Source organism: Mangifera indica, chromosome 15, assembly GCF_011075055.1.
Source record: "Mangifera indica cultivar Alphonso chromosome 15, CATAS_Mindica_2.1, whole genome shotgun sequence".
Taxonomy (NCBI): domain Eukaryota; kingdom Viridiplantae; phylum Streptophyta; class Magnoliopsida; order Sapindales; family Anacardiaceae; genus Mangifera; species Mangifera indica.
In genome coordinates, this window is record NC_058151.1 from 10,412,170 (window position 1) to 10,479,727 (window position 67,558).

The 67,558-nt window shown below is 28.7% G+C and overlaps 3 protein-coding genes and 2 long non-coding RNA genes across 5 annotated transcripts; 2 read left to right on the top strand and 3 right to left on the bottom strand.

Annotated features, from left to right (window-relative positions):
• Positions 1 to 13,299: 13,299 nt before the first annotated feature.
• On the bottom strand, positions 13,300 to 19,987 carry LOC123197308. Its single transcript, XM_044611544.1, has 11 exons — positions 19,678 to 19,987; positions 19,545 to 19,587; positions 17,438 to 17,964; positions 17,243 to 17,276; positions 16,042 to 16,667; positions 15,897 to 15,945; positions 15,702 to 15,827; positions 15,094 to 15,198; positions 14,895 to 14,986; positions 14,646 to 14,799; positions 13,300 to 13,721 (listed from the first exon to the last, which is right to left on the bottom strand). Exons 1-11 carry the CDS (start codon positions 19,818 to 19,820, stop codon positions 13,443 to 13,445), a joined length of 2,178 nt encoding a protein of 725 aa, XP_044467479.1. The 5' UTR covers positions 19,821 to 19,987; the 3' UTR covers positions 13,300 to 13,442.
• A 16,416-nt stretch (positions 19,988 to 36,403) lies between these two features.
• LOC123197428 (glucan endo-1,3-beta-glucosidase 2-like) lies at positions 36,404 to 41,604 on the top strand. Its single transcript, XM_044611736.1, has 4 exons — positions 36,404 to 36,659; positions 39,807 to 41,060; positions 41,154 to 41,181; positions 41,277 to 41,604. Exons 1-4 carry the CDS (start codon positions 36,596 to 36,598, stop codon positions 41,425 to 41,427), a joined length of 1,497 nt encoding a protein of 498 aa, XP_044467671.1. The 5' UTR covers positions 36,404 to 36,595; the 3' UTR covers positions 41,428 to 41,604.
• Positions 41,605 to 42,838: 1,234 nt separating this feature from the next.
• LOC123197671 lies at positions 42,839 to 43,488 on the top strand. Its single transcript, XR_006497898.1, has 2 exons — positions 42,839 to 43,153; positions 43,280 to 43,488. It is a non-coding gene; the product is annotated as an uncharacterized LOC123197671 (long non-coding RNA).
• Positions 43,489 to 44,988: 1,500 nt separating this feature from the next.
• Positions 44,989 to 45,838, bottom strand: LOC123198304. The gene is made up of 2 exons (XR_006497996.1): positions 45,470 to 45,838; positions 44,989 to 45,349 (listed from the first exon to the last, which is right to left on the bottom strand). It is a non-coding gene; the product is annotated as an uncharacterized LOC123198304 (long non-coding RNA).
• A 10,950-nt stretch (positions 45,839 to 56,788) lies between these two features.
• LOC123198335 (GDSL esterase/lipase At5g37690-like) lies at positions 56,789 to 59,148 on the bottom strand. The gene is made up of 6 exons (XM_044613023.1): positions 58,888 to 59,148; positions 58,518 to 58,645; positions 58,299 to 58,425; positions 58,105 to 58,217; positions 57,232 to 57,481; positions 56,789 to 57,146 (listed from the first exon to the last, which is right to left on the bottom strand). Exons 1-6 carry the CDS (start codon positions 59,123 to 59,125, stop codon positions 56,938 to 56,940), a joined length of 1,065 nt encoding a protein of 354 aa, XP_044468958.1. The 5' UTR covers positions 59,126 to 59,148; the 3' UTR covers positions 56,789 to 56,937.
• Between the last annotated feature and the right edge of the window lie 8,410 nt (positions 59,149 to 67,558).

Sequence of the window (67,558 nt, forward strand, 5' to 3'; positions counted from 1 at the left end):
ATTATTTTATTACTTTATTTAGTTTATAAATAATAAAAATTTCGATAATCTTCTATTACTAATTGTAATGTGACAGATAATATAAAAAATAATCTGATTCCACTTCTACTTTAAAGATTAAAATATTAACAAAGTAATATTGATTTTATTATAATTATATCATTATTTATTAATTTTTTTAAGGATAAAGATAATTTTATTTTCAATTAATATAAAAAATAATATTAAAATATTTTAAAATAATTATATATAATAATATTTAAGTAAAATAATATCAATAATTTTATTTTCAATTAACATAATAAATAACATAACAAATATTTTAGAATAATTATATTCAAGAGTATTTAAATAAAATAATATACTAATATTTTTTATTACTTCCAACTAAATACAAAAATTATTTATACATGTCTATTTTATCAAATTTTATCAATTATAGTAATAATTTATACTTAGTAATTCTTAAAGAAATCTATCTTAAAGGTAATTTTTTAATTTTAATAGTAAAACATTTTTCAAACCAAACACTGTTTAAGTATTCAATTAAATACTTAAAACTAAATATACATAATTTAATACACGTAGGTTAATGTGTTGTACTATTGATTGTAAAATTATGTTTAAGCAAGTTATTATCTAAGGAGCAATGCTCTCTCTATATATATATATACTCCTTTAATACATAATTTAGATATACAAAGGATATGTACTCATATAATCAAATATTATTTTATCTTTAATTTAAAATCATTTAATCATATATATATATATATATTATATTTTAAATCTCAAATTATATATTAAAAATATGTACATATAATTTTATTGTTATATGAGAAATTACGTGGTTTCAATTCACTTGTCTATTAATTCTATTGTCATGTATGAACAATTTTGTAAGAATATTCGTGAGTAGATAAATTATAATAATAAAACAATGTATATAAGTTTTATATACAAATAACGATGTCTTAGTATATAATTTAATATTATTTTATTTTTTATTTTTACTTATTTAATTATATGATAATATAACGTTTTTTATATAAATATATATGGGAAAGCTTGTCCTTTGACACATGAAAAAACAACCATTTTCATGAAAATTTAATTCAAAGATCGCTTTGTCTTGCAAGCTAAAAATAAAAACCGTAGCCATTGAGTTACAATGACATGGGTCCAACTGTATATTATCGTACAAAAAATTTAAATAATCAACGTTGAAATTGTTCAGTAAATTTTATTTATTGCAAAAATCCCGAGATGAAATCTATTTATAATTTCCTTCCTTTTGACAATGAGACCGAATCTGATGCAAATGGGTTGTCAATATACTTTGTAAATACGGTTATATAAATAAAATAGAACAATGCGATGGTTACATATTTTTTAGGCCAAAAGACTTATTTTCATCCAAAGTTTGGTGAAAACCAAAATTTATATCTGTTAATTTTTGAAAACTCAAATATTCATTATTCTGATAAAATTTACTGTTAAAATTAAAGGTAAAAATATTATTTAACTAAAAATATTAAAAAATCTAAAATTTCATTATATTATTCTTTTCTTACTTTACAAAACGAATGTTTTCCCATACCTAAAGTTTAAAAAGCAACCATTTCCCCCTTACGGCTTTTTTTTCCCTTTTTTAACGACAACCACCACTTTGGCTGATGGATGTTATAATCTTCCTCTCCCTTCAATCTACTCTCGTCACTATCCATTTTTGTCAGATGAAGATGAATTTATCTTTGTTTAACGAGAAGACAAAGACAAATTATTTTCGTCTTTTTGGACAAAGGTAGACAATTTGTTTTCATTTGTCATTTGTCATTCGTCTAGATAATGGTCGAATGAAGAACTTTTTTGTTCAACTGTTGTTTGGACAGAAGAAGACAAATCGTCTACGTCCATCCGAGGAGACAAAACCTCGTCAGACAAAGACGAATTCGTCTTTGTACAACAAAAATAGACGATGACATGGGCAAATCAACAGGAGAGGAAGATTATAGTGTTCGTGGTTGTCGCTGGAGAAGAGACCTCAAAACCTTAAGGGGAAATTGCCACTTTTCAAATATTAGGTGGAAGAAATTATTAGTTTTCAAATTAAGGAGAGAAATATAATAAAACTTTAGTTTTTAAAATTTTTTTTATTAAATGGTAGTTTTATCCTTAATTTTAAATGAGATTTTTAATAAAATTTTATTCATAAGTAAGACTTTAAGTTTTTGAAAATTAAATAATATGAATTTGAGATTACACCTAACCTTGGGTGAAAACATAATAGCAATATATGTGCACATAATATTATAGAAATACAAAATAAAAAATGTGATCACAAATATTTATGATTTACCATACAATTAACTGAAACGAAAATTGTTGATTCTTTGAGAAGCATGAAATTGAATAATATTGTGTTGCTCTGAAATTATGTCAAACAAACTTACGATGTTTGTATGGTATGATTTGTTTAATTTAATTTAATTTATTAGATTAAATAATCAATTATAACATATGGTATGTGAATAATTTAATTATGAATTATAGTCACAATTTTAGATTATAAACTTAGTATGATTAACTCTTTTTAATTATTGAATTATTAGATTTAACAATTTTTTTTAGATTTTTTTATGCAAAAGTTAAAATATTAAGTATATTTCACAATTAGATTAGATTATTCAAATTTAATAATCATAAATCATACTAAAAATTTAAAAATTGATTAGCATATAATCATAATCCATAAACTGTGCAGACATTTAATAATCCAATATTAGTTGAGACAAGGACTTAATCATTTTTGTCTGAAGACAAAAAATTGTTTTTGGCAATCGGTAATAGTCGAAAATAGAGTAGAATTAAAAGAAAACCTAAGAAGAAAGAAGAATGCTGCCACCAAGAAAGAGCCAAACTAAGACGAATTATTTTTAATTTGAATTTGGTTTGATTTCAAAACGAACAAAACCTTCTAACTTAAACTCAATTTTAATTCGAACTAAACGAATTTAAACCAAATTGAATTAAGTTAACTTTTAAGCCTCAACCGATTTGATTCGAATTCAACATTAATTCTTAGATAATGAGATAAATGTCTTAAAAGTCAATGTCTATCGCTTGAAAATAAATTTCTAGCTAAATAACATTGACTCCAAATCCCTTACAATATTTAATTGTGTTGACCTAGAATTGTTTTTTTTTTTTTTTTTTTATACATGGGATATAATATAATTATTGAGTTCTTCGAATCATACATACCAATAAAATGGTCAAAAACAAGTGAAAAACCGTGCACTTAATAAATTAATTTTTATTTTGTTAAAATTTAAACGTTTTTTTATAGAAATAATTAAAATTATCAAGTAAGAAAATTTTGAAGTCTCAGGCTGTGTTGCCAAACCGTGGAAATTTGTCGAATATTTTTACAGCAGGATTTTACTAAAGATCAATATAAGCCAACGGCATTTTTGAAATGAGTGATACATGAAAATTGAGTCAAGCTATAAAATTCCTTTAAAAATATATTAAATCCCACGTCCTTATAATACTTTTAAAAGGCATTTTGCTTGAGTATTATGAGTATTTTATTATATTTATAAGTAATAAATATTTTGATAATATTATATTATTAATAGTGATATGACAAATAATATAAAGATAATCTAACTTCAATAATTAGTCTAAGTAATGAGAAGAAAGACTTTTCTTATGAAAAGTTAGAGTTCAAATAACATGATCTTTCACATGTAAAAAGTCAAAGTAGATTTAGTCACTATATCTTAAGATACAGTAATAAACATTACTGAAACTAAACGCATCCTAAATTATCCATAACTAATGCAAACCTAAAGATAAATTATGAGACCCTACACACAAGCAAGAAAGCTAGGAATCTAGAAAAGTTGAATTAGATTTTGAAAATAAGAAAACCTTGACCCAATGCATATAATTGACATGAACCAAAATATAAAAACTTTGACCAAATGATTATAGATACTCATGAACCAAAGGTATAAAAACAATGATCGGATGTCTATAACTGACATGAACTAAATGTACAAGTTGACACCACATTCTAATATAAAAAAAAAAAAGAGTGATAGGTCAAATTTGAAAGCTGCAAGAAAATATTTTTTGATAAATTTATGAATTCTCAAAAGAATCAAAAGAAAACATTTCACAATTTCATTACATCAATGTGTATCATCTATTCTAGGGATACACGTTTATTTATAGTCCTAATCTAAATAGAATAATAACAATATTATAGATTATAATAATTATTTAATTATATTATGATATATTTATATATATTTTTGTATATCAAAATATATATATATATATATAATTTTATTGAGCATAAAAACATGTAAAACAAGTGCTTCGCCAGTCAATCAAATTTGTTGACTTTGATAAGTAAGAGACAGAAGAAATCCACTAATTAGACAATAATTAATAAACATATAAAAAGATAGTGAAATTTTGTCATTTCATAACATGAAGATTTTTATAAAAATGTGCATACGAGAATGTGACTTGTTTTTTATTTTCTTTGGTCTTTTGGGGCCACTCATCCATCAGTCTTCCTCTTTATCGTAACTTTCAACTTAACCGCAATTTGCTTTCACACTCCATTTTTCATTTTTCATGTCTTCGTCGTCTCCGTTTAGGTTTATTGTCTTCTTCTCCTAACCAAAATTAATTACCTTTTTAATTTAAATTTTATTCATCAGTCAATATAGACATTGGCAACTTCCTGTTCTTTTTCTACCACTAACAAACAAAGACAATAAAGGCTGAAGACCAACGAACGATGATAAAGAATGAAGGCAATGAATCAAAGATGATGAGATTTGTCTTCGTCAAATCAGCTTCGTTTTTCATCGATTCAGCTTTGAGAGAAGATAAATCACACAACCGAAGCTTTATTTGCAGCTGATTCAATGGACGACGAATCTAGAGAAGTTGACGAAGATGACGAGTTTCATGTCTTCGTTTGTTTTTTTAATGACGTTTAGATGATTCTTCCTCATTTGTTTCTTTGACCATCTACAGTGTCTCCATAGCAGTTAGAATGGGAAGATGGGTGGGAAACGTCGACTATTGGCTAGGATGAAAGAGGTCGCTAGAGAAGAGAAAAAACCCTAGAGTGAAATGATAACTATTCAAACTTTATGTGGGAAGATTTGAAACTAAAGGCACAATGTTTCTTTACATTTAATTTTATAAGTTGTCGAAAGGGATAGAAAGAGTAGAAGTTGAGAAATTCATCTACACATACAAAGACCGAAGTTTGTAATTTTTATTTTAATTATATATTTTTTAAATATATAGTATAGAGGTATAATTATATTTATCGATATATTAAAATTAATATGATAAAAAATTTATAATTATAAATTGCTTATTTAACTAATTATATACGCGGAGGAAGTTTATACAAACAATATGAATACTAAATTACTAGTAGATAGGGGTGACACTATAAAAAATTATATTTTTAAAACCGGATTGAATTAATAAGTTTGATCAGTTAAACTTTAAATCAATTTATAATTCGATCCAATTTCATAATTTACTCTTATCTATATATAAATATTAATTTATTTAAAAATCAATTAAATTCGATAAATCTATTGAACCAAAATAATTATTTAAAATTAATGATTTAAAATTAATTTTTTTATTTATATGATAAAAGGTTAATTATTTAATTAACATACTTAAAATTATATTTTTTTATTTAAAAAAATAATAATTTAATAATAAATTAAATTAATTAATTGATCGGTTAAATTTCAATGTGAATTTAAAAACATTTATAGAAAGGGACGTGTGGGAAACCATTCGCCAATTTGGGTACATGTGGGTCCTACTGGAGAAGTCACGTGGGAGGGAGGCTTTCCATCCAACCGCCGACAAACGCGTGGAACAGAATTCACGGAGATAGAGAGATAGCGGATAACTGACAAGTAGGTGCCAGACAGCTTAAAATACAAAACTAAACAAAGTCCAAATTGACGGAAGACACATGTCCCTTTCTTACAACTTCAGTCAACTTGAGTCAACTTCAGATTACAATGCACTACATGAAACCACACTGTAACGATTCTGTGTCCCATTACTCACGATAACACAACAAACATCACCAGAAAGAATCATGACGATTTTTATTTTTTATTTTTTTTTAGCCTCAATAACAAATTTAAAGACGAGTTTACCCTTATATAATTAAAGAGGATTTTTTTATAATATATCTAAAAACATTTGAATAAATACACTGTTACTTATATTTAAAAATATTTTAAACTGTTAGATGAAATAAATTTATACTCTAATATCATATCAAAAATATAAAAGTTAAAATCTATATTACACAAAATCAATTGATTTATATTAAAGTCTAATTTATTATATTTATATATTATTTATTTTACTTATTTTTATTAGACATGAGTTATTTTTCTTGTTTACGTGGCTGATAATTTCAAGTATTGATTTTAATTATAGACTCAAGTATTTCAGAATTTTAAAACCCATTACAACCTATAAGATTGTGCAATTATATATATATATATATATATATATATATATATATATATATATATAATATTTATTTTTTAATAATAATATAATTAGCTAATCAAAATATATATTTTTTTCTTCATGAAAGATATATATTATGATTTTGATTAACGGTGATATATCATAATTCTTTTGAATTTAATTGCTTGTAATTTATTAGTTTAATCTAAATTTATAGTTTATAGATGTAATATAATTTTTTGCTATCATTAATACAAATTATACTATTTATGATTAAATCTTCATGTTACACTAAATAATATTAAAAAATATAAATATTTATCATATTTGTGAAATTCTAACTTATTCAATATAATAATTATAGATTCAATTATTATATTTCAATATTTATCTTTATGACCAAACTGAACTAGGGTCCGTAGTTCAAAATATATATATATTACATGACTAACCTTAAATTAAATGTCACTTGAACATAAAAATTACCATCTTTTACGTCAGCCTTACATAAATAACTGAGAATTCAAAGATATCATTACATGGCTTGAAGAACTAAAAGAAATTTTTACATCAAGATTTATGAAAAATTTAGGTTAGGTAAGAAGTACTTGTTTACAAATGATGTGAATTCAAAGAAGCATCTATCGTGAGAAATGGTTTCACTAGACCATCGTAAATTTGTTGAATTCAAGTTTCTTGAAATTGAGATCGTGATTCATGTGCATGAGGTCACATTAATTCTCATAAAGAAACAAAAATTAAGGACATGTGAAACAGGACGATGTTCCCTCAAGAATATGATATACTATCTGAACAAATGACTTCAAATCAAAGGAAAAGAGTGGTGGAAGTTCATGAATTATAAAGAATCCGATTGATTCTTAGATAGATTTATCCTCTAGATTTATTTATTTTATTGTAAAAATATTTTTATATCGAATAATACATTTTCTTCAATCTATTATTAGTCAGAAAATCTATTAATATCTATTTTACATTAATGAATCAATTGGTAACCATAGTAATTAAATCTCGTATTATATTATTTATTAAAATTTTAATTTTTTGAATCGTGTATAATGTATAATAAGATATGTCTTTTGGAAAATAAAAAAATACAATACTAATAAAACAAACTAATATATCGTCATTTTAAAAAATATTACAAACATTCGTAAAATTTTAAAATTTCTCATATACACATTTATTGTATCATTAGTTTTTCTAAAAATATTTATCAATTTGTATTTATAAAATACATCATATTCTATGATACATATTGTATTGTAAGATACATTAATTTTATTATATTAATTCAATACACTTTAAGATGTATATCATTTTTCATCTGTATTGTATTGAATCGTAAGATACGCATTATATATTATAAAATATTGGTACCCATATTGATAACTTCCTTCTGTTAGAAAGAGCAAGCATGGGGAAGAAGAGGACGAAAACATTTGGTAGCATTGACAATTAAAATATGAGAAATGAGTAATATTATATATACTTATTTCAGGTATATAATTATATATACACTTATATGTGTTATTATATTATTAAATATTATTTTATTTTTTATTTAAATTTTAAAATTATTTAATTATATGATGATATATATAAATATTTATATATTTATGTGTTTAAAGTGAATATATAGAATTTTATTTACGAGAAAGAGCAAATTGAAGAAGGTGGCAAATTCTGTAATTAGTGAGTAGTCAGCTCTCTCTTTCACTTTTCATTATTTTACAAGAGAGAAAGAAGAAGAAGAGACAGAGCAAGCAAAAGAAATGTCTATGAAGCATGGTTTGATTGTGTCGGTTCTTCATCTTCATCTCACTGGGGCGGTTCCCGGAATCATAGGGCGGCCGGCCCACGCGCACCGATTCCATTGGAGATTTCAGTGGGGTTTGGGACCCTCTACCAACCCAAACTTTTTTTAGGTTTTCTGCCATATCTCATCATGAGTATTACTGAATCAATCTGAAATGATTGTGATATACATATATATTTTTCATATTATCGCAATTCACCAACCCTGATCTGACATTCATCACATTCGCACCGCATTGTTTACGTAATACTGACAATCCATAAATTTTAAGGATATTTGATTTAAAAAATATTTTATTAAGAGTGTTTTAAACACAGTTTATGTTAAAAATATGTGGGAATAAATTATTATTATTATATTTGATAAAATTTAATAAAATTAGATAAATATAAATAATTATTATATTTAATTAAAGATAATAAAATAATATTAGTATATTATTTTATTTAAATTTTTTTATATAAAATTTTCTAAAATATTTTTTATGTTATTTGTTATATTAATTGAAAATAAAATTATTTTATCAAAAGATAATAAATAAGAACATAGTTATAATAAAATCAAAATTATCTTAATAATCTTTTAATACCTATGGTGGAGATGATGATCAGATTATTTTTTATATTACTTATCACATCACTATTTGTAACAAAAAATTACCATAATCTTTTATACTTATAAACCAAACAAAGTAATATAAATAATAAAAGATAGATTATTAGAATAATCTTTAATGTTTTTAAACCAAACGACCTCTTAGGGTTTCCATATTGGTCATTTCTTTGTCTCTAATATATTATAGAACGTTAAAATATATTAAGTCTATAAGCATGAAAATCGAAACTTATATTATATAAAATTAATTGATTTTATGTAATATGAATTTTGATTTATATACTTATAAGTACAATATCTTTCTACATTATATTATAGTCCAAAACCAAATGAATGAGTATAATAATCTAAAGTGATCTTAGATATCAAGTGATAATATACTCAACCAAACAGCCGGTTTAATAGTCTATGAGGTTGGTTGCACATAACACACCAGTCACACTGAGTCGAATGACTATGAGAGTTGTATTTGAGAGAGAGTGTTAAACTAAAGAGTCTTATATCAAATAAGAACAATATAGGTGTAGTAAATTGAATATTAACATACTCCAATTAATTTTGTATAATATGAATTTCGACCTCCACATTTATATATATTTATATATACGGAGAAAATATGACTCAAGCAACCCACTTATGCTACGTAACCATACAATAAGTTTTACACTAAAAAAAAAAAGCAGCTTTTTTTAATTAAATTTAAAAACCCATCAAATTTCACATATTCCAGCTTATAACACATTTTATCTGATAAATATTGATCATACCTGGAGTCAGAAGTTGAGACTCTTTTTTAATATGCTTATTTTTTTCTTTCTTTACGTGCGTGGGTTAGCTTTATTTCTCTATTTTTTTAATATGCTTAACACACACACACACCCCTTAGAAAAAAAGAACCGAAAAAAGCATCAATTTCTCATATTCCTGTAACACATTTCAACAAATATTGATTAGCCACCGAGTAACAAGTAGAAAGTATTTTTCAGTGTGCTCATTTTGATCTTGGTTAACTTGATTTTCTCTAATTTCTTTTCATGTGTAGTTCATACCAATTCTAGAATATGTACTATCTAAACCTCAGGAAAATGAAATAAAATACTCAACTATCACTCATTCTGTTGTTGCAAGGGAAAAATTGAAAAAGTTCAAAGGACTGTTTGGTTTGGATAATCTTTTTAATACAAAAAATAAAATATTACTATAAAGATAAATTATCTAAAAAATTACTGAACAAAAGTTATTATTATATTTAATAAAAATTACTAGACATAAATAATTATTATGTTTGATTGGTTGTAATAAAAGAATAACTTTATATTATTTTACTTAAATATCCAAAAGATTATTGGGTATAATTATTTTAAAATATTTTTCATGTTACTTGTTATAGTAATTAAAATCAAGCCTACTATCTCCTAAAAATTAATGATAATTTTTAATATTAAAGGTGAAAATGATAATCGAAGAACTCCTATATTTTTGTCATATCATCATTAATAATAAAAAATTATCAAAATCTTTTATTATTTAATAACTAAATAAGATGATATCAATAAAAAATAGATTACCGATTTAATTTTTCATTCCTATGAACCAAACTCTCTTTTCAGATGTGTGTACATATATATTTGAAGTACTGGATTCAAAATTATTCATTGCTGTAAAGTCCACCGGCTATGGCTCCGACATACATGTGATAAGGCAAAGTGTACACGCGGTTTATAATATGTGGACTACTGGAATCTGGTTCTCATGGGGTCCAAAAACTGGGAGAATGAGTGGAGATCAAATCATAATGTTCTTTCTTTGCATTTATCATCTCTGATAATAAGTCAAGCTCTACTGCTAGCTCTTCCACCAAAACACTTTGAGAGGAAATAAGCACTTCGTCATGACATTAAATTAAATTACAACAATCCCAGTCAGTCCCACCCACCAAGGACACAACAAACAGGAATTTAGGTTATCATGCTTTTGCAGTACACTTTATAATTTTATACCTATATTTATATATTCAATTTGTCCATCATGATCATGATAGAAAAGCTTTTCGTATTGTATTCTTTATTCTCTCTGCAATGGTATTTTAATGCATGCCCCATATCCATTTTTACAGGTTTAAGTATATCTTGTCTTCTCTACTCTCATCGATCACTTTATTTTGCTTATTCTACAACGTTCCTCTATTTGTTTTAAAAGTTACATTGCTTCATTGACTACATCATTAGAATCTATATATATATATATATATATATATATATATATATATATATATATATATATGTAAGTTATGAAAGGGAGATGACCAATTATTATTTGGTTCACTTTAATAAATATACGTTGGATAAATATCAGAAATATAAGATTAAGACACATAACCCTAGGCATGTTTTTTGGGATTTTGCTTTAGTCTTTGAAATGATCGATTAGATTTGGCGGCAGGTTGAGGTGGGTAGGTGTGTGTATTATTATTGAACACATCACCAAATGGGGCTAACAAGGGCTATTTCTTTTTGAGTTTTTAAGGTGCTTTTCATTTGTGGTTTCTTTGGAATAACATGCTTAGTTGTAAACCACCCTCTAAATTGTCTTTCCTAATTTGAACCCATAGACTTGTTTTTCGGTGAAGGTTATTTATTTTGGATCATTTTCTCCATTGTCATCACTGTTGGAGACCAAAAAGATGATGAAGATTCCTTAATGTTTATGTGGGTATTCACTCATCATTGTTTCCAAGACAAATTGTTTTTCATTTTAATATTAACTATCCACCCCCTTTCTTGTGGTTTTGTTTATATGATTACATACTTTAGTCATTTAACTTAAAAAAAATTTGTATTGATCCCTCTGTGTTGTAAGCAACTACATCTTTTTTAAGTTTAGGATTGTGATCATTTGGAATGAATAATATTTCATATTTGTTGTTAAATGAAATAATTTAAAAAATAAATATAAATAATAATCTTATTAATCTAATAAAATTATATAAAATTTGGGTGAATGGATAAATGGGTAATATTATGTGTACCAACTTTAAATATATAAATAGACACATATATGTATATTATTATATGATTATATGTTACTTTATCTTTAATTTATAATCATTCAATCACATAATGATACACTTATATGTGAATAATATAATTTGAGCAATACTGTACGTATCTACTTTGGGTACATAAATACTTACACACTTATATGTGTCATCATGTGATTGAATGTTATTTTATCTTTAATTCAAAATTACCCAATTATATAATGACATATATTAAGTGTATATTCACTTGTATACTTAAAATAAATATGTATAGTTTAATTAGTATAATTTTGTTGATAAATAATGTGGTCAAGTGGAATATTTACATATAAATGATGTAAGCTCAAACATCAGCAACAATATAAATATATATTTTCCACTTTATTTGTTATTGTGATAGGTCTCTCCTCTCCATCATTCGGGGACACTTAAATTGGTAAAAGTGATGTGAATCCGAAGCTTGAGTTCAACTTAATCATACCCACTTGTTCGTCAACCAATAAAATCCACTTTGTGTATATTCCTTTCATTTCCTATATTCATATTTATTCAAAATCACTTAACCTTTTCTTTCTTATATTTTCTTCCAGGAAAGTGATACATTTGAATTCGAGAAACTTCCCTAACAAAATAGAACTTTCCCATTCACCATAAAAAAAAAACATAAATCTATAATGTGTCATTTGTAATGATTTACCTAAATCTTAATCATTATCCAAACTAAAAGAATCACATTATGCCCCTGGATTAAGCACAATCTCAACTTTTTATACCAGTTTCAATTTTTATTTTTTTTCTCAAATTTAATGAGAATTAATTTGTAAATCTTAGAGGACGTTTAATTCAAAATAACCAAAAATTCTTTCAATAATTTTCTTTTATTATTAATATTATGAAAAATAATATTAATTACTATTTTATCTTAAATATTAAAATATTTAGACAAAAATACATTCATCTTTAATTAATAAAATAAATAACATAAACAATATATGTGATAATAATTATACCCTATAGTCTTTATTATGTTAAGTAAAATAATATTTTAATATTCTCTTATTACATTCAACTAAACATAATAATTAATTTTTATTAAACATAATGATAATTTATACCAAATACTTTTTTAGGAATCAATTTTTATAGTAATTTTTATTTTTTTAACAAAAAAATTATCTAAACAAACATACCATTAAAAATTTGTTCATCATTATCAATTATATTAAATGGGTCAATTTCAGATTAGATCCAGTTAGACTTAGATTCTGAAGATCCATTTTTAAAATCAGCTAAAAAGCTGGAGACTACACTGAGAGCAAACTGAGACATGGAGTGACAAATCTATCATATTGTAGATATTTACATGTTTCAGAAGCAAAACTGAATTGAGCTCTTTTATGAAAGCTCCAGCTTAACTTGTGGTGTGTCAGTATCCAAAATTGTAGTATCTTGAACAACACTACAGGGATTATTTGTCAAAACAATAGTGCCACCATTATATCCATCAACCAGCAACTTTCCTATTTTTGATCTCCATTCAGAGGTTTCCTTCTCATTCTTCCTGTCATGGAAAACTCTGTCACGGTAGTTCAGCATTGTTCCCAACCCGGTATTCGGTATCCAACCAAATCCCATCAAAACCTTTGCCTCGCCTTCGGTCAAGTCCTTTCCAACCTTCATTGATGATCATTATGGATTAGATAGAAATTTAAACTGAAACATCTCGTTGATGAAAATGAAAATGTCTATTTTATTCATAAAAATAGAAACTTGTATATAATTTGGGACAAAATTTCAACACACATTAAAAGAAGCAAAAAAACTCTCCAAGTGAACCAAATATCTAGATAAGCATCATACGTATCCAGGTTGGAGAGCTTTTTCAACCAACCAAAATGCAATACAAACAGAAATTTGAAGGAGAAATCCAACACATGATTGCTAGTGTCAAGGGAATTTCACCTCCCTCCCTCCCTTAACCACACTACCCTTTATGAGTTAAGAAATTTGTCAATCTGCAAGCTAACCTTTTGAAAAATCTCCTGAGAAACAAAGTTTCTGATACTTCCATTATCATGAAAAAGGAATATAACCATCCTCCAAAATTAAAGTAATGATAAAAACAACCATCTTCAACCAAAAGCCAGCCAAGGAATCATTCAAAACTATCATCAAAAAATCAAGCACAAGCAACATCTACATCCTATTGCTGTCCCTAGGTAAATTTAGGGACTGAATATTATTATAAGTATGATATACATGCAAATCTAGAAAATTTTAGGCATCCAACCCAGTCCCTAGCATCAGACATAACCACAACAGATTATTAAAATTTAAAAACCAAATGCCTACAAGTAGGAGCATGAAAATGAGATCAAATTTGCATAAAGTCTTGGCTATTGAAGAAAAATCCCTGGGTATCGTAGAGCACAGCTAAATCTTACATCTATCACAACTGATTCTAATGTGGTTATTACTAGACCTATCAAAATATTTAGATCTAAAAATGGCGGTAAGCTCAAATCAATTTAATAACACAACTATTCAAATAAAAAATTCTGACAGTCAACTAGAAGGAAATGCAGTGTAAGTCATTACCAATAATGCTTTGTTCTCAATTAAGTTGACTCTGCCACAGCTAGTTAGCTTCATGGCAGTAACCAATCGCTTGATCTGCCAATCAATAGGTAACGAATCAACCAGCTCAAAAAAGTATGTTGCGTAGCCATATTCAGGACGCTCCAGAACTAGTCTGCATTCAAGTGAAAATAAAAGTTACTACCTAGTAATATGATAAACATACAAAGGATGGCCTTTAAGATGTAATTTGAATTGTAGATCAATCACCTATTGTGTCTTTTAAACACAAATATAAATGACTGAAGATCCCGGCACCAACCCCATTCAACAGGCCATTTACGAAATTGCAGATACCTTGTCTACAGAAAAAAATATAATGATTAAAAACTTGTCACTGTCAAAATTATATCAGCAAAGTCAATTTGTCCACCATATTCAATACTCTAGTTTGTGGTAAACTTGTTACCTGCTCCACAAGCGAGAATAGACAACCCAAACAATAACTAGGTTTTGAACCCTTTGCACATCGAACAGGAGCAAACTTCAGCACACAGTTTCGCTGAAAGAAAAGCTGTATCCACCCATAAAAAGAACATATTAATATAAGAAACAATGCAAATCTGCAAAACAATACATGGTTCTTTGAAGAAGGGGGTGAGGATCAAAATATTTTGTCCAACACAGTTAATTTCAAACCTTGTGCCTACTACACTTAGTACTAGTTGTCATAAATCCATGACATGAACAAGAAGTATAAATGAAGTCGTTGACAATTTGTGTTCCATGTGACGCATAATCTATAAGGAAATGGATGTCAATAAACATGAAAGTATGAAACAAATGAGCATCCTTTTCTTTCAGCCAATGTCATTTGTACTTGGCAGCTTATGTTCAACTGGTACAACACTTCTTCAGTCATCCAACCAACTTTGGATGTTTTACAACATATCCATCAGAATACCTTGTACCATTCATTTTTTTTTTTTTTTTTAAAACAAAAATGCCACAAGATCAAAGGAGTATCACTATCAGCACTAAAACAGGAAGAAAACATGGTCCCAGATTATTGCTAACCTTTGCCATGACAGCCTCAAGCTCAGAAAAGCTTTCTTTACAGAACATTTCATCAAGATCATCATCATCCTCCATCTCCCCATAAAGCTTGATTTCATCAACAGATACTCCTTGTTCAACTAATACCTGCAATTAACATTTTAGAGGATACCAATGCACAAAGCATTGGAAACCAAACAAGTAGGCATATAGTACCTGCAGAAGTCCAGGAGCATCTTCCTCCATTGCTGTTTCAACCAAACCCCTGCAATTAATTTTGAGAAAAAAGAAAGGGATATGTCAGAACAAGAAGAAAAAGCAATTGTAGAACAATTTGAAATAAAAAAAACGGGTATATTACGTGGCAGTCTTCTTTCTTTTCCGTGGATGGTTCACCCTTATAGGTTCAGCAGATTCTGAGAGTACAGGGTTTTTCTGAAGAGAAGGAATTCTGGAAGAATCAAATTCAAAATTCTCTCCTGATGTCCTCAGCTTCATTCGATCATGAAGTCGCATATGATCTACCCCAACACCATAAAGTTCATTGTTCTCACCCTTCACTGTTATTGCATTACAAGAATATTTATTAAACACATTTCTTTCTAGGGCCAAATCAACATTTTCCAATGGTTCAACCTTGACTTTGACAGAGTTCTGAAGAGTTGGAGCATGCACACTACAGGATCCCACCACATCATGCTGTCCACCACATGAACTGAACTCAGACTCAGATTTGTTCATACTATATCTTGATTTAGTTTCTTCAGTCACAAGGCTGCAGCCAGGTATAGTTGTAACGGATGATCCAGCAGAATTGAATTCTGACGAAGCACTTTCTGAACTTATGCCAGGAAAAGAAACATTATTTGAAGATAGTTCATTATACTCATTTCCAGTAACAGAGGAATCCACATATAGAGATCTTATTTCTTCTTTTATTGTTCCAGCATTGGGGTCAACAAGATCTCCTGAACCTATAGAATTACCCTGTATAAAACGAAGAGGTAGTTTTAAGCAATACATGGAAAATAGAAATTGGAAGAAATAAATTAATGCAACAAGTCAAGGCCCAACAGCTTGCAAGTACACATAAACCACATGAAGAAAATAGACATGTATTAAAAAAAGCGAAAGCAAAATCAAAAAATACCAATTTTCTCAGGCATTCAAACAGAAAGTAGGCAGAAGAAATTTATGAGCTTCAAACCAGTAATACGGAGATACAATGCTGTGTTCTGCAATGTGATAAGAAGTAAACTCTACCTGATATCTGGGCACAGAGTTATGTCTCTTACATATCCAATATTAACTTAATTATATCAAGTCAGTCACTCATAAATGTTGCCAGAAGAACTACAACTTAGTCTGCACTTCTATAATTGTTGGTACAGCTGGGCAAGATTACCCACGACAGTTACCAAGAAAGACTGTGCTAAAGCAAAAATGTATATCCTTTAACAAGCACTTATGTTTTGTTATATAATGTTCAAGTGTGTATTACTTTAGTAACAAATTATTATTAATTAAACTTCTATCAATCAAGTAAAATATCAATGAATTACCTCCAGAATGCTGTTCCCCGACTCCAATGATCTCCTGCACAATGACATAGGAAAACAAGAATTAAAGTTACTAATCTCTGCCTAAACATCAGGAAAGGAATGTAAAATTGGGGATATGCTAAAGTGTCAAAACAGAGACAAATATGTTAGCATAAGGGCCTAAATTGGCAGGACTGACAATTATTTATGAGGTACCTTGTAAGCAACATTCTTTGTCGCTCCTTCAATACAATGTGGTCAAGATTGTCATCTGCAAATTCATTGGTGATAACATTATTGCCCTTGTCTGCTGGTGCATCAACACTAGCAAAGCCATTTACAATATCTCCCAGTGAACTGAACACATGGTTGCCAAAATTTTCAACCTTAACTTCAGAAGGCACACTAGAAGATGCTGGATTTTCACACGAAGTGCAGTAGCCGATGCTGACTTTCTCAAGCCCAGCAACATCAACATACACTCCAGGACAAACTATCTGATCTGGACAAGCGTATTTATCGGTGATAATCCTCTGGGAGTTGGAATCTCCAAGCATGCATACATCTTCACCACAAGGAGCTTTTGGCAAGCATTGCTCATCAGCAGTAGAGTATCCCATATGATCTCCATTTAGTACAACGGAAGTAACTCGAAAAGGAGCTTCACCACTATGACTTTCTTTTAATACCAATTGCTGATCTATTCCTCCAACAGAACAGGCAGATGGGGGAGAGAGAAGGCCCTGCAAAACATGTATTTCTCTTTCAAACAATAAAAATGGAAGGTTTGGGGGTGGAGGAGAGGGAAGACAAACAGCATGTGACATTTGATAGGTCTCAATCATGAATTCATTTCTGCATCTACAGTTTTTTGTTCTACCTTATCTCTAATGTTCAACCTCCCTTTCGATGACTTCCACACCTTCACTATTTATGAAGACCTCTAGATGTTTTACAGAATTACCTCTACAATCCATGGTATCATTAAGACACATGGACACTTTAACTTCATTGGATAAAATTCTTCTGAAACCTTAACTTCATTGGAACCCTAGGTTTCTTTTAACAGACCTAAGTTCTAAGCACCTTTTTCCAAAAATGTTCTGAAAACCACAATTAAATCTCTAAATACAAGGAGCTATGTTATGGAAAAGCAGATGGTGGACAATATATTGATTAAAACCTACTCATCAAGAATTCAATTGAAGTTGCCTTCTATAACCTTTGCTCAAGATCATCCTTATATGTCAGCCAAAACTTAGGTTTTTGAAGGTTACATGAATAGGCAAAAACACATACCAAAGTTACTTTGTTAATCCCTATTCACACCAAGAGAATAATGCATAATAAATTACATTCTGGTCGGTTATACACTAATTACTCATTCCTTAAGAAACCAACATATTACAAGTATATGTATTCTCTTGTTGCCATGTTTCTAAGGCCCTTACCAAAAAATATTACATGTATAGGCAAAAAGGCATGCCAAAGTTACTTCCTCAACCTCTATTCACTCCAAGAGAATAATGCATAAGAAATTACATTCTGGTCAGTTATACACCAATTACTCATTTCTTAAGAAACCAACATATTAACTTTCACAGGGATCCACAAAATGGCATGTTTTCTCAATGCAAATAAAAAAATTCAATTTCTGTATCTCTTGCAGCCTTTTTAAACAGTTGATTAAAAATAACTTTTTGGTTCTCTTATGTATGATATGATTAATAACAGAATAATTAGTAAGATGCTTCCTATACTTTAAATGTATAATCGAATAAACCTTTTCTCAACATCCATTTAGTATGTGAGCAATCTTATTAATCTTGATTAACAGATACACAATATCAAAACCAGAAATTCACACAGCCATACCTTTCAAAGATAATTAAAAAAAAAAGGGTCCCCATTAGGAAGAATAACTAATCTTCCAATGTGTACTCTATATAAACTTCTATCTTATCGATCCAACATTGCCAAGACTAAATGAGAAGGCCCATAACACATCTAAAAATGCTTCAAATGGGTGTTGAACCAGAACAAATCCCCATAACATTAAACCAACTAGACCATGGCTGAAAGGGCAAGCTACACTTTCCCTAATTAACCCAAAAACAAAGCATCATAGTGAAAATCTCTTATCACAAGACTAAACAAAATATTCCCACCACAAATTTTATACGGCATTTACCAACAAACGAACCCTAATAAACAATCAAAGAGTAAAACAGAAAACCAACCAGATCTAAATTAAATGGTCTAATTATTCAAATTTTCGTGTTTCAGAATTGAATTTCAATAATTAACCCTTATAAAACAGCACCTCATTATCTTCTTCTTTTTTAACAGCTACATCAACGCCAGACCTGGGAAACAAGAACGAAGTTTATATCAATAAAAAAGACAAAAAAAGTCCTCATGAATTGATGAATAAGAAATAGAGTAGCTTGGCTTACGTTAGTGTTGTTTTAGTCGCGAGCAACAATTTTCGCCGGGAAAGCAAAGGAAGGTGATCAAGTTGGTCGAATTCAGCCCCGAAATTGGTGGAAATTAAATTGGAACCGCACAACTCACCCATAGTTTCGACTGTTTTATACATTCGAACTTCGAAGGAATGAGTTTCAAGGCCAAAACAAGAGGAAGAGCCGAGAGAAGGAAAGAGCGAGGGAACGCATAGATAATAGAAGTCTTTGCAAAGGTGAAGAGTGAGAGTGTTTTAGGCGCCAGAGAGACAACAAAGCTTCCTCCATTTTCCCATCATTGCGATTGGTTTTACTCGTGTAAAATATTTCGAGGGACTACTATTCTTAGTGGGCTTGAGCGGTCGGTCTGGATCCCTTGCTAAATTTCGTGAATCGAACCTGAAACTTGCATGGGTGGTTTCTATCCAAAATTGACTCTATAGATTTTATACAGGTTCTAATTCATATCCGAAGCCTATATTATATCTTATATTTCAATATTTAAAATATTAAAATTTACTTTGTAAACAAATATGTATATTAACAAAATAAGAGGTCATTCAAAAAAAGGGTACAAAGATACTCTAAGCTCGACCAAACCGAACCCGAAGAAGCCAGCAAAAATACTACACACAGGAAAACCAGCACAAACTAGACAAATCTTGAAAGCCAGAGAGCAGCTCACACCACAACCCAGCAAAAAAGCGAAAAAAAAAGCGCCCAAAGGACTTATTCCCACCTAAAAGTATCATCTTTTTTTAAGTGTTCATATTTTAATTATGAAAATCTTAAATACCCATCAATAAAGGGTTAAGTCTGTTAGTTTCAAAGGTAAAATCATCATTTCATCTGTATTATTAAAAATAAATTAAAATTTAATCTTTTTTCCTTTCAAAATTTTAAAAACCAAAAGTTTGCTTCTTAGACTAAGTTTTAAAAATGATATTTCTCTCCCTAGAGTTTAGTTTTTAATCCCTAACGTCATCGTCGACAACAAAGATTCCCTAATGCATCACCATGCTTTAGAGATCTCTTTCCCCTCCTCTAAAATGTTGTCTAACGAAGATCTCGTCTGGGAATAAATTACGTTTATAATTGACTTATTAGGGTTTGTATAGTTAGAGGTAATATTTGATTATTCTGATAATTTATACCATAGACATTTTTTTATTTTGTTTTATAAATAATAAAATATTATATTAATATTCTATTAGCAATATATGACAATTAATATGGGAATCTAATTATCAACTGTGTTAAAATATTATTAAATTATCTTATTTTTATTATAATTTTATACTAATTAAATTTTTATTATAAAAATTTTCTGTTTTCAATTAAAATAATATATAACATTTAAAAAGAAGGGCACTATGATGATAACTTCAAAAAAAAATTTAATTAATTGTTTTTATAATTTAAAAACATATTAAAATCCTAATATATTATTAAACGGAGAATGTTATAATTAAAACACAAATCAAATACTTTTATATAATGCATATTAGTTTAATCAAACACAAAACTAATTTAATTTTGTAAAAGTATTTAAATAAAATAATATATAAGTATTTTTTTATTATCATAACCAAATATAATAATTATTTATACATACTAATAAAAAATTAAGACAACCTCATATTGTTTTATCAATTTCGTTAGTAAGTATTACAAAACCATGTAATTGTAAAAAAAAAAAAAAATCCCCTTAAAATTTTTAACACTTTTTCACAAAATTATAAACCCGCTTACACAGGGTAAGTTAAAATATACATAAGTATGTAGCATTAGAGATGACAACAAGATAGGGTAAGCCTTAGCAAATAAGCGTATGGGTTGGGTACAATCTAGGTAAAAACTAGCATGGTTAAAGTGATGCAAATAAAAAATGAGTTGATTTATACAGATAATGATTTCTAAAACTCGTATCAAACATTGCAGGAATAGGTCAACCTGCAAGTTACCTACCAATATTATTTTTTTACTACTTTACTTATCTTTTGTTCTTATTATTTTAATATGTTCATTTTGTAATCTTTAATATTTTTCTCTTCAAGTTCTTCACAGAAAGGATACGTATTTTGTGAAAGAGCGAAAATTTACTTTAAATTATAAAAAATGTTTTCTGTAGATATGTAGAATTTTAGCATTAAACACCAAATAAATATTTATAATAAAGTGTCTAGTGCTCAAATTTTTTAAATTTGTTTTCAATACAACAAATTTTTTAATTTTAAGATGGTTTTGAGTTTATTTAATATCAAGAGAAGATAAAATATGTAAAATTTATGTTGAATATATTGTTAGTTTGATGTTAAAGAGGAAGAAGAAAATAAGTAGAAAAAAAATCATGGGTGACTCGCAGGTATTTGCGAGTATATCCGACCTGTTTGCAAAAATTAATTGCTCAACTTACTAATTTTTATCAAATATAGTAATAATTTATACCTAATAATTTTCTAAGTAATATATTTTTATGGCGATTTTTCATTTTTTGATAATGATATTAAATACAAATGACATAGCAAAAATTTACTTTAAAATACAGGTGTGCTCGTTACGTATTGATGTGGACATTTGCAACTCACAATCCTCAAATTATGCTTTTTCCCCAAATTTATTTTCACAAAAACACCCATAAATAAATAAAACCTATCCAGAATAAGCAAACCCAAATAAAATTAAGTTATTGTTTTGTTTTTTATTTTAAGGAATTTTTAAGATGAAAGCTTGGAGTTTCTTCATTATTTAGCAAGAAACTCATAGATAATGGTAAAAAATAATTTGTTTAAATTTTAATAAAATATCATTATGATAAAAAAAAATAATGAGAAAGATATGCGTAAAAAATATAGGAAATAAGGTTTCATGTCAATAAATATCATTTTGATTAAAAAATTTCAATCATATAAATACATAATAAAAAATTGTAAAATAGATATAATTTACATTTAGAGATTAAACCCATTTTATGACATAACACAAGTTCGGTTACTTTACAAAGTTTAATTTCTTCAATAAAAAACAAAATTTTGTCGATATATAATTATCCACATTAGTTAACAATTATTTTAGCCGTTATTTTTTAATTAGCACAAAAAATCCACATATTTTTAACAACATTAGAGGGTAGATGTATTTTTATGTGATAAAATATAAACTTAATTTTTTCAATAAAAAATAAAAAATTTGGATCATTTCAATATAAAAAACCAAAGTTTAATGTGTTAATATTTAAAAAAAAAAAAGATAGTTTTGTAGCTTTTAATATTGTTATTTTATTTGTATACCATAATATTGGTAATTTACTCAAATGGTCAAAAGCTAAAGTAAATAACCCAATTTAAATAATAGACTAGGCGCAAATCGATAACTTTCTGCAATTTTTACTGTTTTTCTTTATGTTGCAATTAGAATTGGCAAGCGAGTGGACCGGATCGGGTGTGAACTGAGTTAAAACGAGTGTAGATAAAATAGGTATAAATTAAAAATAAGTCATTTTATATATGTAATAATTTTTAGAACCTGTACCCAGCTTTGTGAGTATAGATTATCCGTTAATATTAATTTTTTATTTTTATTATTTTAATATATTTATTTTACAATTTTCAATATTATTTTACTTCAATTATATAAGTATTTCATGCAAGAATGAAAATTTAACTCAAATTATAAAAATATTTTCTATAAATTTAAAGAATTTCAGTATTAAATACGAAATGAATATTTATAACAAAATGTTTATTACTTATATTCTTTAAATTCATTTTGAACACAACAAATTTTTTAATTTTAAAATCGGGTTTGAATTCATTCCATGTTAAGAGAAGAGAAAATATATAAAATTTGTGTTGGGTGTATTATAAGTTTGATATTGAAGAAGAAAAAGAAGATTAATTAAAAAAATGGGTGACCCATGGTTTGGTTATGCATATTTTTTCCCACCGGAATAATAAAGAGATTTACTACCCATGGTTTGATTTTTTCTTCTCAGAGAGGGGATAGAAAATCTTTACTATCCTCGTAACGGGGACAGAGATTAATATCTCTTCCTTGTTGTCATCCCTATGCAGTCGGGTGTATATAAAAAATTTTAAAATATTAAAAATGTTTATGATATTTTATGAAATGATGATGTATCAATTATAATATTTTATTAGTATTTTATTATTTTAATTTTTAAAAGATGTATCATACAATATGATACACAATATAGTAAATTAGGTTTTTAATATACGATGTGATACATGATTTGATTACTATAATTTGAAAATTTTAAAATAATACAATTCTAAATATATATCATTTAATAAAATTAATTGAAATATAATTTTCTAAGACATAATATATATGTATAAAATATATATAAAATATATAAATAATATATATGCAAAGGAAATAATAAAATAAATATAAAAAAAGCTATACACTTAATTACTAATTGAAAAATTCTTTCAAATATAATTATATATATATATTTAAAAAAATATGGTTTAGGGTTTTGTTCAATTTGAAAATCACTCAAACTGTAACCTAAACTAAAAAAAAAGTTTGAAAAATTCTAATTCAAACCAAACTATTTTACAAACCAAAGAATAATTTTTAAGTAGTTCGATTCGATTTTATAATTTAAACTGAATTATATACGCTCCTAATTAACAAAACAAAACCAAAACCTCTTAATTGGAGGCTCTGGGAAAACAATTTAAGCTCATCTTCACTTTTAAAACTAGGGGTGAGCAAATTATCGATTTGAAATCGAAACGATTGGTATCTGGTGTGTAGTTCTGATTGCTACCTAGAACCAAAGAAAATGTGGTAAGTTCCGGAAATTAAATTAAAGAAACCTGTAGGTTCTGGTTCCAGTTCTGATTCCTTGTTCTCAGGAATCAGAACTGACCTAATTAATGCACTCATAGCAATGGATCAGACACCCAATCGGTACCGGACCCAGTTATTTAAAAAGGCCAAAAAAAAAAAAATAATAATAATAATAAGTAAACCTAATTTCTTTTGGGGTATTAATTAAAATTGTCAAAAAAATTTTTACGTAAAATTTTTTAAGCAAATATACAATGAGTTCATTTTTATAAACAAATTTACTTTTAATTCTAAAAATACCATTTTTCAGCTTATTACGTTATTTTTAGTGATTTATATCATGCTCAACCGTCTAAAATTTTCTTAACAGATTTGATAATTTTTTATTCGAACTATCATTAATTCACGTTCTAAGGATTAAAAACATATTTAAAAATTGATAAATTTTTGTTTAGGTTTCAAATACAGATAGCAACGAAAAAATAGTATAGATGAGGAGAATGAAAAGTGCGAACTGATATTGTATCACAGTGTGTATGGGGTGTAAAAGGTATGTGCAAAATACGTAAAACTCATTTTAAAGTTTATATATATATATATATATATATATGGGGTGCGAAGAGGGTGCACACCCTCATCGCACTCTGTTATATATAGATTTTAAAATGAGTTTTACGCACCCTACACATACTCTGCATGCACCATGTACGCACCCTTTATGCTCCGTACGCACCGTGATATAACATTAGTTCGCATTTATCATTCTCCTTATCTATGCTATTTTTTTGTTACTATCTGTATTTGAAACCTAAACAAAAATTTATCAATTTTTAAGTATATTTTTAATCCTTAGAATGTGAATTAGTGATAGTTTGAATAATAAATTATCAAATTTGTTAAAAAAATTTAGGTGGCTTAACGTGACGTAAATCACTAAAAGTAACGAATACGCTGGAAGAGGGTATTTTTGAAATTAAAAGTGAATTTACCTATAAAAGTAAAACCATTGTACATTTACCTAAAAAAGTTTATACGAAAAATTTTTTGTCGATTTTAATTAATATCCCATTTCTTTTCTTTCCCAATCCCAGACGCTCCTTCCCTATTTTCTTTTATTTCCCAATCCCATTTCTTTTCTTTCCCAATCCCAGCCGCTGCTTCCTTCCCGCTTTTCTTCAGTTTGTGTTGCAGAATGTGATTAATTGGTGAGCTAAATGAATAGAATAAAGAAAGTGTAAAGTTTGTTAATTGATTGTGACTAGGTTATCATTATATTTGAATTAAAATATCAACAGCTAAGGGTTTTGCTGCTCTTGGTTGTTATTTATTTGAACTGTTCATAAATAGTGAAATTTTTTTCTTTTTACATTGTTTTAATAATATATAATTTGGATACATAGCAAAAATTAGAATGAAAATCAGATATGTATGGATAATTAGGAATTAAAAAAAAGGAAAAACTTAAAACATAGACAGATTATGAGTAAGACCCAAAACCTATAGGGCTACCAAGAATCGACTTTATTGGTTTCAAATTTTGGTTCTTGGTTCTAAAAGTTGATCGATTCCAGTTTCAGTTTCGATTTCTAGAAATTTTGTAGAGAATCCAAATTCATTTACCCCTCTTTAAAACTAGGACCAAGATAGTGGAAAAGTAAAATTATTTTTTGTTTCTATAGATAGGAACTTGCCATTTCAACATAATTTAGGTGGAAAATAATCATTCTTTTAGTATATGACATATTAATAAATAAAACTAAATGTATAAATACTATATATAACTTTATATATATATAATTATATGTCATCATGTAATTAAATAATTTTAAATTAAAAATACAATAACACTTAATTATAAAATTATATATATTATTTATACAAATAATACAATTCTATACTAATATACATTTCATGATTAACGAATTTTAGTTTCAGATATAATATTGTAGAAGTGTAATTTATGAGTTTTAGCTTACTGTTTGTGTTTTATTAATTTTAAGATAATATATTGATGATAACAAAACCGTATTAATTCGACAAAATATTTTTACTAACCATAATGAAGTTAATTATGAAAAGTCAATTAAATTTTTTATAAAAATATTAAAAAGTAAAAATAAAAAACCCTCTAAATAATCTCGTAACTCCAAAAGCTTATTAAGTAATATTTATACTCTTAATTTATATTAATTTTAATTAAAATGAAAAAATTTACTAGTACAAGATAGGGGTGTCAATAAAATCATATGTTTGAGATAAATTGTAATTTTCTTTAAAAAATTTAGAGGTAATAGTACTACTCTTTTAATGTTTTTAGAATTTCTAAAAACGTTTGGTGTGTTTTTAAAATTCTTAAATTTCAATATACATTTATAACACCAAAGTCTAAGGGTATTTTAGTATTTTCATTGTGTTTAACTGTGATGACACTACCTTGGTAACGAGGAAAAGATTGTGACTGCCGTAATTTTGTCCATACCAATAATATCAAGTGTCATGCATACAAGAAATATGGACAAATCGAAAGGGTTAATCGATTCAGATACATTCCGGCATAATCTTTCAAACCTTAAAATCAGATCATGTATAGGCATTAACCTTGCAGAACACGAATTCAAGTAAATAAATAACATGTATACTGAAAAATGCTACTTTATGCTATGGCAGGATGAAGATCCATAAACAACAAGAAAGTGAGATGTTGAGAGCAAAAAGAATATAGTTTTAACCAAGGCATCTCCAGCATAAAAAAATGTGCTTCAATGAATAATTGCCTTATGTTTTGTACCCGTCAATGGGTCGGACCGGACCCTAAGCCTGCATAATAATGAGCTTTCGAATCTAATTAGACCTCCATTTGGTCTAACCCAATTGACATATTTACTTTGTACAACAAGATAACATCCAATCAAAAATAGAAATACCAATACAGGATCTTATCAACCTAATATAAATATATCCTCAAGGAATTAAGATTTAAATTATCTGACGCCTGGTGTTGATGAAATATTATCCCCTCCCCTAAAACAAATGAATAAACTTGAAATAAAGGTTTGGAAGAGAGTTTTTCCCAAAAATATTATAGGAACATTAGGACCAACATGAAAATGTTTATAATTAGAAGAAAAAAAATGCAGTCTAAAAAAGCTCAAATAATAAAATGTCAGTCTGCATAAACATATTCTGCAATTAGTATAGAATTTCCCAGAACTAACAGAAAAAGGTTTAGTGTAATTTAAATTTATTGGTTCCACCTATTATCATGACCAATTATGGAATAGTCAAAAGAAAAGAGAGGGACCCAATAAAATGTGGAATAAATCAGGAAAAATGATAAATTCACCGGTACATACTGCAAGACAACCAACGAAGTAGCTGAGACAATGCAAAAATTTGCATGTCCCCATAAATCCTACCCCAATTTCAATCCATTCCATATATGTTTATGGTTAAACAAAAGAGGATTACGATGCATAAAGACATATAAATTGAATCTTAGTACATGATGAATTGTCAGAGTTAGGTCAAAAATGTAGAAAACAGTAGGTCGAACAATTTTTAGATCACAATATACAGTAATATGTGATAGCTCACACACTCGTATATCCTTTCGTATAGAAATAATTCATAAGCAACAACACGTTAGTTCTGAGGAGAAGTTCACATGACTGTGTGGTATGTGACACATGTTTATATGTGGCTTCCCTAATATTGGAAATCCGTGTAGACTTAAAGTATAAGCCCGTGTGTGCTTGTTGAACACGAGGATGTAAGGCTACAACACGCTTGTATGTAAGTTACTAGAGGAGCAAGGGGATGCAAGATTAAGACATGCTCGTGTATACCAAGAAATAAGAAAAGACTATTACCCCTAGGTTATTTGCAATGAGGGGAAGAGAAAAGAAATAAAATAGAGAAACTTCAACAAATCTAATTAAGATAACTAACTATAATAAAGGTGTCCGACTAAGTGGAAGATGATATAGACTCTGATTGAGTTGAATCCAAGTCAAAAATAAGAAAAGTGTTAAAGAAAGTAGTGTACACCTCGATAACTACCAGTTGAGCACGTAAGTGGTAAGATATATAAAAGCAATAGAGTTATACAAGATATGAATATCTATGAGATATACATTGCACTTGGTGTCAAGGTGCACTAACCATATAGTTCAGTTCAGTTTAGGTGTGCATGATAAGGGATAGTGACACTTCAGTTAGTTTCTAACGTGGTTAGAATGATGCATCACATGTGTGCTCATGGTAAGAGTCATCTGAGAATGGTATTTCAATTAGCAATCCCGTTGTCATGGGTATCTAATAAGGAAGGGATTGTGACCAATTTCCCTATGTAACTAGGGTATCATAGCACGTTAGCCTGATAGTCTGGTCTGCATGTGCATGAGACATAATAGTTAGTAAACATCTGAGATGTTGATTACTTTCACTAAGTCATCAAATATATCGAGATCAACTTATATTTTAGTAGACTTTGTGAGATGACCTATGTATCTAAGGCTTGAGGGTGCCAAGACTAGACAAATAGACATATGAGAGAATGTCAAAAAATTTTGCTATAACCACATAGAGACTTAGTGATGGAACACCAATTTTAGTTATATGTTTTGTGCTAAATGTTAGGTGTTAAAATGTTACTTACTTATTGAGTGTTTTCCATTCACACTTTCCTTTATGTGGTTTTGCATGTAGAAGTGAATAGTGGGGTATACAAGAAGACCAATAGTCTAGTGCAATTCACTGCATAAGGTGGAGGGGCAAAATCATTATTTCCAATTTCATGGTTTTCATGTTTTCCTGTGTTGACTTTCTTTATAATTATGCACTTTATGAATTGTTAGTTTGTTTTTCTACACCTGGTTTATAATAATGAAGGAATTTTTTAATATATTTAAAGTATTTATTTAGTTTACACTTTTTTTGCACGTACATTTATGATCAAGTGAATAATATCATTATTTTAATTTTATTGTTTTTTTATTAAGAAGTCAAATTGTACACATTTTTTTGGGTTATATTCTATATATAGGTATATATTTGGAGAGAGGTGATACATCATCTCTATAATTTCAAAAATTATTACACTCCTAAAGAAATTAGTAGAATACAACAAATTGAGAGCATAAATGTTTTTAAAATATATGAGATGAACATAATAATTTATAAAAAAATATATATATATTGATTTGCTCCTTACTAAGTTTTGAAAAATGACACTTACACCTTACTCACACTCTATGTTATGATATTTGGATAAAATGATATAAATACCCTTTGACCATTAAAATTAATAGTTGATTTTAACAAATAAGTGAAAATTTGACATTTTTCAAACTTAAAAGTAGGAATATGTCATTTCATCAAACTTTGGATGCGAACTAGTTATTTGGCCAATAAAAAACTAGGAATTAAAAGTTTGCCCGCGTTTATTTCCTCAGGTGAATTTGAGAAATTTACAAGACAAAGATTTTCCGGGCTAATGCGCAGGTATAAAAACTTCAAACACATATAAGAATTATTATCATAATAACCATAAATTAACTTATAACAGGCTCTACCTAAGAAATTTGAAGCTAAAATCCAATGATATATGAATAATTCTTCATTTATCACAGAAGAAAAATTAATAAATAAAATAATAATTATAGAAAAATTTATTACTTTATTATGTTTGGAGATATTAATTAAAATAAGTAAATTTTTTCTGTTTAACCTTTTTATGTGAACTTTTGATGTAGTTATTTTTATAAGTAAATTATATATGATTTATCTATTTTACCCTTAATGTCAAAATCTAACGAAAACTAAAACATTTCTTTTCAAAGTAAACGCAAACCTCACAAGCTTAAGCCGAAGATAGTAAATCGGAAACACACTAATAGCAACTCCATTTTTGTAGTTTGAACATCCAACAAACATAATACTACGGACTCCATTTTTGTTGTCTGTCCGATGACCCTTGAGTTTGTATAATATTATTGATATCTTTGAATTATGATTGAATTGATGAAAATGGGGCCAAATGTGGTGGTTTTTGTGATGATTAAGGTTTTTATGGTTTAGGGTTTCGATCAATTTGTAATGATTATTTTGCATATTTAATCATATATATTTGGCTAGATTTTGCTTGATTGTATTGTAGTTCATAGAGAAGAACAAAGTTTTGATGTCTGGATCAAAACAAAAAGCAAAAATGCAATTTCCTAGAAGCAAGAATGTGAATGCGTGAATGTGAATGTGTGAATGCGAATACGAATGCATGAATACGTATGCGAATGCATAAATATATATGTAATTAGGTATGCAAATGCGAATGTGTGAATGAGTATTAAATAAATACTTATTAACGCTTCAAAAATTTTTAAATACGTATGTGTATAAAAATATGTAGTTGCAGTGTCAAAATTTTAGGTATTTATTAAATTAAACCCCAAATTCAAAGGTAAGAAATCAAATCATCTTTAAAAATTTAAGACATTTGCACTTGAAAATTCAATACGCATGTGCATACACATTCGCACATTCCCGTTTCTATGAAATTTCTACTTTTCTTTCCAATTTAAACATCAGAATTTGTCCTATTTTGACTAATACAACAAATATTAATTACCTACAAGTAATGTAATTGATAACTATCAACAAACAAACAAAAACATCAATCTTTTTTAGAAATCAGTATTCAAAGTTTTTAACTTTTATCAATAAAAGTTTTCACAATAAGTTTTCAATGAAAGTTTCAATTTATTATGATATAATTTACTAATCTTATTTTCAATATGATGATGCACTGCTGAAATGTGATGTTATCAGGTGTGTTGAGAAAGAACATGATTGAAAGGAAGGTATATTTCAAAGGATAAGATATTATTTGAATAAACGATAAGTTTGTTTAGAAAGGTAACTGCATCAAAAGTTGGCCTAAAAAGGTTTAAACGAATTTTTTTTGTTTATTTTAATTAATATCCCTTATATTTGAGTTACTTGATATCATAGTTATCAGTATCTTATAATACACGATATATATATTCTACGATACAGATAAAAAATAATATATATCATAAGATGTATCGTAATTAATACGATATAATAGACGTATCATACAATGTAATATGTATTATTGATATAGATTAATACATTTTTTAGAGAAAAATGATGATGTAGTAGGGGTGTGTATGAGAAATTTTAAATTTGTATAAGTTTTTGTGATTTTAAAAAAAATGATAACATATCTTTTATTTTTTTATTATTTTATTTTTTAAAAATTATATCATACAACACGATACGTGATTCGAATATTTTTTGATATCATTTTAGTCTCATAAATAAATAAATAAATATATATATATATATATATATATATATATATATATATATATTATGACTTAACACTAGGATTAGATTCAAGTCAAGCTCGACTCACTTTAAAAATGTTTGAATTTGACTCGTTTGAAAAAAGTCAATTTTAAGTTTAAATCAAGTTTTGAGTTCGATTTGATACTAAAATGACATTATTTTTATATTTATTAATCAAAATAATATCCTTTTAGTTTATTTATATTCAATTTTTTTAAACTTGTGAGTTTAATGAGCTGCATACCCTTAAAACTCAAACTAAAAAATATTAAATTTTTAAACTTAATTTAAGTTTGAACTGAAATCAATTCAAATCTAACCCTACTTAACACTTGCTAACAAGAGTATAAGTAAAAACGTCTAGGCTTAAAATTCTTAAGGCGTGTTTTTTTTTTTTTTTGGGTCTTAATTATGAGTGTAAGTAATTTTACTGAGTGAACATTTGTTAGGTTTCTTTGGTTAACAAATATAAACAATAAGCTAAAATATTTGACTTTTTTCCTAACATAGAGAACATTTCATTCAATAAAAAAATTGGTCAAAGGTCTAAGTTCCACCCAACCTACAATGAAATACACATTTTTATCATTTAAATATAAAAAATAAATTTCTCAATCATCTATTGAACTCAAAAGTTAGTTTTAACGGTTAAATAGTATTTATGTCATTTTAATTAAATTAAATTATGTATAATATTATAAGAGTTTAAATATCATTTTTAACCTTTATTATTAAGGTAAATAGATATTTTTTTTATCTTACCTAAAAAATTATTACATTCAACTTTATATATTTTTTAAAATATACTATAAATCCAGCAGTTTATAATGTGACATTCATATCCCTAATTTATTATGTTTTGTTTGATTTTTTTGGATATGATTATCATTTTTTAAATTATCAAAAGGTAAACAGCCATAATATTTTTAAAAACTACTTTTGTCTCCAAATATATGATTGTATGTCATTGACATTCATATCTATATTTATGTTAGTAAAAACTTTTATAATTTTAAATTGAAATTATATAAATTAAGGTGAAAAATAATTGAAATTATATCTATATTTATGATTGCATGTCCTTGGGTATTTTATTTTATTTTTGTCTTTTCAACCATTTCATAAAAAAATTTGACAAACTATTTTAAAAAATTTAACTAATGTTTAAGAAATTGGTTTTTTCAAATTTATAAGAGTAAAAATTTGTAATTTCATAAAAAATTGTATAGCAAATAGTCGTTTGGCCTAAAAAAATATTTTAATTTTGACAAAATTGTTGTGCATATTTATTTTTTTCGTCGTAATAAATTTCAAAATTACATCAAACAATATAATAAGATTATTATCTCTGATTTATATACAATTTTTTGTTTTAATTTTCTTATATTTTATAAATTAATTTTTTTTTCAAACTTGTAACATACAAAACTATTTTATATCTAAAAAGGACATATTTGTCAAAATGCTAGTTTAGGATGCTTATTCATATAGAAACATACAATTCAATACTTATTATTAGAAATTACAAAATAAATATAAATATATCTAATTATTTATCTAACTTGTATATTAATACATACTCAGATAAAATATGCATTCAACTTTTAAAAGAAAAAAAAAAACCCATCTCTTATGGACTTTTTTTTTTTTTAAGAAGAGACTGAAGAAGAACTATGAAGAATAATAATTCTTATTTATATTATATTTTTCTTAATTATAACGAGATATAAGAAAAAAGGAAAATCTTAAAAAAATGTAAAGACTTATAAATAGAATTGGATAGCCCAGATAACTATTCCTACTCAAGGTTAGGAAAAATGATAAATTCTTATATTTTAAATTCGAAAATTTATCACTTATTATCTATTTTTATTAATAAATTTTGTTAAGTGGATGGACAAGAAGGTCATTTCCATAGATAATTCCTATTTTTCTTTTTGTTTTTTCAATTTTCTTATTTCCTTCTTTTTTTTTTTTTTCCCTTTTCACTCCTTACTCTTTTTATATGATTTTTTTTCCTTTGTTGTTTTTGTTTTCTCTTATCATCATTTATTTTTTTCTATTTTCTTTTTTCCTTTACACCTAAAAAAATATTTAAAATGAACTGATTGTCTTTTTCTTAGAAAAACCAAATATAATTCATTCACGGAAATGGATGATTAACAAATTAAATTTTTGAAAAATTAAGGGTATTTCACTTAACTTTGGGTGTGTTTAGTTTGAATAATATTTTATTACAAAAAATAAAAAATTATCACAAAGATAAATTACTTGAAAGATTACTAAGTATAAAATTTGATAAAAATTAATAGGTATAAATAATTATTGTGTTTGGTTAAAAGTAATAAAAAAATATTAAGATATTATTTTACTTAAACACCTTTAGGTAAAATTATTTTTAAAATTTTTTCGTGTTAGTTATTATATTTATTTGAAATAAGATTATTTTTGTTCTAAAAAACTAATATGTAAAGATATAATTATAATAAAATTAAAATTAACTTGATAATTTTTTAATATCTAGAGTGAATGTGGTAATCAAATTACCTCTTATATTACTTACAATATCACCTCTAATAACAAAAGCTTATTGAAATTTTTTATTATTAGGTAAATTAAGTAAAATAATATAAATTTTAAAAAGGCCGAAGGACTTATTCCAACCCAAAGTATCTTCTAATCTCAAGTTTTTACCTCTTAATTATAAAAATTCCAAACATCTACTTATAGAGGGTTAAGTCTGTTAGTTTTAATGAAAAAAATTATTATTTTATTTGTAATATTAAAAATAAATTAAAATTTAATCTCTCATTCCCCCCCAAAAACCTAAAAACTAACCATTTCTGTCATGAGCAAAGTTTTAAAAAATGACATTCTCCCCCTAGGGTTTAGTTTTCAAACTCAAGCGTTATTGCCAATAGCCTCTCCCTTTCAAAGTTCTCTCTCTCTCCAGCGATCTCTCTCCTTTCAGTTGGATGTCCAATCGACGTCGAATCAAGTTGGAGAGATGAAGACGAAGATCTCGTGTTCATCTGGGAAGACGATCATCTTCCCAGAAGAAGACATTAGGGAAGACGAGATCTTCGTCTTTGTCTGGGAAGATGAAGAGTTTCATCTTCCCGACAAAGCTCTTTGTCTCTTGGCTTGATTTGATGTTGATCAGATATCCAACTGAGAGAAGATAGATCATTGGAGGGAGAGAAAACTTTGAGAGGGAGAGGCTACTGACAATGACACTAGATTTGAAAACTAAACCTTTGAGAGAAAAATGTCATTTTTTAAAACTTTGTCTATAAAAAAAATTGGTTTTTAAGATTTTTAAAAGAAAAAAGAAATAAATTTTTAAAAGATTAAAGTTTTATTAATTTTAACTATCTATAAGTGAATAAATAAAATTTTTAAAATTAAAAATTAAAAATTTAATATTGAAAGATATTTTGAATGTGACATGTCCTTTGGCCTTTTAAAAATAATCTTTAAATCTGGCCCCCAACTTCCCTTGAATGGAAAATAGTAACAGGGAGGAGTATGGTCACGGACAAGACAAGGCATATGAACAACTGAAAAGGTCCGATCAAAATGACCGTTGGGACAAGGACCCTGGTTTCTTTTGATGACCTTCTTTGTTTTTTGTTTTTACTAAAATTAAAAAATTATCTCTCTCTCCCCTTTAACGGCTAATCATCCGACAACAAAAGTTTGCAGATGATATTACAGCCATTCATTTCCTGACAAATTTTTAACGTGACTTGTGGACACTTGTACTCTCTTACCCCACTTTCTTTCAAAAAAAACTCAACATTCTACTGTTAAATTTTAAAAATTTTCTCCACTAATTTATAATTAGTTAAAGTTAATAAATCCTAACATTTTAAAATTTTTATTTTTTTTATATCCTAAAAATTAATAATTTTTTTCATAAGTCAAATTAAAAAAAATAACATTTTCCCCTCTAAAGGTTAGTTTTTAAATTCTGATATCATCTCCAATGCTTCTTCCATCACATCTTCTTTCTTTTTTTCTAATAGTTACTCTTTCACTATCTTTTCTTTCGATTGATAGTCCTAAATCTAATAGAAAATGATGTTTTGTCAAAGAAGATGAAACATTGTCTCCTCGAATCTCGTCTTCGTAGGGAAAGATGAATAGTTTCATCTTTTTAGTATCAATCGATGTCATCCAAACTTTCAAATGAGAAAAACTTAACTATCGGAGGGAGAGAAGACATCGGGAGACATTTGTCATTGGCGATAGCATCAGGTTTGACACCAGAGATCTAAAAACTAAACTATAGGGGGGAAATGTATTTTTTTTAAACTTGAGTTAGAGAAAACTTTTAGTTTTTAAGGTTTAGAGAGGAAAGAAAAAATTAAATTTTAGTTTATTTTTAATATTATAGATAAAATAATGATTTTATTTTTAAAATAGTTAATTTTAATAATTCAGAGTATTTGAGATTTTTTAAGATGATAGACAAAAACTTGGGAAAACAAGATATATTTGATCGGAATAAGTCCTTTGGCATTCCATTGATCACATTTACACCCATTGCTAGCTTGGAAAACCTCCCTCTCGCGGTCTAAGCTATTATTAATTAATTTACTCTGCCTGCTTTTCTGGGTTCACGTAGCTACCACTTTCACACTCACAGTCTCTCTCTTTCCCTTCTCATTGTTATCTCCTTTTGAGATTCTTTTCAGGGTGTTTTACAAGATTTAGTCTTATGGCTCTGCTTACCACTCTTATTCTTCTTTTAGCCGTGTTATCCGCTGTAAGAGCCGACGAAGGTGAGATTTTTTCTCTTTTCTTTCAAAATTATATTTTTTTTGCTTTTCTTCCATGTTCTTCTCAGTTCTTACTGTTTTTGTATTGTTCTTCGTTTAAAGTTCATCACATTGTTTCTTTGCGGTAGTTTTTTCTTGCCTGACTGACATCCCATAAAATTATCTGAATCTTTCTTATTATAAACAGTTTACAGTATTGTTTGTAGCGAAATTTTATCAGTAGAGATGAGCTGAGATGATCTAATATAGCTTGTAAAAAAAAATAAAGTTTTTGGTATCAAGAAAAACTTATTTGAGTCTGATCGCTCATTTGAAGTTGAACCGATCATACTAATCAAGTAAGCCCTAGGTTCATTGATTGTACCCACCAAACCCACTCACTCGGGGATTCCACATCCTTCGCCACTCAAATTAAGTTTGGGAAAAAAAAAAAAAAACACTAACATTCTCTTTCTTATTCATTCATCACTGCTTCTCTGGTTCCCAGCTTGGATATTAATGTTGAAATAAATTAGCACAGAAAGTGGAGTTCTGAGTTTTTAGTAACTCTAGGAAAATAATAGAATCTGCCATTTTCTTTATTGTTGCAAATTATTACTCTATATTTGCAGACTAGCTTTAAGTGGAGATCTGGGTAACATTTATCACCACTTGGTAAATGGAAAATATATAATCTTGCGGACTGTTCTCTCACTGCTTTAAGTGGAAACTCTTATGTATATTTGACTTTAGTCTTGAAATTTATGGTAAAGAAGAAAATATAAAGCATTAGAGGGACCTCAATCCTCCTTGTTTTCCAGCTCATATGTCGTTTAATTTTGCCTCATTTGTCTATGATTTAACAGTGCCCTTTGTCTTGGCAGTGCAGATGAGCCAATAGGCTAGCGGATTAATGCACTTTTGCTTAGGAATTAGAACTTGAAGCCAATCTTCATTGTTGTATTTTATTCTTGGGTCAAAAGATCTATTCCCACCCAAGGTTTAGTGTAAACCCACTCACACCGCTTAATTTTTAAAAATTTAAATGCCCACAAATCCGTTAATTTTAACTATTACAGTTAAGTGTAAAATTGTCATTTAAAAATTTTATTTAGACAAAAAAAAATTTATTTATTTTTTTCACTTTAGTTTTGAAAACTAATCATTTTTTCTCTAACTTAATTTTAAAAGGTTATATTTTCACACTCACCATCAATGGTTTCTAAGATTTTATATTTTAGAGTTAACAGTCACCGCCCTTAAAGTTTCAAACATTGCACTTATATGCTCAAAGCTTCATTCCATTTTTCTGGTGATTGTTCTTCTTGATGATTCACTCCGGCTGTATCTCCCCTCCATCTCCAATGGTTCTTTGACATGGAAACCACCACAAATTTGTTCGAAATGGTCGGATTTTTGTGAATGAATATGTGCAAATTTGCACAAATCCGTGCACGAAAATCCAGCCATTTTGATTTAATTTTCGGAGGTTTCTGTGTCAAAAAACCACCATAGAAGGAGAAGAGGTGCCATTTGTGGGATTGATGTCATGCTGGAGTGAATCGCCAGGAAGGATGTTGCTAGAAAGAAGAAATGATTTTTTGGGGGTGTAATGTAATGTTTTAAAAATTTGAGGGATTGATTGTTAATCTTAAAATATGTAAACCCTAGATGATAGGAATTAAGTTAGAGGAAAATTATTAGTTTTTAAAACTATGATGAAAAATAGTATAAAGTATTTTTTTCTTCCAATAAAATTTTTATCTTTGACAATAACACAAAAATTTTACAGGCTTTGGGTGGGAATAAGCCTCTTGGGTTTACACCTAACCTTGGGTGGGAATAAGTCTTTTGGCCTTTATTAAGTGAGAGACTAGAATATTCTAACCACACTTTCTCACTAAAAAAACATTTCTTAATTTATAAAATTAGTGTCACTGACACTTCTAAAATATAAACAACTTAATTTTCTTTTATCAATTTAAATATTTATCTCTGATACCTCTATTTTTAATTAAAAATAAAAATTTTAAAAAATTAAAACAGTCATTAAAGACAGTTAGAATCGCAAGCAAAATGTATCATTACGGTGCAATTTTGCAATCACAATCAGAATCACACTATCTCAGTGTGATTAATCAAAAATCGTATCAATCTAGTCAGAATCACACTAGAATGGTTGACGACATTTATCGTCAACAACTATTTTAATTTTTGTAATTTATATTTATAATTATTAATTCTAAAATTAATATAAACTAAGGGTGAAAATTAAATATAATAAAGTTTTTGGACAAAGTTTTATTTATAACATTGAAAGAAATAAAGTGTTGTATTAGTCTTAAAAATTAATGAATTTTACTAATAGAATGGAAGGTGGGTAAGTTTCGTTTTTCAAGTTTGAGGGTGCAAAAGTGTCATTGGGGCAAAAAATGGGTGGGAAATAATCATTATTCCTTTATTGAATTTTGATTTTTAGTATACCACTCAGCATTTACTACCGTATTTCTTTATTGCACATGTCCATTCCTACAGTTTTGTTATGCAGAATGAGTTAGTTCCGAGAAAGTTTCCTTTCTATAAACGCGTTGTCTCTCCAGAATTCCTGGAATAATTGCAAGTCAAAACATGGAAAAATTCTTGTAAAAAATTTCCAACTTTTGTTTCAACATGAGATTGCAAATACAGCTATGCTGTAACATTTTCTATCTAGATTGAGGGAGCTTATGAACCTTTGAAAAACAGCATACACTTGAAACAGATTTTCATTGAAAATATGCGGCAACCTTGTTAAGTAAATTTAAATAAACGATTTGGTTTAACTTTCTGGTAAAACTTCTATAATAAAACTGATTGTTCTGAAATTCAAATGTTTAAATGAGGCATTAGTAGTATAGGCGTTTGGCATATTGCTAAATGGTGTGGAAATTGATCTGTGCTATATGCATATGCAGAGCAATGCTCATTATTTGAATCTTCACTATGTTGGGTTTCTTATAGTTCTAAAAATTGTGAGATTATGCTTGCTTACTTTTACGTATGATGGTAGAAATGTACAAAGGCATCGAATGTGTTTCTCATAAACAATCCTCCTAATTGCCATTTGTATTAGAGTTAATTTGTATAAACATATGATAAATGCATGATATTGTAGTCATTTCATTATTGCAGAACCTTTCATTGGTGTAAATATTGGAACCGACCTCTCAGACATGCCACATCCTACTCAAGTAGTAGCCCTACTAAAAGCCCAGCAAATCCGACATGTCCGGCTATATGACGCTGATCGGGGGATGCTAGTTGCACTAGCAAACACAGGAATTCAGGTCCTTGTTTCTGTCCCAAATGAACAACTCCTAGGAATTGGTCAATCAAATTCTACTGCAGCCAATTGGGTGTCCAAGAATATTGTGGCACATTATCCAGCGACAAACATCACAGGCATATGTGTAGGTTCAGAGGTTCTAACCACTCTCCCAAGTGCAGCACCAGTTCTTGTAAATGCCATGAAGTTCATTCAGTCAGCCCTCATTGCGTCTGATTTAGATCGCCATATAAAAGTTTCAACGCCCCTTCCTCCGTCCTTAATTCTTGATCCTTTCCCACCTTCCCAAGCCTTCTTCAACCATTCATGGAATCCAGTTTTGCTCCCCATGCTAAATTTCCTGCAGTCCACGGGTTCGTATCTCATGCTCAACGTATATCCATACTATGATTATATTCTCTCTAATGGTGTGATTCCATTGGATTATGCGCTCTTTAAGCCTCTCCCTCCAAGCAAAGAAGCTGTCGACTCTAACACACTTGTTCATTATTCCAATGTCTTTGATGCTACCGTGGATGCAGCATACTTTGCAATGGCATTTTTGAACTTCACTAATATTCCTGTTGTAGTGACTGAATCAGGCTGGCCATCAAAAGGCGATTCCAATGAGCCGGATGCAACTTTGGAAAATGCAAACACTTACAACAGCAATTTAATAAGGCATGTGCTGAACAAAACCGGAACTCCGAAACACCCTGGAGTTGCCGTTAGTACTTATATCTATGAGCTCTATAATGAGGATACAAAACCTGGACCAATCTCTGAGAAGAACTGGGGACTGTTTGATGCAAATGGAGATCCTGTTTACATATTACGCTTGACTGGTGCTGGAGCAGTGTTAGCTAATGATACTACAAACCAAACTTATTGCACTGCCAAGGACGGTGCTGATCCTAAGATGCTGCAGGCAGCATTAGATTGGGCATGTGGAGTGGGAAAGGTTGATTGCTCGCCTTTGCAGCAGGGAAAACCCTGCTATGAGCCTGACAATGTGATCACACATGCAACTTATGCTTTCGACACTTACTATCATCAGATGGGGAAGACCCCTGAGGCCTGTGATTTCAATGGGGTGGCTGCAATCACCACGACAGATCCAAGTAAGATGAAATTCATATTTCATACATATGAATTATCATAGTAGTTCACTTTCTTGAGTACCAACAACACTCAATTTGGTTTCACTGATGCAGGTCACGGTTCCTGTATGTTCCCAGGAAGGTAAACAAAGTTACTCCTAGACCTTTTCAATCATCAGAAGGAAGCTGCTTCGTTTCTAATTTTTGGTTGATTTTTTATTTTCTGTTTTATTGCAGCCTCGGTAGGAATGGTTCATTTGTAAATATCACAGCCCCATCTATGAATTCCACAGCAGTTTCTTCTTCCTACAAGATTTACAGCAATGAAGCATTAAGAAGTATCTTGACATTAATATTTGTACTAATCTGCAGTGTTATTTTCCTGTAGAGAGTATTGAATTGTACTTTCACCATTGAGTTTAATTTTTATAGAAACAGTGGGTTCAGGAAAGTAGTCATTCAATTTTGTGAAAAAACAAACTCAAGGGCGTGTTGTAAGGGGCCAGCTTCATTGTATTTGCATTATCTATCATTCTTATTATTATTATTATGATTTTCTACATTATCCTTTTGTACCCATCTCAGATTTTTATGACTGAGAAACTCTATTCAATTTTGTTAGATAGGTAAATCTTGAGACACCCATATTAGAATTTTGGGATGAGTAACCTTATTTGAATTATTTCATCGATCACACTAAACAGGTTTGTGTCAAGTTTTTGAATCGATCACTTATTATTACTACGGTGCAAAATATTAACTTTACGAATATAGATTTAATAAGATTGCTATTTGTGGTGATCGATTGGATTACTTCTTTGCTATAGCCTTCTTGTTATGTTATAAATTTGTTAAAAGTTAAAAAAAGAAAAAAAAATCAATTATAGATGGAATAAAAATAAGATGAAAAGCTAATAAAAAGTAGTTTATATGCAATTTTTAAAAAATTAAGAGATTAAAATTAATTTTTTAAATCAAATTTGAGCTGAATTTGAGCCACACTTTATACTATTTGGTTCATTAACTCACCTTGGTGTTTAAGTTTGCGGGTAATTTTAAAGAAAGGATAAAAGTAGGAGATTTTTATATTGAATCCAATTCCAATTATTTATTGAAATACACAAATTTTACTAAGAAAGACAACTAAAAGGGTTGGAAAAGAGATATCAATTACTGTTTTTGTCTTTGTTAGAAATTTTTTTTCTCTATATTCTCTAATTATAATATAAATATATTAAATAACAAAATTAATTAAATTAAAATTAATTTACTATTTTAATTATTACAAATATCATATATTAATTACTTTAATATGCATAAAAACATAAAAATTTAAAAAATATAAACAATTTAAAACTATAAAAATATGTTAAGCAAAAATATTAATATAAAAGAGTTAAATATGAATGGAGGGCAAAGACGGGACATATGTATCCCCGTCTCCGATCACGATATTATTTTTTGTCTTCGTTTTTGTTCTCTATCCTATTTCAGAAAATTTTCTCTTTATTAGAATCAAAAATCCTAAATTTAGATCAAAATTGTTATATCTAATTTTAATTTCACCACTTTTTTAAAATCAAACCTAGCTGGTCAAAATTAGATTGATAGATTTAATTGTCTTAAATTGAAGTTAGAAGTTTATGTTGATTGGCTTTTTCTCATTAGACTATACTACCCTCCTCCTATACAACATCTTTTGAAGCAAATGTGAGGGGTACTTATGTAATTGCAGGTTTTCCCCAGCGCAACCCTAACTTTTATCTCTATTTATAGAAGCCGCTCTTATGTTGGAGACACCGATTCTCATTTTGCTGCCTGGTTTACACGCGAAAACCCTAGTTTTCTAAGCTGTTTCTGTAAAATTTTTAAGCTTGGAAAGCAAATATGGGCATCTATCTATGATTCTCTGTGTTCATGATTATGGTAGCACAAAGAATACGAAAGATGCAAAAGAAATCAGAGGTACTTTCGGACAAGCAGATTCCTTTTTTCCTTTGTTCTGTCATGGATTCTTGCTCTTTCTCGTAGGTTCCATATTTTTGCTCTTCTCAAACACATTGATTGCTCTATGATGATTGATTTTGCTTTAACCACACCGAATAGAGACGGAAGTGAGTGGAAGATTTCTTTGACTTAAGCTTAGAAATTAATGCATTTTATCACTTGTTTTGGTTGATGTTGCTTGATGATTCTGGTTTCTAATTGAGTGAGATTAATCGGTAGTCTCTATCTTTTAGAGATGAAGAAGAAGGCTTTGTCAAGCGCCAGAAGTGATTTGGTTTCGTTATTCTTTGCTTAAGGCTTAGAGATGCACTCGCTTCGAGTTCTCTGCTGTGGACAACTGTGGCCTTTCAACTGAGAGCATTCATTTAATTTTTATTGTTTGTTTTAGTATCTAAATCATGGTTATTGTGTTGGATAATTGAGACCCAACAATTTAGGTGGATTTTTTGTTGAGATTTTCTGTTAGTAGTCATTGAGTAGGCCGAGCATTGAGACTAATTAATTCCTTCAGCCGTCACCTCCTCCATCGGTTGTGGGTGCCATAACCCTCCATCCCCTCCTCTTATTTAAACGGCACCGTGATAAGATTTTCAAATTAGCACATTAACAAAAGAGGTACAAACGCACCATCATCAGTGTTGCATCTTCTTGGCAGGGCTCAAGTGGCCCTCTTGAACTTACAAGGGAAAAAATCTATATATACAGTAATAAAACTAATATTATTGGTACTTACAATAATGTTGTTAATTACAGGGAAATTAAAATTTTTACCGTGTTTACGTATATACTATTCATTTTAAAATTTAAACAAAAATCTTATTTCATTTATTTAAAATACTCTCGATTATGGAATTAAGAGAGAAAAAGAGAATATCATTCCTCTTTTTTTCTTAGCCTTAGGGATCTCTAAAATATGAAAAAAAAAATTATTCAACAGATAAGACATACGATTGAATAATAAAATTTGTATGTTATATATTTTTTTTATGAATAATTAAGAATTAAATAATGTATGATAGATTTATGTCTATGATTCATGTGAAATTTAATTTTATTATGATTTTATCTTATTAGATTATTTAATATTGTTATTTCATGTTGTTTTTATTATTTAAAGTTGTTATAATATTGTTTAATGTTATATTAATGATTATAAAGTATAAAAATTTAAATCTGAAAAATTTTCATACAAAGAACGGGTTGGCAACGCCAACCTTTGAGTGTTAATGCCAACCTCTGGGTGTTAACACCAACTCTTGGTACAACGCAACGCCAACTCTTTACTAGATTTATTTTTTTAAGTTTTCTTTCAAGTAACGGGATTTAGAGGTGCTCATGGAGCCTCGTTGCATTGAAGAAAACTTAAAAAAATAAATTCAGTAGAGGGTTGGCGTCGTGTTGCCTCCAAAGGTTAATGTTAATGCCAAGAGGTTGACATTGTTAACCTGTTTTTTGTGTGAAAATTTTTTAGATTTAAATTTTTAGATTTTATAATTATTAATATAACATTAAACGCATTAAACAATCTAACATAAATCATAATAAAATTAAATTTCATATAAAATCATGAATATGAATTTATTATACATTATTTGATTTTCAATTGTTCATAAAGAAAATATATAACATACAAATTTTATTGTTCAATCATGTATCTTTTCTATTGAAAATTTTTTTTCTATATTACAGAAATTCCTTCTTTACGAGAAAAAAAAGAAAGATGATATTTTTTCTTTCTTCATGAGTTACATCAATAAGAGTATTTTAAGAAAATAAAATATTGTTGTGATATTTTTGTTTAAATTTTGGAATGAGTGATATATATGTATATATGTATATATGATTAAAAAAAAGGTTAAACTTATAATTTCCCTCCTAAGGTTCGGTGTAAAAACATTTTTCAGCTAAATTGTAGCTCTGTCAACAGAAATAATACAGTAAATTCCAAAAGCCAATGCAACTATGATTTCACTTCACAAAAATTTGCAACCCCTAATCAACAAATGTTTCAGCCAAAATTTACAACTCATCTACACCAAAATCTGCAACTCATGGGTGAGTGTTTATGGGACGAAATGAGCACGAATATAAAATTGTGTAAAAGAGATTGCTGGCGGGAGGAAGTCTTTTTCAAACTGTTATCGTGGTTATGAACAGGGGGTTTGTGAATGGGTGGTGTGAGAGTGGGTAGGTGGCAGGTTGAAGTGTTTTGGCAGTGGATAATTGCTTGATTGGAGTAAAGAGTTTGAATGCAGGTGACAGGGTTTAAGAACTCCTCATAGGCTTATTATCAAACACCTAACCTACACAAAATCAAAAAACCACATCACAGTATTAAGCAAGAGGGATAAATAAATTTAATTGTTTCATATATATAGCATTATATTAGACAAAAAAAATAGCTTCGACGATGTAAGAATTACTCTTCAATGTTTGCACTAGATGAAAGAATTCATATTAACACAAACAGAGCAAGTGCGAGATCTGGAGATGAGTTGTTGAAACAGATAAACCAGTGAACTTTTGTAGGAGAAAGGAACATATCCGGCACGCAATCCTCTTATGGAATTAACTTCTGGTTCAAATGGTTATCCATTGGGATAAAATGCAAGCCCACGGTAAAGCACAATGACTAACATAATTTGGCTTAGAGAATCCCATCCACTTAGCTATGGGAGAACGAATCCCATCACAACTTATAACAATGTCATACAGAAAATAGCTAATCAGGAACAACGATAAGAATTCAATGAGAAAGTAGGGTAGGTGGATTCTGGTTTTACGTAGACACATCAATTGGGTCGGGCCGAATGGAGTCCTAGCTCAAAGCATGAAAAAGGAACCTAACACGATAAGACTCGGCCCGATATTGTAGAGTGTCGAACCAGACCTATGGGTCTGTTGGGTTGGGTTTCAGGCTTTAATATCAGACTCATACGTTGACATGATACTGTTTACAAAATAAAATTAAAAAAAATAGTTTTTTTTTTCTATTTCTACCAAATCTTCTTTTGCTTTTTGGCAAAAGATGTTTCTGCCAAATGGTAGAAACAACGGTTTCTGCCTTGTGGCAAACGCAACGGTTTCTGCCTGGCTTTCAATGGCTACTGGCCAGTAGCCGTTGCTTTATTTTTTTCTATAAAAACCTACTCAATTTTTCATTTTTACTTTCATTTATAATTACAAAACTCTCAATTTAAATTATTTCATTATATTTTTAATCTCATTTTCTTTCATTAGCTTTTTTTTTCGAAAAATATCTAAATTCACAAATAATAATACTTTGTGTTTATAATTTTATTTTTATTTTTATTTTATCATTACAAATGGATCTAATGTCAAATGAATTTAATCTATTTGAATATTATCATGCTGGTGCTGATGATATTATTGATGATGCACAAGGTGGAATAGGGGGAGTATCAACGGGTGAAAGTGGTACAGTTACTAGTTCACATTATTCGACAGAGAGAGAAAGAAAACAAATGTCAATAGTATGAGAGCACTTCGATAGAATAAAGGAAACAATAGACAAAAAATTAATTCATCAAGCAGTATGTAAACATTGTGGTTCTTGTTTAACATGTGCAAGTACAAGTGGGAGGGACATCTTCGTTGACATGTTACTGATTACTGTAAAAAAATTTCACGTGAGCTCAGAGGACAAAAACAAATTGCATTCACCAGATCGCGATCCGTTGGTCCAGGTGCCACTTCAGTAGGAGGTCCTAACGGTTTCAAACATATGAAAAAAATGTCAATTTTTACATACGATCAAATGAAGATGCGAGATTATATGGCTAGGGACTTAGTTGTTTCTAATCAACCTTTTAGTTATGCTGATGATGAAATTCTAGAATGAATGATACAAAATAGTATTCAATCAGCATTTAGAAGAATTTCTAGGTTAACTCTTGGGTCATATATATTGAGAAATTATGAATTAATGAAAATAAAAATTATTAGAGAATTAAGTAATTTTAATGGTGTTATTTTAATAACTTCTTATTTATGGACCACTACAAATCAACATATAGGGTATCTTTATGCAACTGCCCATTATATTAATTTTAATTGGCAATTATGTAAAAAAAATATTACGTTTAGAAATTTAGAATATCTGCATAATAGTCTTACAATTTATCGTACATTAACAAATATTTTTGAGGAATATAAAATTAATAATTATATTTTTTCAATTACTTTTGATAATGTTAAAAATATTATAAAGTTATTGAATATATGTATAATCATTTATCTCCTCCATTTAATGAAAAAATATTTCATGTTAAGTATGCATGTCATATTATTAATTTAATCGTTCAACAAGACTTGAGCTTGGCTAAAAAACATTTAGAAGTAATTAGACATGTCATTGCATACATTTCATCATCCCCATCACGAGTACAAATATATCATCAATTATGTAGATCAATGGGGTTGAGAAGAAAAAAATTAAAAATAGATATTAAAACTATAGGATCGAATGAGCTAAGATGGGGGTGAATTAGGCAATTTAAAACAATCTTTACCAATTTAGAGAATTAAAACAATTTATTCAAATCAATGGATATTGCCTATTTTTAATCCAATTTATAAGAATAACAAAAATATTTCAAATAATCAATACAATCAAAATAACATAATATAAAGTATGAGTTAAAGGGAGGAGAAAATCAAACACGTGATATATAGTGGTTCGGCTCAACCCGGCCTACGTCCACTCCTCTAAGCTTTCTCTCTTGGAGTATTCCACTAATCTTTGGTTGACCAACACCTCAACCAAGCTTTTCTTCACAACTAAAATAACTTCCAAGGTGCTATTAACCTTTACAAATGTTAAAACTCAATTTCTCTCACTAGAGATTTTCTAATCCCTCCAAGAGTAAACCTCACTCTTTTATAGCATGAATTTTAGTACAAAATTGAAATATAATCTCTCTCAAAGAGTGTATATGAAAGTTAAAGCTTAGTACAATCCAATGCAAATGAAATTACAAAGTGTATGAGCAAGGGTTTTGATTAGAGAAAAGAATTTACAAGTGAATAGCTCAAAATTAATTGTTCTCAAATATGTGAAAGTTCTTGGTGGCAAAAGTTCTTTTCGAACGAAATTGATTGGGTTTATATAGGGGAAAATAAGGAAAGTTATCATTGTGCACAAAGAATAGTTGTTTTAGTTTTCCAGAAAACGCACAATTCTATCGACCAGATGTAATTCGATCAACCGGATGTGACATGACACTTCCTTGGAGCTTACGTGGCACTAGCCGTTGGAAAATTCAAACCAAAATTCGGTCGATCGAATTTAATTCGGTTGACTGAATTTCTGGAAGCCAAAATACATGGCTTCTGGACAATTCGAAAGCTGATTCGGTCGATAAAATTCGGTCGACCGAATTTTATTATAATTTACCCCCTGAATTTTCAAAAATCACAATTTGACCCCTAAAACTTTGAAAAGTGATAATTTAACCCAATTTTGAAAATTCTTTCAAAACCAACTTTAAGATATGAAAATGTAGTTCACAAACCTTCATCATTTTAAATGAATTAATAAACTTTAGTGAAAAAATTGGCCTAACCCAATAAGTTTGAAAAATGACATTTTAACCCAAAATGTGAAAGATATAAAAATGAATTTTCAAGTGAGCTATCTCATGCAAATAGATATTCTAATCCAAGCGAATGCTCCAAATTACAAACATGTCTACCTAAACTTGAGTTTTACTTCAAATCTTCAAGAATTTTTCACTTGAGCCTTGTCTTCATTTTCATTTTGAAACTCCTTCAAGTGCATTAGATAAATTCTTGCAATCTAAACATACACTCAAGTAAAATCATTAGTTAATATGCTAAGGGACATAGTAGTTTGTTATCATCAAAATAAGAGTATAATGACTCCTTGAGTCAACAAAAACTAGGTGGAATTCAACATATCTCATGGGTCTGGCCTGACACTCTACAGTGCTAGGTTCTTTTTTTGTGTTTTGGGTCGGGACTCTATTCGGCCCGACCCAATTGACGTGTCCATTAATACTAATTACGGGGTGAAAAAGTGTTTTTACACCAAACCTTGGGTGGCAAAAGGCAATTACACATTTTATAAAACAATTATTCTTATTTTCAATATTGTTCATTCTTATCTACAATATTGTCATGGGTTATATAAACCATTGTTATTTACATTATATTTTAATTAGTAATGAAAACCTATTTTATTTACAACATTACTATTGTATTACATTTTTATTATATAAAATATATGATAATAGTATATAATAATGTATTTCACTTTTTTTAACAGGCTCCCTCTGCCCTTTATCCGCACTTCTGCTTTTTTGTGATTCAATTACGATTCACACATTCAAGAGTAAAATGCAATGTTATGTATTTATATATTCTGTACAATAAAAGTGTAATATAATATGAATTTTGTAAATAAAATTGGTTTCATAATTAATGACATAACTCTCTCTCTCTCTCTCTCTCTCTCTCTCTATATATATATATAAATAAAATTGGTTTCATAATTAATGACATAACTCGCCCTTAGTGCTTTTGCTTTTCTTTTGGCACTGTTTATTTAACTCTCTTCCACTTTTATTTCATATATTTATTCAAATATTTCTTTAGCCTTCAAGTATCAATTATCTCTCCTCTTGTTATTTTGACCTTTTGATTGGATTGATTACGGTTTAGGTTATATTAGGTTGTTTAGATTTTACTTGAATTTGATTTTCAAACTATTTATAGAGTTTATTTGACTGTATGATTTATTTTGAGATTGGTTATTTCAATAAAAGTTTAGTTTATTGTGGGTTATTTCTTGGATGGTTGTGAGATGTTTGAAGTTGTGCCTATGATTCTTAATTTCTTATTCTCATTTTGAAATATCGAATTCGTTTGTCATTTGAATTATTTATAGAGCTTATTTAATGATTTGTTTTGAGACTGATTATTAAATTGATATATAAGATATCCCATTGCATTTGTCAAGAATGATTTGTTTGAAGTTGTAGTAATTTGTGTACTTAAGGTGTTTATGATTTTGTTTGTGTGAAATTCAATTAAATTTGAGTTTTATTTCGTTGTTTTATTAGAAGAAATTAGTTTCTTGTTATATCTATTCAAGTAATATGTTGTTGTTTTAAAATAGTATAGAGAGATATTTCAAAAGAAAGTTAACAATAATCTCATCGTTTAGACAAAGGGATAATAATGATGATTCAAGTAAAATTGCAAATGTCGATTCGCAAGATTTTTTCAATGGATCCAAGCTTACGCCCACGAAATTTTAGAATATAATCTTAACATTTGAGATCAAGTAAGAAGAATACATTTGAAAAGACATTCTTATCAACCAAAAGGCTATGAGTTTCCTTTTAAAGATTTTGATGGATTTTCAAGATGATTCATTGTTTTTTGGTTTAATGAATTTGGTCAACAGTTAGAATATAATATAGTGAAAGATGCAGTGTTTTGTCTTTGTTGTTATCTTTTTAAGTCAGATGTTGTTGATAAAGCAGGTGGTGATCACTTTGTTGGTCAAGAGTTTTCAAATTGGAAAAAGAAAGAAAAATTGAATATTCATTTCGGAAGTGCTAGTGCTCATAATCAAGTCCAAAAATGTGTGAATCATTATTGAATCAAGAACAATATATTTAAACATTTTTTGGTAGCACTCTTCTAAATCCAAAAATGAGTATCGAACTTATTTAAATGTCCCAGTTGATTGTGTCCATTTTCTTTTAAGGCAAAAACCAGCATTTCGTAGTCATGATGAATTCGAAATTCAAAATATCAAGGACATTTTCTCGAGTTTCTACTATTTCTTACTGAACATAATGAAGATGTATATGATGTTGCTTTCAAGAATGTTTCCGATAATCTCAAATTAACATCACTTATTATTTAGAAAGATATTATAAGTGTTGTTTCAAATGAAACTGTAAATGCTATCATTAAAAATTTAGGAGATTATCTATTTTCTATATTGATTGATGAATCTTGTGATATCTCTACAAAGTAATAGATAGCTATTGTTTTGTGTTATGTTAATAATAATGGACTTGTTGTGGAACATCTTCTTGGTGTTGAATATGTTACTAGTGTTATAGCTCTCTCACTCAAAATAACACTTGATAATTTTTCCTCTAGACATAGGTTGAGTTTTTCTAAAGTGCGAGGACAAAGTTATGATAGAGCTAGTAATATGCAAGAGAAATTCAATTGTCTAAAAACATTAATTTTGAAAGAATATAGATGTGCTTATTATATTCATTGTTTTGCACATCAACTTTAGTTGGCTTTTATGGGTTTAGCAAATAATCAAGATGATGTTAATGATCTCTTTAACATTGTGGTGGTTATAGTTAATATTGTTGGTGCTTCATCAAATGTTGTGATATTCTCAAAGATCAATAAGTTTATAAAGTTATTGAAGTTATTTCCCATGGTGAATTTTCAAGTGGAAGAGGTTTTAATCAAAAAACAAATTTGAAACGTGTCGGTGATATTCATTGGGGCTCGCATTATGGTTCTTTAATGAGTATAATATTGTTCTTTTCATCCATTATCAATGTTCTTGCAATTGTGGCAAAAGATGAGACAAATTCTAAGTAAATATTTCAAGCAAAAAACGTATTGAAATTGATGCAATCATTTGATTTTATGTTTAGTCTATTTCTGATGAAGGATATACTTGATTTAACAAATGAACTTTCTCAAACACTACAAAGAAAAGATGAAGATATTGTAAATACTATGAATTTGGATGAAGTGTGTAAACAAACTTTATAAGTGATGAGAAATAGTGGATGAGAGACTTTATTACACAAAGTTTATTCTTTTTGTGTTAATCATAACATTGGTGTTCCAAATATTCAAGGGTAATTGCAACGCTAGCCCATGGGCCTATCATCTAGGCTCACAGCTAGGCCCGGATAGCCTAAGGGTCGAGCCCACCCTTTCATATTAAACCCTCTTACTATCAAACTTACTTGAGTTAGTGATGAGTGTGAGCATCATACATAATAGGGATATAATGACTCAATTATTGACTCTTGAGATTGAGAAATTTGAATATTTTCTTGTGTACTTTATATTGAATTTTCTTTCATTTCAATATGTACCTTTCAAATCTCTCGCAAAACAAGGGAAAATGGTTTATTATTGAACTCTTGATCATGTTTGGTCAAAAGAAATGCAGGCTGATAATGGAAATGTGTGAAAATGCACTTATGACATTACAAGGAAAGAAGAAAGTGCAAGCCCAACAGAAGGGAAAGGATAAAATACTGCAACAAATTTAAAACTTCATTAAATTTAATGGAGGCTGATAATGGAAATGTGTAATTTTTTTTTTTTGGTAAAAAGAAAGCAAACCTGAGAAAACATTGTAATTAAATTTAAAACTTGCCTTGAGAATAAAGATAATTTAATCTCGCTTTCTTAATGAACCTAATATGATTGAAGTTCCTTATAATATTTAGTGGATCAATCTGGTCTTGCTTGTTTCAATTATCATGCAAGATTTTGAGCAATACATTTATACAAAAAATAAGATATGTTCACGTGTGAAATATGAATATGAAGGTTGATTTGAGATTCTGTTTTTGTTTTGAATTTAGAAAGAACATCTATATCTTAAATTTCTCTAAAAACTTGATTTCAATTTTAAAATTTATAAGTTATCTTGTCATTTGTTTTATAACAAATAGAGTAAATCTATAAATGGGTTGCAGAGTTTAAAATTAAAATTGATCTCAATACCTAAATATAATAATTTTTCTTATTTGATTTTGAGTTTTGAGTAATAACTTTTGTAGGTTAGTGTTTATTTTATGGTTTTGTTGGACGGTTAAGCATGATGATAATATTGTAACATTTACTTATATGATAACATATTATGCATATACTCATTTGTATACACAAAAATAAAAGTAAAAATATTCTCTCTTTATGCATAATTAGGATTGGATTTGAATTGAGATTATTTGAGTTTGAACTTGATTTGAACGAGCCTGAAATAAGTCCGAGCCCAAGCACGAGTCAAGCGGCTCACGAGCCCCATTTGTCATTTAAAGTTTTAAGTGAAATGTCACTATTTCACTTAAGACTTTAAACAAACTAATTGATTAGGGAAAGTCTTTTTTCCTTTTGAATTCAAAGCACTTCAGTCTTCACTCTTCAACCTTTAGTTCATGCGCGCCATCGCACTCGTTACTTTTAGCCTTCAACATTTCAGTTCAACTTCTTCTTCAGTCTTCTAGATTCTTCTCTTCTTCTTTTTGGATTAGTCTTTTGGGTTCTTCCCTTTTTTTGGGTTTTGTCTTTTGAGTTTTTTTCTTCTTCTTTCTGCATCTTTGTGTTTAATGTTTGAGCAGCCTTCAGTTCACGCATGACGAAACAATTATTTACTTGTCTTTTGTTAGTTTATGCATCTTTGTTGAGCTACTCTCTTGTTTTGCAACTGTATGTGCTTAGTATACCCTAGTTGTTGTAGATCTATGTCGTACATGTCTTAAAATTGTATTCCTATTATGATACTTAGTTGATCTGATCTGTTTTTCAAATGCTCAGGTTTTGTTATTTGATAAGTTATTTATATGGTTATTCCAACTCTTGTTTAATGAATTTTGATTAAAATTATGATATTTATCTAGTTGATTTTATTAGATTATAGTTCATATAATTGAAAGGAAGACAGAAGCACATGGACTCTGAACAAGCTCGTTTGAGCTTGTTGAGTCTACCAGGGTTGAACTCGAGTAATGATTTTTCTACCCTACCAACCTAAGCTCAGGCTCATTTAAACAATAATTGAAATGAGTTTGAGTTTGATTCGGTTTGAATCTAACCCTATTGCATAATCAAGATCCCCTAGTGCACTAAATCTCCTAGATCAACTTATATTTAATAGTGCAAAGTTTGTATGCTTGCATTTTTTTCATATTCCTAACAACCATTGATATTAATCACTTGACATATGACATGGTGGTTTTTTCAAACTTAAGGCTCTCATCAGCTCCCAAATTCAGGGCTCTCAACCAATTATTGTTAGGGAAATTGAAATTTTTACCCTTTTTTTAACCGCGTATACATATATAGCACCCATCTCAAAGCCTAAACAAAAATACCATAGCATTATTTCATTTTTCCAAAATACCCTCGTTGATGTAACTCCTGCATGTAGAAAGAGAGAATCTTTTTCTTTAGCCTTCCAATGAGGAAGGAATCTCTACAGCATGGGAAAAACACTTCTTCAACAGAGAACACATGTGATTGAACAATAAAACCCGTGAGAAAGCCATTATAAAGGATTCAAATTAGACACGAGAGGAGAGACAAAAATTGGTAGCTTTATTTAAAGAATTAACATTTGTTGCAAAAATTTCACAGCAAAATCATCCACATTCATATCAGTCTTGATTCAAACTCATATGTTATATGTTTTCTTTATGAATAATTGAAAATCAAATAATGTATGGTAGATTCATGTTTATGACTTCATGTGAAATTTAATTTTGTTGTGATTTCATATTGTTAGACTGTTCAATATTGTTATTTCATATTGTTTTTATTGTTTAAAGCTATTATAATGTTGTTTAATGTTGTATTGATGGTCAAAAAATACAAAAATTATGGTATGAAAAAAATTTCAGACGAAGAAGGGGTTAGTGACGCCAACCTAGGGCTTGGCTTCACCAACACCCAAATTGAAATTTTTCGCACTTTCTTCCATTCCACTCAATTTCATGTTGTTTAATATTGTTATTTCATACAATTTTTATTGTTTAAAGTTGTTATAATATTGTTTAATATTATACTGATAGTTATAAAATACAAAAATTTATTTTTGGACAATTTTCAGACAAAAATGGGTTGGCAATGCCAACCCCTCACATTGTTTTTTCTCCTCCCATTCTACTCAATTTCATGTCGTTTTTAATGCTGTTATTTCATGTTATTTTAATTATTTAATGTTGTATGTATTGATGGTTATAGAATATAAAAATTTAAGTTTGGAAAGTTTTTGAAAGTTACTGTTCATCAATGGTTACTGCTATAGTATATAAACTTTGTATAGACATTGGTGTTTTTATGTTTTTTGGGTTATTCTTAGTTAATATGAAAAAAACTACATTTAAGATTCGCTACGGAGGCCAGTGGATTGATTTTGAAGGATTCATTGCGAGAAATATTTCTAACAAAATATATATTTATTTAAATAAAAATTAAATAAAGCCAAAATAAAAATTTTATTTAAATAAAAAATAAACGCCAACCCCTTTTCCAAAAAGCTGGCGACGCCAACCCCTTAATTTTTTATACAAAGGGGTTGGCAGCAACCCCTCACATTTAGTACAGGGGTTGGCGATATTTAAAGGGTTAGCACCAACCCCTTCAATTTTTCATTAAGGGATTGGCGACGCCAACCCATAATAATGCCAACCCCCAAATTTGCCCACCAACCCCCCTCCCAAAATAACCTTCCCAAGCCAAAATCAATTTTCTGATATTTTTTTCATTTTTAAAATTGCAACAATTGGCTAATTAACAATATTGTTAAAATTACAATATTTAACAATATTTTGATTTACTTAATTGAATTTCGATATAATTAAATTGAATGGATTTATGCGGAATTCAAATTGAATTAATTTTGGTACGATATAATACATTTATGCTTCTGTTTTATAAAAAAACCTCACCTATTGTCCTACTATTATTTCCCCTTTGGAAATCTAACAAGTTTCATCGGTCGATTGTTGATTGAATTTTTTTCGTGTAAATTTGTGCTAATTTTAGATATCTCTTTTATGGTATATTTAAAATAGATGTGCTAAAGATGAATATATCTATGCTATATATATATGCTAAAGATGAAATTTTACTTCACGTGAATATTATTGCACAAATCATTGCATTATCTCTCCTTTGCAAGTCAAGTTATTCCCTGCAAGCTTCTGAAACTTTTTAAATTATTCCCTACAAGCTCACGTGAATATCCAATTTATTTTTGTTTTGATTCTTGGGATATATATATATATATATATATATATATATATATATATATATATATATATATATATATATATATATATATATATATATATATATATATATTGATGTATTTTTTGCATATTCAACACTAAGTACTTTAGTGCATGCTTTTCATGGGTGATTTCTTGGATTATCTTTTCATGTGCTGCTTTTATTTGAGATTGACGTTAACCAAAATTTTGGTAGATAAAATCAACCGAGTTTACAATTTTTATACATTTAATCTAAAAAATTTAAACTCAATAATTTTAAATTTACTCTTATCTAACATATATATATATATATATATATATATATATATATATATATATATATATATATATATATAAATCTTTTCTCAAATACTGATATTAAATATTTATATATGTTCTCTCTATAGTACATTAAAAACAAGTAATACTGTAAACTTTGTTTTGGTTTCTCAAAGTTAAAGATAAGAGTAATTTAGACATTCTATCATATAAAGTGGTAAAAATGTTTAAAGTATAAAAAATGTGATATAAATGTATATGTGGGCCCAAATGAGGGTACAAATTTCAATTTTCCTTGTTGTTATATCCTTGTTAAGTTCAATTTCAAACATGTATAAATTCAATAGCAATATCAAAATTAGGTTTTTCTTTAAGCTTAAGAATGGACCCAATAGAACCACTATTTTAAATTTCAGTAGGTACAACTTTCGGCTTCCTCAACAACGCTTTCTTTGATGCACAACTCTAGTAACAATTAATTCAAGACTCTTATGTATGCTTCCCTCTTTTGGGGCTTCATGATGCCTCTTCCACCCATTACGCAACCAAATATTGAAGCTTCAGATTTGACATCAATGGGGCTGGGGGGCAGGAGCAGGAGACCCGGAAAATACGCTGGAAAAGAGTTCGTCGGCGAGCACTTGATTCGCCGCATCAGAAGGATGAAACGCATCCCAAAACACATAATCTTTCCGATTTTTGCACATATTTGAATTGGGCAGACACAAGCCTCCCACGCTTGTGTCCACATTGCAGCATGAAGTATTGGAGATTTTAAAACCTGAACAGTAAAAAAATTTATCAATTAAAGCTAAAGCGAAATTTTGTTATCTTCTTCTTCATGGTTGGTGAAAAGGATATATTACCATAAGCAGTGGGTCTGGCAATCAAATCAAAGACTGCTGGGTAAGTATCTGCAAACAAGAATCTTGCACTGGGGAGGCGTTTATTTAGAGAGGCTATGAGTGTTTGGGCTTTGGAGTTGAATTCCTTCACCCATTTATTCACTTGCTTCAAGCATTTGCCTGTCTTTGATTTCACTCTCTGTGATGGAATGCACCCCAGAGGACCTAATCCATGCAGGATCAACTTTCGTGCTCCCAGTTGGTACAGCTTCTTCAAAAAACAAAGCAACTTTTAGTTTTCAAGAATTTTCCTAAAACTGCTTTGAGTTCTAGTTACATGTCGGCTTCAGAAAAAGACTTCTCAAAAAACAAAAAATTTTGTTTCTAATTACATAAAATTTTGTTCCAAATTCATTATGTAATGGCAAACGAAAAAAATTGTTTTTAATTTATTATACAATTAGGAATGAAAAATCTTGTCCTGTATTTACCACATAATCGAGTACGAAAAATTTTGTTTTCAATTCACCAAAACAAAAAATTTCTTTGCACAAATAAAAACAAAAAATTTTGTCCACAAATGTGTTTCTTTTGAGGTAAAATACAGTTATTTGGAATGGAATTAATTTATTTATAGATAAAAAATTTTGCCTCAAGATATGTATACTTTTATGACAAGATATTATTTCATCCATAATAACTAGTTATTAAAAATGATTTTTTTTTGGGTATTACTTTTTAATAACACATCTTTTGTGATGATTTAATATGGACAAATTTTTCACTTTTTAAAAAGAAACTTTTTGTCAAATCTTTTATTAAATTTGTAGTAGGAGAAGATGATTATTTTTTTAACATCCAAAATTTGGTGAATATAAAAGGAGAGAATTTCACCGAAAGTTGGCCATCTAAGGTTGATATCAAGAGCTCGACAAACTCATCGTGTGTGTATTGTTGGCCATCTGGCAAGAAGGGCTGCAAGAAATTGTTGACATAGTCATTACTTCCTGCAAAGCACCACCATATAATTATGTTTATTCTTTCACAATTGTTTTCTACATTTAGAAGAAAATGATCAGTCAGAGTACCAATTCCAACAAAGAACATCGCCTCATTGCACAGTTTGTTTGCAGCCACGTCTCCTATTTTCGCCCTGATTGATTCCTTGGTGTCTTTGAAGTAATTTATTTGATCATCAAAGGTCAACCTTTGAATCTGCATGAACAAGTAATAGTTAATAGCTGAAATTAAGGTTAATATTTAACCCTCTTGACAGTGAAAACCTTAGAAAAAGAGAAATGTATTACGAAGTATAATCCGGTCTCATTGAGAATTCCGGCTCCACCGGATGCATAATTAACCCCTTTGAGCAATGCATCATCATTTATAGCCAAAGAGAGATACGGTGGGGGTGATGTGATGCCAAGTTTTTCAGCTGCAAATTAACAGAAAAATTTCAAATCAATAAAACTATGTATACCTACTTTAAATACACAAATAAGTATATATTTTATGTGTATCATTAAATAATTGAATGATTTTGAATTAAAATAAAATAATATTCAATCATTTGATGATATATATTTAGTGTGTAGTTATTTGTATACTTATTTCAGATTGAGCAAAAAAATGTAGATCACTTCTTTTCAAAAGTTTTAGGAATTGGAGTTAGTATACATATTATGTCACCCATAGTCCTTCCGTTGGTGAATCTTCCGGTCGCCTGTCCTCCGGAAAAATCAATGCCATACCAAGGATAATCCGACCTCGCAAGAGAATATTGCAGATGATTATTGTTGCCCACTTCTGTCAGTGAGTCTCCAAACACAAAGGTGACGAGTGATGCACCAGAAGCAATTGTTAAGACAGTTGAGAAAATGACTGAGAAGGCAAAAACCAGCCTTTGTTTCGCCATTGGTGTCTCCTAAATTGATTGTTAATGTTGAATGGTGAAATCGCGGGAAGGATTTATAGTATGATTAAGGGGGTGTAAATGGGACTTTTGGTCTTGCCCACTTCTCCAAGTTTGGACATATTAGGTGATTAATTTCAAAACCACAGGGTTTAAATGGAGCAATTTGCAAAGTGGTTAGCGGGGTTCTGGCTAGCAGTTGGCCAACTGAGCTCAAGCCAAATCAGAGGCAGGATTGCCTTGCCTTTTCGACAAAGAAAAGGCACGTTTCCCTTTATTTATTTCATCTGCTTTTTGACTGTTATGTGGGATGCTTGCAGTAGTTAACCAGCTCAGTTTGTCAATATTTTTTATTCTGCATATTCTAGTAGTAGAGTAAAAGAATATCCCTTAGATTTGTTTGGTGGAAGCTCTTGACATCGGCGTCGCACAGGAACATAATTGTCCTTGCAATTTATTAAGTATCTCAGTGTCCAGGAGGACTTTAGTTCACAAGATGATCTGTTCGATACGCAAGAATAAGCATAGAACAGTTCAAAGTTCAAACCATCAAATTAGATCAAATTATCCAAAATCTATAGTTTGATTTGGTTTTGGTTTGAAGTGAAAAAATTTTTAAAATCATTTTACAGTTGTGTTGCGGTTTGGATAGTTTTCAAACCAACCGAATGATAAACCTTTTTTTAAAATAGTTTTCGATAAAACGATATTGTTTTGTTTTAGGTATTAACACCTCCTTGAAATTTCAGTTTCATTTCACATTCATGTTTTTGTCTCGTGACTATACCCTAACTCAATCATGTATTCAATCATTCCTTACTCCTCACAATAGTTGACATGCTTATCTGTTAGAATCTCAAATTTAAGGTATGAAATTTAAATCTCATATTGAAAAGTATAAATTTCTAACGTGGGTAGACATGGTATGAGGTCACACTAACCCACAGCCTAAATTGGACCCCCCTTTTTTAGCAAGGCCTGTGGGCTCTCTGGGTTGTGCCTTCAGCCTGGAAACAAGGCTCATAGATTGACTCAACATAGTTTTCTATTGTTGAGAGCCTAAAAAAATACAAAATTTAAAGGCTTCTGCGGATGCAGGCCATACATGAATTTTTTTTTTTTTTTATGTATAAACCACTCTCCAAACCAAATTCAAAACATAATTTCCCACACTCTCTCTCTACATTTTCTTCATTCAATCTCTCTCTATATTTTCTTCATTCAATTTTAATTTCAATCTCTTAAATATTAATATTTTTTTAATTTTGTCTACCAACTTAATTTCCATTTGTTTAATAATTTTGTATTTTTTTCAATTATTTTTTGCCCTCTAGAATACTTTAATAATAAAAAAAACTTAATATGTTTTAAACAAAAAAAATGTTTAAACGATTAAGATGAATTCATTTTTGCAGACTTAAATTAGAAGGAATGAATTCAGTATAAACACTATATGAGAACTCTTCTAGGAACAAGTAAGAGTGAAATCAAACCTCTAATTCTCATACATTATTACAAAGATGCTTTAATTTAAAAAATTCAAGTGAAGTAGCAGATAAAGCAAAAGTCGGAAGAGACACTTCAAATCGTTTAGACTGGCACTTCTGACTTTTGTTTTATTTACTACTCAACTTAGATTTCTCAAAAAAGAGTACCTTTGTAATGAAGTACTAAAGTATGAGAATTAAATGTATGATTTTACTTTTACTTGTTTGTATAAGCTTTCTCATATACTATTTATACCAAGGGTTGAAAAACTGAATCAGATTGACCGAACCATGAATCAGCACTATATATGAGTACTGTAGAAGACAAAACCTTTTTAAGCTTGAAGTCGGGTTGGACCGTGATCAAACTACTGGTTTGCACCTAAACCGCAGTCCAACTTGGTTTAGGCGATTCCCAATTCAAGGTTTCATATAAAATAAAAGTTTTATTTTTCTTCTTCTTCCTTGATGTGCACGCAGAAGCAAAGTTGTTGCAGGCGACGACATGGTCCAACTTCACCACCGCTGATTCATCTCTTGCCGATGATAGTTTAAAGACATTTGTCGATGACAACGATGACACCGAGGGGTGTTGGTTTCAATTGCAGGCTCACAAGACAACAATATCCATAGCTATATTTGCAACCTTTCATGGCGACTTCTCAAGCTCAGACGACAGTTGACAACAATGAGTTCTCGTTGTGGTATGATCGGTGATTATACATCAATGGCAACGATGGCAGACTGGTCCTTTGTAAGGCTTTGTAAACTATTTATTTAAATTCTGAAGTATGTTTAAAGTTCAAACTGAAGTTCAAATAGTATTTAAATTTGTTTGTGCTTTGTAAACAGTTTGTTTAAATTAAAAGGTTTGTTTTGTATACTGTTTATTTAAACTCTGAAGCATATTACACAATGTTTTTTAAAATTTTTTCTTCTAATAATTTGGTCAAATAGTGCACAACAAGTCAACATTGTGATATTTTAAATTTTAATTTAACAAGTTTTGGCTTTTTGTGCTTGTCAATTTGTGTTATGGCTTTGGTGCTTGTCAATTTGTGTTATGATTTTTGGTGTTTAATAATAGGACAATTAGTTATTGTCAATTTGTAATTAACTTATTGTTTTTGTCAATTCAATATGTTATTGTTAATTTGTAATTGACTTATTTTTAATTTGTAATTTTATTACTATCTGTATTAAATATCTGGACTGAATGTATTTCATTCATAATGTGGTTAGTTTCCAAGAATTTGGAAGTTGAATATCAGTATTTTGTGATACCTTATTTATATATAATAAATCAATATATGACAATTTTATTCTGTCAAGCCAGCTTAGTGATCAAAATTGCGAATATTATTGTTTATAAAGAATGTATGAAATTATGTATGATGAAATTCAACAGTTGAATTTAATAATAAAATTGATTATGAGTTTTTGAGTCTTTGACTTTCATATAACAAATATTATTGGTATTAAATTTTAAAATTAAAAGTTATACTTTAAAAATGTAATTATATAATATGATAAAGATATACACATTTATTTGCATAAGTGGTATTTATTATTTACTTTATTGCTCATATACACCGAAATTTTATTTCACAATTCAAACATTACATATGTGAATTATAAAAGTTTTTTATTTTTACTGTTTAATATATATTTAATATGTGTGTGTATATTAATTGGTATTTTGATTTTATTGTTATTTTTATATGCAAGAGATAGATAAAGTGGAAGTATGTCATCATCTGGATCTGGGGTTTCTTCAACACCATGTCGAGTGAAAGGTGATATTGCTTGGACACATGTTTCTGAGAGTATAGATGAGAATGAAAGGAAGATGTTGAATTGTTTATATTGTGGTAAGACAACTAAAGGAGGTGGTATATATAGAATAAAACAACATTTGGTCGAGAAAAAAGAAGATAGTGGTCCATGCGCTAAAGTTCCTCATGATGTTAGATATCAAATGGTCAATGCATTAGATGAGAATGCAATAAAAAATAAAGAAAGACAAGAATTTTGTAGGCATGCAACTCTTTTTGGTGCTACTATACCTCCATTTGAGAGTGATATTGCAATTGAAGAATTTGAAGGTTTGTCTCCTATGAACGTGACTGAAGGCAATACTGGTACTGGGTCCTCTAGAAAACAAATTAGACTTACAAATGATTCAAAAAGAAAAAGATCGATTGGGGTTGGTGATCTTTTTGCTCCAATGACTACTAGTGGGGCTTAACCTTCAATAAGAAGTGTTTTTGTTGAAAAAAAAAGTCAAATAGAGAGCCAACATAACTGTTGTGAGGTTTTTATATGATACTTGCATCCCTCTTAATGCATTAAATTCTATTAATTTTCAACTTATGTTAAATGTCATAATTGCAATTGGGTCTAGATATAAGTAGCCAACATATTATGAAACACAAGTAAATTTGTTAAACGATTCAAAGAAGGAAGTGCAATTACTTATTGACAGTTACAAAAAAATTGGGAAGATGTTAGTTGTAAACTTATGATTGATGGTTGGATAGACATTTCTAGTAGATTGTTGATAAATTTTCTAGTATATTGCCCAAAAGGGATTTGTTTTATCAAATTAGTGGATGCATCTGATGTTGTAAAAGGGACAAACATATTATTTGAGTTGTTTGACGAAATAGTATTATGGGTTGGGCCTAAAAGTATTGTCCATTTTATGACTAATAATAGAGCTAATTATCAAGTAGTTAGAGGATTATTATGTGAAAAATATAAAAATATTATTTAGTCATTTGGTGCAGCACACTGTATTAATTTGATTTTGAAAGATATTGGTGAAATGGATCACATAGTTAGAATTTCCAAATGTGCATCTTTTGTGACAAAGTTTATTTATAATCATACATTATTGATAGCTTGGTTAAGGAAAAGAGAACGATGGAGAGAAATTATATGACCTGGTGCAACCCAGTTTACTACGATTTTCATCGCATTACAAAGCCTTTTTGAGCATAAGCATGACTTACAAGCAATGGTCACTGACAGATTTTTTTATTGATTCTAGATATGTAAAGAGTAATCAGGGCAAAGAGGTTGTGACCATAATTCTGAATAATGATTTTTGAAACGAAATAGGTATAATTGTAAAAGTTATGGGTCTTCTAATACGTTTGCTTCGTATTGTGAACTCAGATGAGAGACCTTTATTAGGATATGTCTATGATGGAATGTATAGAGCTAGGTTGGGGATAAAAAAGTTTTTCAAAGAATAAAAAAAAATTATACAAGCTTATACTCAAATAATCAAGTTGAGGTGGGATAGGACATTGCGTCAAGGTATTCATACAGCTGCATATTACTTGAATCCTGCCTTTCAATATGATCATGAATTTTTTTGCACAAAACAAAAGGTATTGTAGGGTTTCTTAGATATTGTTAAGAGTAAAACATGTATGTTTAATGTTAATAAGGCGAAGTTAGTGGAAGAGAGTCGAATGTTTTGTGATTGTGAGGGAAGTTTCTCACATCAGCTTGCTATTGAAATATGCAAAACCACGCAACATGGTATGAATTTAATTTATATATTTTTTCATGTCTCAATTCTTTTTCTAATTTATAAAATTTTATTACATAATTATTTACATGTTATTTTGTATTAGATGAATGGTGGAGAACATATGGATACAATAATCCCAATTTACAGAAGCTTGTAATTAAAATTTTTAGTTAAACTTCAACATTTTCAGATTGTGAGTGTAATTGGAGTGTTTTTGAACGCATACATACTAAGAGAAGAAATAGATTAGAACATCAAAGTATAAATAATCTTGTTTTTATTTATTATAACTTATGGTTGCAAAATAGGTAACACAATTGTTATTTATGCATCATTACATTTTTGAATATTTTTATTACATGTATTTTATCACGTTAATTGATTATTTACAACTTTACATATGATTTTACCCTACTTAATAGCTATTGGTATATTGCTCTTTAATATTTTAATTTTTTACTTCTTCTTATTTTGACTATTTAAGTTATGTTACAAGAAATCAAATTTTAATCCAACTGATTATGAACGTATCGATAAAACTGACTTCTGTATAGTGGACGAGGAAGAAGAGTTTAGTAAACTTAATGTAGATAAATTGGATCAAATGTTTTATGGAGAAGGATCTATTCCCATCAATAATGATTCAATGATTTATGATTTTTCACATAATTTTTTAGGTAAAAACTATTTTTTGGCACTTATACAAATATTTATATACTTGCATAAATGATTGATTTTTAGGTTGAAAGAAAATAAAAAATTCAACTATAAATTTTATAGATAATGTTATTGAAGAGGATGTTGTAAAAGCTGAACAAATGATAGAGGGTGCAACAGGAGCGATGACAGGATATTTTATCATTAGTGATGATGAAAAATGATCAATTACTTATTTATTAAACTTTATATTAGACGAATTATTTTTTGTATATGTTTTGTTAAATATTGAATTGAATATTATTTATTCAATAATTTTTATGTTGGTTGGTTGGTGCTATATTTTATTTAATGCATATATTAGATTTGTGTTTTGTTTGGGTGTTCAATAATGCATATGTTTGTTGAATTTGATTTTTTTAATGCATATGTTTTGTTTTGATGCAAAGTTAATGGTTATTACTTATTAAATTAATGTTCAATAATACATATATTTTTAATTGTGAAAAGTATGCATAACATAAACTTTAGTATGTAAAACATATGTAATTAGATATAATTTTTTTAGGTTATTACATAAAACTAGAATTCCGGTCAAACTGATCGGCCCAAATGGTCCGACTGGAACCAATACTTAAAATGATTTTTACTCTGGTTCGGTTTTAAAAACCTTGGTTTATACTACACCAATTCTTTTCCATTTGAATCTACAAAATGAATTCATCCCAATCATGTGAATATTTTTTTTCGTTTTAGAACATACTAGGTTTTTTCATTATCAAAGTATTCTGAAAGGAAAAAAATAATTAATAAAATTGTAAAAACTAAATTGAAACTAAATTGTTTGACATTAAACAAAAAGTGAAGTAACAGATAAAACAAAAATGAGAAGTGATATTGTCTAATAGTCATAAGCATGAGTTTCTTGGTGCTTATGTTGACGAAGCGCATAAGTAACAACTATCCCAGATCAAGCGTCAAGTACGCCACGATGATGTAATTAGAGAAAACAAGCCAATAAGAGGGATTATCAATAAAATTTTAAGGATATTTTCCTTGGATTAGTAATTTGAAAATGAATTTTATTTAATTTTATATAATTATTAAATTAAAAATAATATTTTATTATATAATTAATAAGATAACTCAGTAAAGTCCTGCAAGCGGGTCTATTAAAGGTTTGGGACAACATATCCCCTAAAGTGTTGGTTGTGCCATGGGCCCTAAATTATTTGCGGGTTGTCTTGGCCCACTAAAATACGGGGCTTGACTTGGCATAACCCGTAGGTATGGTGAGTCGCGCTAGAGCCAATTCAATCTAACATGACCCATTGTTGCCTCTAAATTTGGGGTTTACATAACTTTGAGCATTTCAATCCCAACAATTAAATTTTAAGGTATGGTTCTCTTAATATACATAATATTTGATATTAGAATCATCGCAACAGCTTCTAATTGTAATTGAACAATGCGGGTGGCAACATCACTATTGACATCTCAATCATATCTCATTTCTTACTTGAATTAGTTCTTCACGTTGTCACTGAACTTTCTATAATGTCTCACTCTCTTGGGCGATTGACTTTGTTGTCAACTTGTGAGTATTTCGCTTGATTTGTCCATTTTAGTTTTTATGCCACTTTTATGGCTATTTTCAATGTCAATGCGAGGTTCATTCTTCATAAAGATATGAAGTTTTTCTCTTTTCAACTAATTTTAAGTTTAGTTGGATTGATATGAAGTTGAATTTGGCTACTACTGTTTTTGAAGTTCATCATTTTGGTTTTGAATTTGATCACCCTAAAATAGATGAGCGCTGACTTAACATTCCTAGTGGGGTTTATTTTTGTAGGATATATTAGTCCAATTGTTGTGAAGAATAATTGTATTATATAAATTGACCCCAATGATGATTTAGATGTTGGTCAAGCTATTAAAGTTTTAGTAAATGGTACTCATAATAACTGCAGTGAACATCAGTGTCCTACATTAAGATAAGATATATGTGTAAGACGGTATATATTATAAGGTGTGTCAAATTAATTTAATATAATAAATATATTAAATGATATAATACGTATCTTATAATATAATATATAATATTGATATAGATTGATACATTTAAAAAAAATGATTGTATAATAAAAATGTATATGAAAAATTTTAAGTTTTTAAAGGTATTTATAATATTTTCTAAAATAATAATGTGTCAATTATATTTTTTATTATTTTATTAATATTTTATTTTTTTAAAATTGTTTTGTACGATACAACACTCAATATAGGATTAAAAAAAATTCGTATTTCAGATTTTTTAAAACCCATTTGAGTTTGAGCATATAGCTGTGTTTCTATTTCAGATTTTCAAACTGCAGGTATATTACCAATGTAGTTAAAAAATTATGTTGAATGAAATTCTTTGCTCTCTGTCAGTTCCATATCATTTTATTAAAAAGGATATATGCTTAAATCATGAACTAAATTAGACTAAACTGTAATTTTTTTATTTAATTTGATTTGGTTTATAACATTAAACCCTGCTCAGATTAGTTGGATAAATAAATTTTAGAGTATAATGATTAAACTTATAATTATTATATTGGATAAATAAAAATTTTATAAATATGACAAATGTTCGAATCAAACCTTACACACCCCTCCGTTCAAGTAGTTATAATTATCATCATTGTTTGTCATTTCTCATAAAAATGGTGTGTGATTTTTATGAGAGACAACCTTTAACTTTGT

Coding starts and splice junctions, on each gene's coding strand:
- LOC123197308 (XM_044611544.1), bottom strand. CDS start 19,820: ATGTATAAAACAGTCGAAACTATGGGTGAGTTGTGCGGTTCCAATTTA. Junction 17,277..17,437: donor CAAAGAATGTTGCTTACAAG/GTACCTCATAAA, acceptor GTCATTGTGCAG/GAGATCATTGGAGTCGGGGA. Junction 14,987..15,093: donor TATTCTCGCTTGTGGAGCAG/GTAACAAGTTTA, acceptor TTTTTTCTGTAG/ACAAGGTATCTGCAATTTCG.
- LOC123197428 (XM_044611736.1), top strand. CDS start 36,596: ATGGCTCTGCTTACCACTCTTATTCTTCTTTTAGCCGTGTTATCCGCT. Junction 36,660..39,806: donor CGCTGTAAGAGCCGACGAAG/GTGAGATTTTTT, acceptor TCATTATTGCAG/AACCTTTCATTGGTGTAAAT. Junction 41,061..41,153: donor AATCACCACGACAGATCCAA/GTAAGATGAAAT, acceptor TCACTGATGCAG/GTCACGGTTCCTGTATGTTC.
- LOC123198335 (XM_044613023.1), bottom strand. CDS start 59,125: ATGGCGAAACAAAGGCTGGTTTTTGCCTTCTCAGTCATTTTCTCAACT. Junction 57,482..58,104: donor CCTTAGATGGCCAACTTTCG/GTGAAATTCTCT, acceptor TGTTTTTTGAAG/AAGCTGTACCAACTGGGAGC. Junction 57,147..57,231: donor TGCCAGACCCACTGCTTATG/GTAATATATCCT, acceptor TTTACTGTTCAG/GTTTTAAAATCTCCAATACT.